The following is a 72,089-nucleotide window of genomic DNA, read 5'->3' as shown; positions in this document are numbered from 1 at the left end:
ATTGCAATGTTCAATTCAAAAGGAAAAACTAATGGAAAAATCTTAATTCAAACACCTAGCACTAAGCAAGGTTCAAAAAAAACACAGGAATAAAGTGCCAACATCCTGGAGATGGATTTCACAGTGACTAAGGACAAGATTTGTTCTTGTCTCTAGCTGTGCACACACGAGGATGAGAGCAGTGTTTGAGATGCTCTAGCCAGAAAGAATTCTGATCCATATCCCCACGGTTTTATTCCTCGGATGACAGCAAGGTTCAGACTGAAATAGCAGAGGATGAGAATCCAGGCAAAAGGACAGAAGCCCAGACCAAGCAACAATTTGAGCAGAAGGATTTAGTTCCACCGGTAGAGAGAGAGAGAGAGTGGAAGGACACTGTCAGAATTCCCATAGGATTTAACCTGTTTAAAAGCAGCTGGCACAAATCTGTGCAGAGGGGCACAATTGAAAGGCAATTGCAGATGTTTGATTGGGAAGCTGCAGGAATTCAGTCCATCAGAATGAAGTAAATGCAATATCCAGGGAGAGAAACCTTGGGCTTTTCTCTGGAGTGATGCAGGAAGCTCATAGAGTGAATGGACTTGTGGCAGAGCTTGGTGGAGGAGCAGGCAGTGCTGAGGAAACACAAGGCTGCTGAAGGACTTGTAGAAAGAGAACATGCAGAAGGCTGCGGGTGCCTGGAGCGCATGGCCGGGCAGGATGGTGGAGTCTAGAATAATAGGGGCCTTTAACATTTAGACAGGCACATTGATGCAAGAAAAATAGTGGGTTTAAGGGTGTGAGGGGTGAAAGGTTCAGTTTGGAGTAGGTTTGAGCTATTGTCTTGTGACACCAATACCCCTGAGCAAAAAGCTCTGTAAAAGTATAGACACCGCCCTGGACATCTCAGGTAAAAACCCTCCACCATTGAGAACATTTGCAGGGAACGCTGCTGTCAGAGAGCAGCAGCAATCAAGGATCCACATCACCCGCTCTGTTCTCACTGCTCCCATCAGGAAAGAGGTATAGCCAGGTTCAGGAACCGCTACTACCCCTTCACCACAAGACTCAACACACATTCAGGGACTCATTTAAAAGACTCTTCCTTTTGCACTTTGAATTTTTTCTCTCTCTATTGCAGTTTATTTTCATATCCACATTTTCAGAGATTACAAGTAGATGAGTCCAGTTGGGGAAATTTGGTTTTGGTCTATATAATGGTTATTTTTATCCCCTTTTATTGTTCATTTATATTAGTGTCTGGGCCCCTATGTGGTCCAGGTACAGCTGACAGACCTTTACCAAAGGGTCACGTTTATGTGATTTTTTTTTTTCCGTAGGTAACAGCAGTTCATTTCCACAGCCCAGCGTGCTATCGGACATCCAGTTGATCGTGATACATCTTTTCGCGAAGGCCAGTGCTATTTTTATAAATGAGATTAGATATTTGATTAAGTTGTCGCTTGTTTCCATGAAGATATTGCTCCAGGTCTCACGTGGAGGCCACTCCTGTGATCGTGGTTAATTTTTCTGCGCTTTCTTGCCAAACTGGCCTCACTTTCACGCACGACCACGTAGAAAAGTTTAATGAAGCTCATCATCCCATTGGCCTTCATTTCGGTTGAAGCACTGCATGCAGATTTTACAAAGCAGTCTGAAACCCTTTTTCCACGGGAATCCCAGTTCATTGGCCATGCAGTGTCTCAGGTTAGGAAGCCCTTGGTGCCATTTCCACTGGGACACAAGATTGCTTTTCCACTGAACACAACACATCCCCGGGGAGTGGAGTGTTCTGCCTTCGACTGGAAACAGGTGATTCTCTGCTGTCTCTGTTCCACTGATTTTACCATCAGGCCGACATCGGCAAACGCCAAGGATATGAGTTGGGTTAGAGGTGGCGTGAAATGACATCATTTGACACTGGCATTTGGATAGTGTCAATTTTCCACTGGACTCTGTCCCAGTAAATTCCCGGGATTGGCCATGAGGGGCTGTACTTTTGAAGTTGAAACACTGCAGAGCAAAGTTTTGGAATTTAATTTCTTCAATTATGTACGCTATTCTGGCGCTCCATCCTGTAGGATGTAGATGGTTCCTTTCATAGCACCTGAAACAATTCCTGACTAATCACAGAGCACTTCTGGTGTAGGGATTGCTTCAAGTGGAATTTGAGTTTGGGAGCATTTTGAAAACCACAGGTCTAAGTTATAGGGAAAGGTTAAGCAAGATTTTTATTCTGCGGAGCATAAAAGGTTGAGGTTGGATTGGGTTGAGATATTTAAAATTATTGGGGTATAGATTTGAGGTGGGTTGAGAGAAAGGGGCAAAAGTTTAGAGGAAATGTGAGGGGGGACTTTCACTCATAGTGGTGGGTGTGTGGAATGGACTTGCAGATGAAGTGGAGGAGGCAGGCTCAATATTAGCACTTAAGGAGAAGTTGGATATGTATTTGGACAGGAAAGGAATGGAGGGTCAAGGGGCGAGTGTAGGTCAATGGGATTAGTAGGACAAAGTGTTCGGCGTGGACTCGAAGGGCCAAGTTGGCCTATTTCGATGGTGTAATGGTTAGAGAGGTAAAACGTGTATGTGAACATTTTGGGTCCAGTGACCATAGATTAGTTTCCAATCAATTATGGATAAGAGTGGGGTCTGCTGCAACAGCACCACTCAATCAATGCACCAGACACAGTTAATCAGGAAAGATGTTTATTCAGACTTGTTCCTCTCTTAGGTCTCTTGCCCACGACCTTAGCAGAGAGAGGGGGATCTTTTTCTCTTCTATCCATTAGTGACTGGTGTCACTAATGGTTTCAAAACAGCACTGAGCCCAGATTAAATGTTCCACTTGAAACTCAAACATGTTACAGACTAAACCAAGCCAGTCATCTTTGCTAAAATTAATGATGAGGGAGAAAATGAAGGGAACAGAAAGCAAGGGAGGAACAGGGAGAGGATGCAGAAAATAATGCAGGCTGAATGAGATGGGAAAGAAATCAGGCTCCAGATGATTAAAGAAGACAAGGTGAAAGAAGGAGACCCTAGGACACTGCCACCCTATGTTGAGAATGAGGACTCAAAAGATTCCTTGTGGGCAAGGCTATCTGCATGTGCTCCCCAGCAGCCACCGTGACAAGTCCTGCATCTCGCTTGGGTCAATAAAAGGTGGTTTCAGACTTGGCTCTGTCGTAAACAATTTGCTCATTTTCAAACCAACTTTCCTCCCTCTGACATTGACGGCCGTGACACTGTGCACGAGTGAGGAAGATGGGGTGAAAGACCTTGAAATGAAAGTTACCTGCAGTAATTGGAAACCTGCCTTCAAGATAGCTTCAATCATGTCAATGTTTCACCAGTTGTTGGACTTTACCAGCGATGAAACAGCGTCCCACTCGCACAGTGTTTCCTGTTACTAACTTGGACAGGAGTAAAAAAATGATTCACACAAAGAATTATAAACCAGGGGAAAGATATACTCTGAAAACAACAAGAAATGTTGTTCATATCCCACTGTGCTCCCGATAGAAGTCAAAATCCAATGGGCTTTATGAACTAAAACACAAATGGAACTTAACCCAAGATTATTCCCCCACCCCCCGTCCTATTAAATGTTGAATCCTGTTTTGTGAAGAAGGAGTTGCCTGGAATGTTAGCCCATCCCAGAAAGCTCACCAGACTTGGACTGCAGATCAACACTTAAGGATGACCAGCCGCAGCTTAATTTAATGCAATGCTTATTTCCGCCCCCCCCCACCCCACCAAAAATCTTCAGTATTGCTTAATTGAAACTGGTCTAATTCCAAATAAGATCAGCAATGACTTTTGGACCGAGTACAAAAGAGAGAGAGCTGAGGTACCTTCGAAACCCAGAACCAAATACATACAACATTCAGTGGCAGCTCTCCTTGCATCTTATCAAGCAGTTTTGAGCCACTATGAACTCTTCCCAAAGAGAATTCATCCGACCATCCATGACTGCATTACTGTCAACTCGAAAGCCGAGAGGGGATTTGGTAGAGTATTTAAAATTACAAGAAGGATAGATAGAGTTGATGTGGATAGGCACTTCCATTGCAAGTGGGAGAGATTGAAACAAGAGGTCTTGAGTTAAGAGGCAAAAGTTTAGAAGTAACATGAGGGGGAACTTCTTGACTCAGAATGGTGGCTGAGTGGAGTGAGCTTCTGGGAGAAATAGTGGCAGCAGGGTCCATTTTGTCATTTAAGAGAAAATTGGACGGGAGGAGAATGCAGAGAGGCGGTACAAGAGGAGAGTATTTAGTTCAGTGCAGACAAGAAGGGCCAAATGACCTGTTTCTGTGCTGTAATTGTTATAGGGTTAAAATGTGTGGCAGTAACTTGGAAGTTTGATGTGTATTTGGGAATGGGTCGATGGCCACACTGAAATAGGTCATTGTATCCAACTTGAAATAATTACATCGAATTCACGGAACAAATTTGAATTTTTTTGAAGATTTGGGATGTGTATTTACCAATTGTAGGAATTAAGTTGGAATCACCCAACATGAACCTTCCGACTCCTAAAATCAAGAAAATTAAGATGTTAGATTTTATTTGAAAGGTTTGGTAAATTTTTATAAATACTATCCAGATGTTTTTTTCTTCTTTACATCAGCAAAAATTAAATGAAATGCTTCTTGCAATCAAGAGCAAAAGAATTCCCTGCAGCCTCCAAACCAGCCCTTGCCCACAAACACCTCCCCCACTTCTGGGATCAAACCATCAGCAGCGTCCACTTCAGAGTCAAACCTCAGGCACAAACATCCCGAAACCATCATCCCAAGACAAGGGGTTAATTTTTTAAATTACCATGCATTCATTTGAAGTTATTTCAAACAAAAAATTAGTTTTTTATGCATACGTGAAATTAAATAATTTATAATAAGATAAATGAAGAATTGTTTCAGGAATTAGCAATCTTCCACTACTCCCATTAACCCCAGACACCAGTACTGAATGAAAAACTAAACTGGCCAGATTGACTTAGTAAACACAGCTAAATTTGGCCAAAAGGTGCTGATGCCATCATTGATTTAAATGCAAGTGACACTGAGGACTGCATTGGGACAGAGATGGTCCATGGACAGCCAATACGGACGCCTTGGGGAACAAAGCCTGCTCTGCCAGTTGGGTTGAATTAGATTATGACATAAGCAAATATTAGACACCCCCCCCCCCCACAGAGAGACCCAGCCTTGATTTTCATTTTTTATATTGATAGAGAGATCCCAGACATCACCAAATGTACCGAGACCCCACCGCATGTTATCAGTTAAAGGCAACGTATTCCTCTCTAATGGAACTTTTACTACCTCTATTACAGGAAACATCCTCCCTGCCTCATTTGGTTCATTTGCCATTGGAACGTTAGGCCCGCTTGTCGTCACAAGGCCAGAAAACGCTTGAGTCAGAATACTGATCATCGTTCGAGGAGTGACGAAGGATTTGTGAGCACGATAAGAATCCTGTTTCCCTCTGGTCTGAGATTGGATGGTGAGTCCTCAGCTACACATCCCTGCAACACACTCTCCTTCGCCAACAACTGCCTCACACTCCTATTCACCCCACCAGCTCTGTGCATGCCCCCTCAATCACCTGCGATTTGTTTCCCCCCCACAAACCCCTGTTAACCTGCCACCTCCACTGAAGAGTGGGTGAACACACAAACCCCTTGCAGACGGGGCCAGATTTGATCCAGAGTCATTGACTTAACAGGACCACAACACCACCTGTGGCATAAATATTCCCAAACCAATGCTCTAGGGCACTGGGAGAGCAAAGAGCTCAAATTCTGCATTTGAGAAGTTTGAACTGCTGCACAACCATCAGGATCAAAGAAAACCCTAGTTTGCATAGTTTTCAGGTGTCATAGACCACAAAAGGCTTCCAAACCAAAATTGAAAGGACAAGCCCCAAAAACAAACAAATCTCTCATAAAGCTCTAACACTCCCCTATCTAGAAGTATCATCTCCTCAAACATCTCAATGCCACAGGTGAGAAAACTGTTTTAACTCCCACTCCAAATTAAAAAGGTGCTATTCCCTTAATTGCAGCTCTCTTGAAGGGCGGAGATGGGCCTTGTTTAAAGGGCCAGCCACAATTTTCTGAGATATTTCACACCTGAATTAATTGTCCTCCAGATTTCAGCTCAGGGTTTAAAACAGGAGAGTTTCCCCACTCTAGTCACTTGCAGCTTTCAGGCTGAGATGAGGTGATGCTGCCATCAGAGGAAGGTAGGAAGCCTGGTTTTACTGTGGCTGCTTTTTCTGGGGTGGTTCTTTGAGTTGTTGGGGTGAAAGGAATCTGGTGTTTGTGGACGCCTCTGTTTGTGGGTAGTTTTCAAACTGGTGTTCCATGTGGTTAATGGGTATTGAGCCAGAGAAATGTGTTGCTTTAATGTGTGTGGTTTACGGTGCCTCCAACTTTAGCTCTTGTCTTGGGATGATGGTTTTGGGATGTTTGTGCCTGAGGTTTGGCTCTGAAGTGGAGGCTGCTGATGGGTTGATCCCAGAATTGGGGGCGGGGGTGTTATTTGTGGGCAAGGGCTGGGTTGGAGGCTGCAGGGAATTCTTTTGCTCTTAACTGTAAGCATTTCATTTAATTTTTGCTGATGTAACCATCTTACCTTACGTGTGTGTAATATTGCAGGACAGTCAGTCGAATTTTGATTTTGGCATGTTTAGCAGAAAATGACAGTGACCCAGGTTCAAATCTGTCCCTTGTGTCAGGATTTTCCCCCCATCACCTTTTACAAAATGGCAAGGTGAACAGGGGCATTTGTGTGGGTCAGGGGTTTTTTTTAATTAATTTTTAAGAGTTAGTTCTGTTCTTGTTAATTTTACAAGAATATAATTCAAATCCCGATACATGTGGTTGATTAATACAAATTGAGATCTATCCAGACCCACCCTCTCCACATCCCCATATGAGGGACCAGAGATCTTCAACAGATGTTTTATTTAACCATAATATTGTGAATATTTCAAAACTTCACTTCAACCCACCTTTAGGAAATGTGGGCTCCAAAGATAGAATGTTCATCTCGTGAACGATACATTATTTTCTTGTGGTGAACAGCTCCGAACCTCAGCCAGTTTGCTAGATATGGCCACGCACTTTCTAGCTGTACAATTTGCAGCAATTTAAACCTGGTAAATATTCAGTTTTAATTTAAATTTAATTCCTTAACATCTCTTTCTAATGGATCCTGTGGGAATTTTTTAAAAAAATACTAATTTTCAACCAAGCGGCCCAACTTTAGGACATTGCCAAGTCAAATGCAGAAAAGTACAAATGACTTGTTAACATTTGAAACAAATCCGATTCCATGTATTTTCTTTTGAGGTATTTTCTTGTTGGTCATCTAATCTCATGTACCAGTTAGGGTTAGGGAACACAAAAAAATCAACAGGTGTCTGGAAGACTTGCTCACAGTTCACATTAGTAATCATTCTCTGCCTGCCTGATTTCTGGTTTCCAATTTACCCAAGTGTTTTAATTTCATAGCAGTCTTAAATTCTTCACTTCAAAGCAGAAACAATGCCATTCAGGGTCTGAGTGGTGCTGGGGGCTTATTGCAGCCTTTGGATCAGGTCTCACAATTTGCACCATTGTTTTGAAGATCAGGCAGGCATGTATGCTGTATGGCTCAGTAGAGGAGGTGAGAATTGATTCCTGTCTGGAATGTGCTTTTTAACTCTCTTTCCCAGCTTTCTGGCAAAGTCTGTGTGACGGTTTCTTCATCATAATTCCCAGAACAAGATATTCTACAGCTAATATTCCACACACTTCACCAAATAGGGGTAGTTGTGTGAAAAAGAAGAAATGTTTCAAGTTCCTGTCTGTGTGGATGGACAGTTTAAAGGTGAAAAAATGACCTGATGTCCACATATAGTAACTCAACCAAATTCTGTAAGGACACAAATGCTGTAGAAGCTCATCTGATCAAGCAGTGAACCTTTATAGAGTACAGATACTCGTAGCCCTGATAAAGGGCTCAAGCCTGAAACACTGGTTGTGTATCTTTTTTTAAACTTTATTTATGAATATATTAAATACATAGTAAACAATAGAAACCAACCTCCCAAAAAAAAACTATATTCCACCCCCCCTCCCCAATATTCACCCCCCCCCAAACTCCCTCGACTGAGGGAGAGAAAAATCATATAAATTTGTTGCGGCAGAATGAAAACACCAAACCTAATTTTCCACGTCATCGCAATGCATTTACTGGCCACTGCTAATACTAACTGAATAAACTCAATTTGAGATTTATCCATTCTTAATCCTGTTGTTAAAGTTGTAATATACCGCATTAGAAAAAGCAGTGGATCGAACATAAAAAGAGTTTCTTTAAAGTAGTTTCAAATAAATCCTCAAAGGCTTAACTTTGTCACACAACCAGACAGACAAAAAAAAGTATTAATTTGAATCCCACAATGAAAACATATATCTGAATTATTAAATCCTTATCTTTTTTTGCTGGAGTTAAGTACAACTTATGTAAAAAAAATTATAATTCACCCAATTATATCGCACATTCATTAATTTAATCCACCATCTTCACACATAGTAAGTAGACCCTTCTTCTTGGGTTAATTCTAAAGAAGAATCTCCCATTTAATCTAAAGTTGGTTTAGCCATTTTCTGTTGTCACAAACATTTCTGAAATAGATCCCTTTTTTTGCCCCATTTACAATTTTCAATTTTAGTTAACTTGGGTATCTTCAATTCCCACCCAAATCCACCTGTGACAGCACTTGCATGGAATGACACCCGTTTACCATGTCCCTCTGTTCAACCTCACTCCTCAGTGCCCGACCGTTCACCGTGTCTATCTTTTCTTGGTTTGCCCTTCAAAATGTGACACCTCACACTTGTCTGCATTAAATTCCATCTGCCCTTTCTCCAGCTGGTCCAGATCCTTCTGCAAGCTTTCCTGGCTGTCCACAACTCCTCCGTTCTTGGTGTCACCTGCAAACTTGCTAATCCAATTCACCACATTATTGTTCCAGCACCTATCCCTGAGGCACAGCTCTCGTCACAGGCCTCCAGTCTGAGGAGCAATTGCCCACAGCCACTCACTGTCTTCTCCTGCACAGCCGTTGTTTCACATCCAAAATACAGAGGACATATGGATGGATGTTAAAATTCTCAAAGGTACATTAGTTAAAATGGTGTCAAATCACAAGGAACAGAAGTTGGCCATTCAGCCCACTGTGTCTGCTATCCCCTGATCTAAACAGTTGTCACCTCTCATTCCAAGTTCTGGCTTTTTCCCCTGATCCCTTGATACGCTGACTCATTAAACATCTATTAATTCCGCCCCCCCCCCCCCCCCCACTTAAACTCCCTCAACAATCCAGCAACAAATTCCATGACCTTCTGGTGAAATAAATTTCTCATCTGCTTTAAATAGGTATCTTCTAATTCTAAGACAATGTATTTTTATCTAAGGGAAACATTATTCACATCTACTGTCCAATCCTTTCAGCATTGGAAAGGTTTCTGAGATCTCCTCTCCTTCTTCTATACTCCAATGAAGAGTGGAGATATATCATCCTGGTAAATCTCTGCTCTCTCTCCAACATCAGCACATCCTTTTTAAGATAAACTTCGCAGTTCTCCAAATGAGGTCTCTCCCATGCCCCATCAACACCTCCCTACCCTTGAAACAAAGGCCAACATACAATTTGCTTTCTTTTCCTGCCGATCCAACCTGCTGGTTACCCACTCACTATGTTTTCCTGAATGAGAACCCCCCAAGTCCCTTGACACTTGAAATAATTACATGTAATTCATGTAACAAATTTGAAATTTTTGGAAAGATTTGGGAATCCTATTTATAAACTGTAGGAATTAAGTTTTAATCGCCCAACCTGAACCTTCTGACTCATAAAATCAAGAAAATTTGTTAGATTTTATTTGATAGTTTTTTAGTAATTTTTTTATAAATACTTTCCAGATGTTATCTTTCTTTTCGATTGGGTTGTTGGGCAGGGGGAATTTAAAAAAAAAATACTATGTATCAATTTTTCATTATCTTTGAATGAGAAATTTATGTACACATTTAATGCATGTGAAATTAAAATTTTCAAAGAGAAGCTTAACATAACGTAATACATTTTGCTTATTTTCAAGAGTTGTGGAGAGTGAGGAGGGTTTTCATGGACTACAAAAGGATTTGGACTGTTTGGAAAGATGGCAGATGGAGTTTAATGTAGGTAAGTGTGAGGTGCTTTATTTTGGGAAGAATAACCAAGACGTATGCAGTGAAGGGGAGGGCATTGAGGAACAGAGGGATCTTGGAGGAATGGTTCAATAGACAATAGGAGCTGGAGTAGGCCCTTCGGCCTGTCGAGCCTCCAGTGACAGCCATTTTACAGATCATGGCTGATCATTACTATCATTACCCCTTTCCAGCCTTATCCTCATAACCCTTAACTCCTTTGCCCACTAGAGTCTTATCTAACTCTCTTTTGAACATAATCAGCGAATCTGCCTCTACCACCCTCTGTGGCAGAGCATTCCACAGATTCACACTTCTCTGGGTAAAAAAATGTTTTCTCATCTCCGTCCTTAAGGGCCTACCCTGTTTTCTTAAACTATGCCCTCTAGTCCTCGTCTCCTCCATCACTGGGAACAAATAATCCGACTTCACCCTGTCCATCCCCCTGATAATTTTGTATACCTCAATCATGTCCCCCCTCATCCTTCTAAACTCCATCGGATACAAGTCCAGTTTTTCTTGCCTATCAGCATATGTCAACCCCGGCATCCCTGGAACTAACCTTGTAAATCTGCGCTGCACACCCTCTATAACTAGTATGTCCTTCCTCAAAATTGGAGACCAGTACTGGACGCAATACTCCAGGAGGGGTCTCACCAGGGCCCTGTTCAACTGCAGAAGGGCGTCTCTGTTCCTATACTCCAATCCCCTCTTTATGAAAGCCAACATGCCATTTGCCCTCTTCACAGCTTTCTGAACCTGCATGTTAGCCTTCAGTGACCGGTGAACAAGTACGCCCAGATCCATTTGCACCTCCCCACTCCCTAGCTTGTCTCCATTTAAATAATATTCAGCTTTCCTATTATTGCCCCCAAAATGGATAACCTCACATTTGCTCACATTGAACGTCATCTTCCATTCAACCGCCCACTCCCCAAACCTGTCCAAGTCCCTCTGCATTTTCCTGACATCCTCCTCACACCCCACACCGCCTCCCAGTTTAGTGTCATCTGCAAATTTGCTCATGTTATGAATAATCCCCTCATCCAAATCATTTACATAAATTACAAACAACTGAGGACCCAATACCGATCCCTGCGGCACTCCACGCATCACATGCTGCCATCCTGAAAAAGACCCGCTTACTCCAACCCTTTGTTTCCTATTTCTTAACCAATTTCCTATCCATGTCAGCACCTTACCTCCAATACCATGCTCCCTGATCTTGCCCACTAGTCTCCCGTGCGGTAACTTATCAAAGGCCTTCTGGAAGTCCAAATACACCACATCCACTGGCTCTCCCAAGTCCACCCTCTTTGTCACATCCTCGAAAAATTCCAGAAGGTTAGTCAAGCATGACTTGCCCTTAAGGAATCCATGCTGACTAGCCCTTATACTATTATTTCTGCCAAAGTGCTCTGCTATTACTCCTTTTATGATAGATTCCAATATCTTCCCCACCACTGACGTCAGGCTGACCAGTCTAAAATTTCCCATTTTCTCCCTCCCTCCCTTCTTAAAAATTGGCACCACATCAGCCACTCTCCAATCCTCAGGGACCTCCCCCAAATCTATGGAACTTTAGAAAATGTCGACCAGTGCCTCCACAATTTCCATAGCAACTTCTTTAAGCACCCTGGGATGCAGCCCATCAGGTCCTGGGGATTTATCAGCCCTCAGTCACAACAATTTACTCACAACCTCCTGCTTCTAGATCCGGATATCCATTAGATCCCCTACTTCCCCAGGAAAGTTCCCCAAGTCTCTTGATACCGCATGACCACTACCCCCTAACTGACCATAACCTATATCCTCCTTGGTAAAGACCGATGCAAAGTATTTGTTAAATTCCTCAGCCATCTCCGTGTTTCCGGTAATAATTCCAGCCTTTTCCATTCTTAATGGACCAATTATAGACCGAACCAATTTCTTCCTCTTCACATATTTAAAAAAGCTTTTGCTATCCTCCATTATATTATTTGCTAATTTCCTCTCGTACTTCATTTTCCCCTCTCTTATGACTTTCTTAGTTACCCTCTGATGCTCCTTGAAGGTTTCCCAATCCTTCCACTCCGCTTCGCTATCTTATACTTAACTCCCTTTGGATTTGATATTGCACTTGATTTCATTAGTTAGCCATGGCTGCCATTTGCATCTCCTAGAGCCTTTCCTCCACTTTGGAATAAATTTGTCCTGAATCCTGTGAAAAATGTCCAAAAATACCTGCCATTTTTCCCCAGTTGTCCTCCCAGCTGGTGTATCTTTTCATTTTATTTTGGCTAGCTCCTCCCTCATAGCTGCATAATCCCCTTTATTTAACTGCAGTACAGATGCTTCCGACTTCCTTTCTTTTTCCCTTTCTAATTGCAGCTCAAAAGTAACCATACCATGGTCACTATTCCCCAATGGCTCCCCTACATCGAGGTCACTTATTAACTCTGCGTCACTGCACAGCACCAAGTCCATAATCGACTTCCCCCGGTAGGTTCCTCCACTAGCTGCTCCAAGAAAGTATCTCGTAGACATTCAATAAACTCACTCTCTTGTGTTCCTGCCCCCGTCTGATTATCCCAGTTCACCTTCATGTTGAAGTCCCCCATAACTACCGTATTGTTACCACTTTGACATGCCACTCTTAATTCCTGATTTATACTTATACCGATATCTGAGCTACTTTTCGGACGCCTGTAAATGACCCCCATTATGGTCCTCATGCCTTAACAATTTCTTAATTCTATCCAAACAGACTCTATCCACCTGTTTCAATGTCTTTCCTTTCAAACGCCTGAATTTCATTTCTTACCAACAGAGCTACCCCACCTCCTCTTCCTAACTTTCTGTCTGTTCTATAGGACGTGTACCCGGGAACATTGATTTCCAAATCCTGCCTTTCCCGCAGCCATGTCTCCGTAACTCCGACAATGTCATAACCTCCCATTGCCATTTGCGCCTCAAGCTCATCCATTTTATTCCTTACACTCCGTGCATTCATACACAATACCTTGATACCATATCTCCTTTCTCCCTCCACCTTTGTTCTCGATGCACTTGCCCCTACTCTCCTATCACTTTTAGTTCCCTTTTTCCTTATTGTTTCACTGTCTAACAGAACCACCCGTATATTCACTCTCCTATCTGCTTCCCTATCAGTCCTGTTCCCTTCCCCCTGCCAAATTAGTTTCAAATTTGAAGGTGGATTCCCATGGAGATAGAAGGCTTTGGGTATGCTGGCCTTCTTAAATCATAGCATGGAATATCGGATCTGGGGAGGTGATGTTCAGAGTGTTGGTGAGGCCAAGTTCGGAGTATTGTATGCCGTTCTGGTCTCCAAATTATAGGAAGGATATCAATAAGGTAGAGAGAGTGCAAAGAAGTTTGACGAAAATGTTGCCTGGATTGCATTATTTTGAATACATAGAAAGATTGAGTAGATTGGGACTTCATTCATTGGAGCGTAGAGGGTTGAGCGGGGATTTGATAGGTATTTAAAATTATCAAGGGAATAGATAGAGTAGCTGTGAATAGGCTCTTTCCCCTAAGGGGAGCAGAGATTGGAACAAGGGGTCATAAGTTAAGGGGCAAAACTTGAGAAGTAATACAAGAGGATGCTTCTTCACTCAGAGTGGTGGCTGAGTGGAATGATCTCCTGGAAGAAGTTGCGCCAGGGTCAATTCTGTCATTTAAGATGAGGTTATATGAGTACATGGATGCGAGGAGGTTGGGAGGGTTATGAGCAAGGGAAGAAGGTAGGTGGAACTCGTGTAGTTTCACGTAAATCGGTGCTTTAGGTGCCATAAACAAGTTGGCTCTTTCTTGCACTCGACTTGATTATGTGAAACCTTTCTGGGATAGAATCAAGGAACTTATTAAAATTTAAACTTTCACTTGATCCTTAGGTATTTTTATTGGGTTATATGAAGAAATTGAGTTTAGAATTAAAATTAGATGAGTCTCAAATTGCTCTTTGAGATTGGCTTCAGCTGGGACTAGAAAATGACGAGTATTCAATGGTGGCATTCAGCAAGGAGGTCTTGTATTCCATTAGAAAAGATAACGTATAATACAAGCCTCGTCTACCAGTGGAAATATTAAACAGGCAGAATACTATTCATAGTCTGAAAATGAGAGGTTATCCCTATAAAAGAGATCTGTGGAACTCACTGCGGCATACAGCTGGGAGTATTTTAAAAAGAATGACAAATATCTCATTAGTGAGGGCATCAAGGGATTATGGGGAAAAGACCAAAAATGAGAACTAGTGTAGAGCAGCTTAGTGTAGATATATGGAACAGACTCGATGGGCCTAGTGGCCTGATTCTGTTCCTTTGTCTGTTATCACTAATGGAGTTATTTCAGAAATGTACAGAAAAAAGCTCCTAAATTAGAAATTCATAAATCAAGATTAAAACGGGGTTCTGATTTGAAAGTTAAAATATGAAAATCATTAAGTACAACTAAAATTATTAATGTCAGGTCGAGACTGGTACAATATAATCTATTTTACATCGATTATACTTGACACCCAATTTAAATAAATTTAATTTGACATTATCAGATTTGTCTTGGATGTAATAAATTAGGTTCTTTTGTGTGGATAAATGTGAGGTGATCCACTTTGGAGGCAAGAACAGGAAAGAGGACTATTATTTCAACGGTATCTGTTCAGGAAATGCAGAGAGACTTGGGTGTTGCTGTGCATCAGTTGTTGAAAGTGGGCGTGCAGGTGGAACTGGCGGTGAGGAAGGCATTCATAGCAAGAGGATTTGAGTACAGAGATCCTGCTGCAGCCGTACACGGCCTTGGTGAGACCACACCTGGAATACTGCGTGCCATTTTGGCCTCTTTAATCCGAGGAAGGACATCCTCGCCATGGAGTGGGTGCAGAGAAGATTCACTAGACTGATACCAGGGATGGAAGGATTTGCAGATGAGGAAAGGTTGGATAGACTAGGCTTGTATTCTCTGGAATTTAGGAAATTGAAGGGGGATCTTATAGAAACAAAATTCTAAAGGATTTAGACAGACTAGATGCGGGTAGGTTGTTTCCAATGCTGGGAAGAACAGAACCAGGGGTTACAGTTTAAGGATAACCATACTATAACCATATAACCATTAACGGAGCGGAAACAGGCCATGTTGGCCTTTCGAGTCTGCACCAGTTCACTGATTTTATGCGCCCTCTTCAGGCATTGGGGGAAGGTTTTCAGAACCGAGATGAGGAAAGATTTCTTCTCTTGGAGGATGATGGATCTATGGAATTATTTGCTACAGAAAGTAGTTGAGGCTGGTTCCTTGTCAATGTTTAAGAGTAGGTTAGAATTGGCCCTTGTGGCTAAGGGGATCAGGAGGTATGGAGAGAAGGCAGGAACTGGGTACTGATCAGCCATGATCGTATTGAATGGCAGGGTAGGTTTGAAGGGCCAAATGGCCGAATCCTGCACCTATTTTTCTATGTTTATATATTCTACTTGGGTTTGTCCAAAATATATACATTTTGGTCCAAAATTAAAATTTTGAACACTCCCAATGGATCCTAGAATATTTTTCCTGGAAGAGACTAAAAATATTTGGATTAAACGGTATTTTTACAGGTTGCTTTAGCTGGTTCATATTTGGAGGACCAAGTCACCAAATTGCAGAATCCATGTGATTGAAGAAGTGCAGAGATTGGTTAGGATGTTGCTGGGACTTGAAGGTGAACCCACCAGGGCCTACAGCTGGTCCTCAATGTTGTCGACACATTCTTGGAAAGTGTGACTTGAAGTGAAATGAAGGTTTTACCATGGGCTCAATGATCAAAAATAAGAGAAGTTCCTATTTTGGACACCAAATATCATCATTTAGTTGACTTACCGTCCAGCGAGGGCGATCCTGTCTCTCAATCCACCACAATCTCTGAACCTCTGAATTGTAGTTGTGGCCTCCCCGTTCTTTTCTGAGCTGAGACCAATATTGACGTTTAGGTCATGGTTACAGATGGGCTGGAAATACTGAAGAAGTTTCCTCTTGCCTTACTCAGTTGCAGTGTCCATACTGGATTGGTAACCCTGGCCATTGATCAGCAGATCCACAGAACACAGCACAATACAGGCCCTTCAGGCCTTGATGTTGTTCTAGCCCATATATTCATTCCTTAAATATAACGTACTAAACCAATGGTTCTCAACCTTTTTCCTTCCACTCACATACCACTTTTAGTGGTAAGTGGGTGGAAAGAAAGTTCAAACCCTATTTTAAAATAATCATATGAACAATCTAGAACCGTCATTCTCAACCTTCCCTTACCACTCACCTACCACATGAAGCAATCCCTTAATGTTCAGAGATTACTTAAGGTGGTAGGTGAGTGAGACGATAAAGGTTGAGATCCTTTTTTTGCAGGCAAACTAATTCTGAATCCACACAACCAAGGTTCGACAGATCCTTTGCCTCATGACTATCAGAATGAATCTACCCTGGGCAACCCTGTCAAAAGCCTCACTAAAATCCACACACCCCACATCCACTCCCCTGCCCTTCATTTGTTATTTCATTGTTTTCAAACACTTTCTTCCCCCCCTTCCCACTTTTAAGTCATCCCTGACTAATTACGGAACCAACAGTCAAAGGACAAGGCCAGTGCCATTTTTATAAATGAGATTTGATATTTGCTTAAGTTGTCATTTGTTTCCATGAAGTTACCTCAAAGATATTGCTGCGGGTCGCCTGTGGAGGCCACTCCTGTGATCGCGGTTAGTTTTACTGCACTTTTTTGGCCAAAATGGCCACACTTTCACGCACGACCACGCGGTACATAGAAAGATTAATGATGCCTACCGTCCCATTGGCCTGAAATATTCTCTCCGCCTGTGTGGCAACGTTGAGGGGTGTTTGGATTTGAACCCCAAGGCACCTTTGTTCATCCACACTCTTAAGTGACTGACCTTTAACCTTGTACCCAGCTTTCCGGTTTGTCCTTCCAAACTGCATCACCTCACACTTCGCCAGATTGAAGCCCATCTGCTACTTTTCTGCCCAACGCTGCATCCTGCCTCTATCCTCTTTAACCTTTGACAACCTTCAGCTCCATCCACAACTCCTCCATCCTTTGTATCATCTGCAGACTTACTGACTCATCCTTTTGCCTTGTCATCCAGGTCATTTATAAAAATCACCAAGAGCAGGCGTCCCAGAACAGATCCCTGTGGCACTCCACTGCTCTCTGCTTTCTTCCTACAAGACAATTTTTTATCCACAGCCAAAGTGACTGGTCCTTTGCCAAATTACGTTCTGGATGAGCCTCGTCAAATTCTTGCTAAAATCTATGTAGACCACATCTACCACCCTATCTTCATTCATTTCCTTTGTTACCCACCTCAAATAAAACTCATTTAGACTCATGAGGCATGACCTTCCCTTCACAAAGCCATGCTGACTGTCCTTGAGTAGTTTGTACTTCTCTCCAAATGCTCATAGATCCTATACTGGTCTATAATTCCCAAGAATGTCCCCATTACCTTTTTTAAACAAGGCGACTGCATTTGATGGTTTGGGCTGGATTGGGGGTTGGGGGGGGGGATCTGGCTGCTTGTGGGCAAGGGCTGGGTTTGGGGGCTTCAGGGTCTCAGGGAATTCTCTTCTGACTGAAAGAAGCACTTCATTTAACTTTCTGCTAATGTATCTCTGTTTTATGTCTGAATGAAGTGAATTTTGTGTAATATTGCACTTTATAACATGATAATTGAATTTTGATTTTGGCATGTTTGGCAGAATGTTCTCAGTGAAAGTGACCCAGGTTCAAATCTGTCCCCGTGCAAGGAGTCCAAAACACAGTCTTTATTGTGTTCCGCAGCGGGAATCTGGGGTAGCATTGGTGGGTGGACAGACTCACCTCACTTGTTCTGTTTGAACCTCGGGTAAAGAACACAGTCACAGGGTACAGCGTTGAAGGCCTTTTCCTGCAAACAAATTGGATAATATTTCTTGGAAGGTATTGCTACAGCTTATGTTTTACATTTTGGATATCCTCCTCCTGAAGACATGAAAAGGATTTGTTGTTGGTCATTTAATCTCATGCACCAGTTATAATTAAGAACATCTTTCTGGTCCACAAAAATTCAACAGAAGTCTGGAAGGGTTCCTCGCAGTATACACTGGTCATCATTCTCTGCCAGCCTGATTTCTGGTTTCCTATTTACACATGGAAATGCCTAGTTTCAGTCATCTTAAATTCTTGAAGTTGACAAGGGTGGCCAAAACTTCAAAGCAGAAACTGCCATTCAGGAACTGAGTGCTGCTGGAGGCTTATTGAAGCCTTTGGATCAGATTTCACAGATAGTAGTCAATTCGTACTATTGTTTTAGAGATGAGGCAGGCATTAGGATATGGCTCAGAATTGATTCTTGTCTGGAATGTCCTTTTTATCTCTCTCCCAGCTTGCTGGTAAAGTGTGTGAGATGGTTTCTTCATCATCATTTCCATAACAAGGTATTCTGCAGCTAATATTCTGCACCCTTCACCAAATGGGAAGGTGAATGGGGGTATTTGTGTGGTCAGGGCTTGTTATGACCTGTTGCTGTTCTGTATGTTTAAAGTTCCTGTCGAAATGAATGTACAGTTAAGGGGTGAAATGTCCTGATGTCAATTCTATGGTGTTTGCATATAGTAACTGTTGGGCACTACCAGTTGCCCCAATAATCACAGAGACAAAGACTGAGGGGAACGATAGTCTTCATAACACAAAAGACATGTTGGCCTGGGTCCAAACTAGGAAAGGAAGCGGTGACTCGACCTTTATGGCCTGGGTCACAGGGGAGGAGTCCAGGAAGGAGTCTAGGAGAGGATGTCATGAGGAGGGCGGGCCAGCCCGTGCCTGTACTGGCCAGTACATACAAGAAAACCATATCAAAACAGTAACTCAACCAAATTCTGCAAGAATGCAAATGCTGGAGAGGCTTAGCAGGTCAAGCAGTGAACTTTATATAGTACAGATACTTGCCCTGATAAAGGGCTCAAGCCTGAATCGCTGGTTGTGTGTCTAACTGAATACTGTCGGGAGCAAACAAACCAGGTTCTCCAATCAGAATTGGGTGGGGAGTTATGTGCATTACAGTCCTATCGAGGCAACATTTCCCCGCCTCTCTTTCCCCGCCTCTCTTTCCCCCCCCTCTCTTTCCCCCCCTCTCTTTCCCCACTTCTCTTTCCCGCCTCTCGTTCCCCGTCTCTCGTTCCCCGCCTCTCGTTCCCCGCGTCTCGTTCCCCGCCTCTCTGTCCCCTCCTCTCTGTCCCCTCCTCTCTTTCCCCTCCTCTCTTTCCCTACCTTGATTTCTCCACCTCTCTTTCCTCTATTCTTATTCCAATCATCTGTTCCAATGCCTCTATTTCCCTGCCTGTTTCGCCGCCTCTGTTTCCCTGCCTCTGTTTGTCCGCCTCCGTTTCCTCCCCTCCGTTTCCACTTTGATGTTTCCACCCCTCTGTTTCCCTACTTTGCTTTCTCCTCCTCCGTTTCCCCACCTGCTGCGGCAGATCTGCATCTGGATGCCTGGAGTGAATGGTGTCTGCCTGGCTGTCTGATCTGCGGAGGAGATGTCCCGGAGACTGGAGTGAACCTGGCCTGGAGGATCCAGAGTCTGTGCCATTGTTGGCACTTTTTTCTTCTCATTATGTGGGTGCATTTTAGTCTTGTGGAGTTTTGATCTTTTGTCTGGAGTTGAAATGGCATCTTGTGTTTCCTGATGTGGAATCACGGTTTGCTGGTTCGCATTGTAGTTTCTGGAGGCTGTCATTTCATTTTTGAACTGTGTCCTGGTTTTAAATGACAATACAGGCTACTACTCTTCTTCTATCCATGTCTTTTAAATATCCCCACTGTCTCAGTGGATACCCCCTCTGCAATTACCTCCCTTTCGATAGCTGGGATACTATCCCTGACCAGTAACATTATTCGCCCCCCACCCCACTACCCCTCATCCCCTCCAAACTGACCAGCAAACTCCAAGACCTGGGAGTTAACACCTCCAGACCACAATCAGTGAAGGTTGGTAAGAAAATCCCCTCCACGATCTCCATCAGTACCAGAGCACCACAGGGCTGTGTTCTTAGCCCCCACTCTACTCACTTTACACCCACGACTGTGTGGCTCGGTACATCAATAATATCCCCTACAAATTTGCTGACGATACCACGGACGTGGGTTGTATAAAGGAAGCGGATGAGTCCACATGCAGGAGGGAGTTTGAAAACCGAGCTGAATGGTGCATCAACAACAACCTCGCACTCAATGTCACCAAAACCAAGGAGTTCATTGTTGACTTCAGGAAAGTAAAGCCAGAGGTTTAAAATCCAGTGATGATTGGGGATCGGGGGTGGAGAGAGTGAGCAACTTTAGGTTCTTGGGAGTCACCATCTCAAAAAATCTTCCTGGACACAACACCAATGACCTCGATAAGAAAGCACATCAGCGCCTCTACTTCCTCAGGGGTTTGTGGAGGTTTGGGATGACACCAGAAACCCTGGCCAATTTCGACAGAGATGTGGTGGAAAGTGTGCTGACTGGCTGCATCATGGTCTGGTATGGGGACACCAATACCCCTGAGAATAGAGCCCTCCAAAAGGTCGTGGACACAGCCCAGGACATCACAGACAAAACTCTCCCCACTATTGAGTTTATCGACAGGGAATGGTGCTGTCAGAAAACATCAGCAATCATCAAGGATCCACACTCTCTCTTTCTCTTCTCTCTGCTGCCATCAGGAAAGAGGTCTCGGTGCCTCAAGACTCACACCCCCAGGTTCAGGAACAGCTGCTCCCCCTCCACCTTCAGACTCCTCAACAACAAACTCAATCAGGAACTCATTTCAGGAACCTTGCAGCACTTTATTGATTTTCTTTGTTTTCAATTCTTTTATCTTTCCAGGTTTCCACTGAACCGTTTATTTTTGCACGACCCATTCGTGGTAATTCGGCCGTGTCCACAGGAAAAGGAATCTCAGGGTTGGATGTGATGTCGTGTATGTTCTCTGCCAATCAATGGGAAATCTCCAAATCTTCAATCTTGGTGCAAGAGCCCATGAGGTGCAAACCAACCATCTCCTGTCCAAGTTGCAGATTGCAAGAGCAGTAAAGTGCTGCCACCGCCTGTTCACACCGAGTACTGCATGCATGAAGCGAGGGAGAGAGAGAGAGAGAGAGAGAGAGAACTAGGTATAATACCACCACCTGGTGTGCGGTCTCATGAACATCAGGGTACATGATTTTTATTTTTCATGGGAGTGTTGGAGAATGAGAGGAGACTTGATTAAGGTTAACAAAATAGAGCAAGTTGGATAATATGTAGCTCAATGAACAGGGAGGTCTCACCTGTGAAGGAGCAAGTGTGAGATCTCCCAGTTCATTCTTGCTCGGGCAGTGGTGGCCAATTGCAAGACAGCTCCAATTAGGGTAAGAGAATATGCTGTTTCAGGTCATGGGTTTGAAACGGTTTCCCCAGTTGTGCCATTCAGACTAAAGAGAGCAGATGCTTGCAGACAGGCAGGAAATTGCTTGTTTTTCGGGTGAAAGTTGTTTGTGGTCTGAGATTCCTAAATACTTTACAATGGAAGCAGTAATTTTCCTTGTGCCTGATTGCTACATAGCGGGTAAAATGTCTCAAAAATCTATCGCTCAGCCAGTACTTTTGGTCATTGATTTGGAGAGTGAGTGATGGCTTGACAATATTTTTAGCATGGTGACTTCAAAGCTCTCAAAGTGACAGTGTGGAAGGAGTTTGTCTGTTCTTTGTGTTTTCTGCCACCCTTGAGAACTTTAAAAGTGTCCGTGAATTGTGGTATTGGTGAGACACAAGCTTGTTTTGCCTTCTTTTTGTTCTGTAGGTCCATAAAGTTTCAGTTTAGGGATAAAATGTCCAGACACTGTTCTGTTCAAAAGTCTAGTAACCAAATCAGATTCTTCCGAGTTCTTGTCATGGATATGTATCATGAAGCCTGTTTTGCAGCAGTTGTGTTGCATTAGAGGTGCACATACAATTTTCAAAAATAATGAGTTTGAAACCAGAAAAAGATCAGGTCGTGCCCAAAGGTTCATCCATGCAGTTGAATTGAATTTATGCCCCCAGGACCAGAATGTGCACTTCCACCCCATGGTCTTGAGCTTCCCAAATCGCCAATGAACTTACGGCCCCCTTGAGCTGTGGAGTGTGGGAGGAAATCTACACAGACACCGAGAGGATGTAGAAACTTCTTGCAGTCAGTGCTGACTTGATCCTGGGGTGACTCGTGCTGGAAGTCCTGCCTTCACCTTGTGATATTCCCTTGGCCTTGAGGGAAAGAAGAGTAGAAATTGCAAGGGCTCTGACAGAAATATTTAAAACCTGTTTATCCACGGGTGAGGTGCCAGAGGAATGGATGTAATCTAATGTTCCTTTGTTTAAAAACGGCTTCAAAAGCCAACCAGGTGAGCCTGACAGTAATAGGTTAATTATTGGAGGGTAATCAGAGAGTACCTCGAAAATAATTTGTTCAAATAGCTGGCCTTGATCAACCATTGCATAGAATACAGGAGTCGGGCAGTGAGGTTGAGACTAGACAAGTTATTGGTGAGGCCCTGTTGAGAGTACTGTGTGCAGTTCTGGTCACCAAATGAGAGGAAAGCTATCAACAAAGTAGAGAGGGTGTCGAGAAGATTTAAGTCAATGTTACCTGGATATCAACAACTAGATTACAAAGAAAGATTGAGCAAATGAAGTCTTTATTCTTTGGATTGTAGATGGTTGAGAGGGGATTTGATCGAGGTCTTTAAAATTACTAGGAGGATAGAACGAGTTGATGTGGATAGACTTTTTTCATTGCAGGGAGCAGGGATTGAAACAGGAGGTAAAAGTTTGGAAGTAACATGAGGGGGAACTTCTTTACTCAGAGTGGTGGCTGAGTGGAGTGAGCTTCTGGGAAAAATAGTGGCGGCAGGGTTCATTTTGTCATTTCAGGGAAAATTGGAGGGGAGGGGAATGCAGAGAGGTGGTACGAGAGGAGAGTATTTAGTTCAGTGCAGAGAAGAAGGGCCAAATGACCTGTTTCTGTGCTGTAATTGTTATAGGGTTAAAATGTGTGGCAGTAACTTGGAAGTCCGATGTGTATTTGGGAATGGGTCGATGGCCACACTGAAATAAGCCGTTGTATCCCACTTGAAATAATTACATCGAATTCACGGAACAAATTTGAATTTCTCTTTTGAAGATTTGGCATGTGTATTTACCAATTGTAGGAATTAAGTTGTAATCACCCAACACGAACTTTCTGATTCCTAAAACCAAGAAAACCAAGATTTTATTTGAGAGTTTTGGTCAATTTTTATAAATATTACCTACATGTTTTCTCTCTTTATTGTTTTCTATTGGGCAGCTGTGGGAGGGGTTACTTTTTAAATCACTGTAGCGCTCGTCGAAAGAACCAAAGACTTGTTGATCCAAACCAAGGCTTTTTTTAGCAAAAGACCGGAGCTCTTCACAGGTGGCCGACCAGTCCGGAATGATCCGACCTGGCTAGGGACACAACCCTTTAAGGCCCAAACAATAGGTGTGGCTTAGCTCTCAGCCAATCGCTGTAAGCACAGTCTAGATACAGTAACTATATACACTATGTACATTGGTGATAGATCTGTACTATCACAATCACTATGCATTAATTTTATCTTATTTTCAAATAAGAAATTTAAGTTTTTTAATGCATTTGTTAAATTAAATGTAAAAATGTTACAAATAAGATAAATGAAGAATTGTTTCAGGAACTGGCGATCTTCCACGAGTGTCACTAACCCCAGGCAGCAGGAATGTGTGAACAAAACACAAAACTGGCCAGAACAACTGAGGAAACACGGCTAAAAGTGCCCAAAATGGTGCTGATGCCACCTTGATTTTAATGCAGGTGACACCGAGGAATGCGTTGGGGCAGAGATGGTCTATGGACAGCCAATACGGACACCCTGGGGAACAAAGCCCGCACCACCAGTTGGGATGGATAATGGTGGGTAATGAATAAGCAAATATTAGAGACACCGAGAGAGAGAGACACACATACCCAGACAGACAGACACACACACACACAGACACACACAGACACAGAGAGACAGATACTCACACAAACACACAGACAAACAGAGACGGAGAGAGAAACTGACAGCGAGAGAGAGAGACAGAGATACACACACACAGCTCCACACACACACACAGAGACACACACACAGAGATACACACACACAGAGATACACACACACAGAGACACACACACAGAGACACACACACAGAGACACACACACACACAGACACACACACACAGACAGACACACACACACAGACACACAGACACACACACACAGAGACACACACACACACACAGAGACACACAGATGGAGAGATACACACATACAGAGACAGATACACACACATGACACAGACAGACACACACATAGAAACACACACACACAGAGACAGATACACACACAGACATAGAGAGAGACACACAGATACAGAGACACACACAGAGTCACTGACAGAGAGAGAGACACACAAATACAGATACAGAGAGAGACACACATTGAGACACAGAGGGAGAGACAGAGAGAGACACACACAGACAGCGATGCACACAGAGACATAGAGAGAGAGACACACACAAACAGACATAGAGAGACACACACACACAGACCCACACAGAGAGAGACAGACAGACAGAGAGAGAGAGAAACAGACAGAGAGAGAGACACAGACAGAGAGAGAGACAGACAGAGAGACACACACACACAGAGACACACACACACAGAGAGACACACACACACAGACACACACATACCCAGAGAGACAGACACACATACCCAGAGAGACAGACACACATACCCAGAGAGACAGACACACTCGCACACACAGACACAGAGAGACAGATACACAACAGAGAGACACATACAGAAACACACACAGACACAGACCGAGAGAGAGATAGAGACACAGACATACACACACAGACAGAGAGAGACACACAGACAGAGACACACAGACAGAGACACACAGAGGGACACACAGACAGAGAGACACACACACAGAGAGACACACACACAGAGAGACACACACACAGAGAGACACACACACAGAGAGACACACACACAGACACACACACACAGAGACACACACACACAGAGACACACACACACACACACATACCCAGAGAGACAGACACACATACCCAGAGAGACAGACACACTCGTACACACAGACACAGAGAGACAGATACACAACAGAGAGACACATACAGAAACACACACAGACACAGACCGAGAGAGAGATAGAGAGAGACACAGACATACACACACAGACAGAGAGAGACACACAGAGAGAGACACACAGACAGAGAGACACACAGAGAGAGACACACAGACAGAGAGACACAGACAGAGAGAGACACACAGACAGAGAGAGACACACAGACAGAGAGAGACACACAGACAGAGAGAGACACACAGACAGAGAGAGACACAGACAGAGAGACACACAGACAGAGAGACACACAGACAGAGAGACACACAGACTGAGACACACAGACAGACACACAGACAGACACACAGACTGAGACACACAGACAGAGAGAGACACACAGACTGACAGAGAGAGACCACTTGGTTGTGCCCTTCACCTTCGCACTTAACTCCCTCATCTCTCCTGGCAGGACCTCATCACCTTTCCTACCCGTGGACCATGACAACTGTCTGCTCATCCTCCTTCCTGAGAATGGTGTGAACTCTACCCTAGAAACCCCACAGCAAAGAAAAGAGACCCTTCGGCCATTCTCGTCCATGGTGAAATATCATTCTGTCAGTCTCATCGACCTGCACCCAGTCCCTAACCCTCCTGATTTCCCACATCCATGGATCTCTGCAATTGATTCTTAAAACGTAAGAGTTTGAATGTTAAATGGTACACCATTGAGGAGTGTTGTCAAACAAAGGGATTGAGGAACTGTGGTACAGAACTGCCCGAATGTGGAGTCCCATGTAGAGATGGGGGGGGGGGGGGGGGAGCGGGGGAGGGGTGAAGAAAGCTTCTGGTATTTTGGCCTTCAGAAATGAGAGGATTGAGTGCAGGAGGTGGGAGGCCACGAGGAAGTTGGACGAGGCATGGGTGAGGCCAACTTGGGAACATTGTGTGCTGTTTGGGTGGCCGGAGGAGAGGAAGGATAGGAATGAGACAGCGCGTCGAGGAGAGGGACAAGAAGGTGGTCTGGCTTTCGGGGTTTGAGTTCCAGGGGAAGGTTGGACAGGCTGGGACTTTATTCCCTGGAGCGTAGAAGATTGAGGAAGATTTGAAAATTGTGAGGGGGGACGGATCGTGTCCATGGGGACAGGCTGTTTTCAAGGAGAGTGGGAGAGATTCAAAGAGGAGGACATGGATTGAGATTGAAGGGGGATTTTCTTCCCTCAGAGGGGGGTGGGAGCGTGGAATGAGCTTTGGGCCAAGGTGGTGGAGGTGGGATGGACTGGACTCTTGGGGGGGGAATGTGGGGCAAGTCCTGGTGTGGAAATGTGCAGCCTGAAGGGGAGATGGACTGGAGGCCCGAGGCAGCTCTCGGACCCTTCCCCAGTGGGACGAGGTTCTCAGGACAGATGGGGCTCCAAAGGGCTGGACCTCGAGCCCTGGGGCTCCATTCACGGGCTCAGGGTGGCGAAGAGATCCCGTGGAGGGGCGGGCCAAGCTCTCGCGAGAGCGATCTATGGGGGGGCGCCATGTTGTTGATCTTTCCCGCGAGCGGGAGAAGCAGGGAGGTTCGTGTCAGTGCTTCACAGGCAGGAATCGGGGCATTTTGGGAGGAAGACCAGGGAGGACGGAGTTTCCAGGGGTCGCCCTTTAGGTCTGGGGCGGCCAGAGCTCGGAGGGGAATGGGCGGGGAGATGGTTGTGAGGTGGGGCCGGTGAACTGTGAGGGAGTTTGGGTCGGGGTGGAGTTAGGGTGTGTGGTAGGTGTGTGGTAGTCAGGGACCCGCGAGGCTGAAGGGGGTTCGGGGCCCGCGAGGTTGAAGTGGGGGGATCGGGCCCACGAGGCTGAGGGGGGGTGGGGACACAGAATTGTGAGGGGGACGAGGACGCAGCACAGTGAGGGGGACGAGGACGCAGCACAGTGAGGGGGACGAGGACGCAGCACAGTGAGGGGGGGCGAGGACCCGGCACATTGAGGGGGGCGAGGACCCAGAAAGTTGAGGGGGATGGAGACACAGAGAGGTGAATGGGTTGGGGACCCAGAGAGGTGAGGGGGATGGGGACCCAGAGAGGCGAGGGGGATGAGGACCCCGAAAGGCGAGGGGGATGAGGACCCCGAAAGGCGAGGGGGGTGAGGACCCCGAAAGGCGAGGGGGATGAGGACCCCGAAAGGCGAGGGGGATGAGGACCCCGAAAGGCGAGGGGGATGAGGACCCCGAAAGGCGAGGGGGATGAGGACCCCGAAAGGCGAGGGGGATGAGGACCCCGAAAGGCGAGGACCCCGAAAGGTGAGGGGGATGAGGACCCCGAAAGGTGAGGGGGATGAGGACCCCGAAAGGTGAGGACCCCGAAAGGCCGAAGTGGGACGAGGACCCCCCAAGGCCGAAGGGGGACGAGGACCCCCCAAGGCCGAAGGGGGACGAGGACCCCCCCAAGGCCGAAGGGGGACGAGGACCCCCCCAAGGCCGAAGGGGGACGAGGACCCCCCCCAAGGCTGAAGGGGGACGAGGACTCCCCTCAAGGCTGAAGGGGGACGAGGACCCAGAGAGGCGAGGGTGATAGGGACCCTGAAAGGCTAGGGGGTTGAGGACCCACAAAGGCGAGGGGGATGGGAACCCAGATGGTTGAGGACCCCCGACGAGTACCCAGGAGTGTGGGGGACCCACGTGTCAGAGGAAGTTGGTGAACCGCGAGGCTGAGGGGTGATGGGCATCCGCGAGGCTGAGGGGTGATGGGCATCCGCGAGGCTGAGGGGTGATGGGCATCCGCGAGGCTGAGGGGTGATGGGCATCCGCGAGGCTGAGGGGTGATGCGGACCCCAAGGATGAGTGGTGTGGAGACCCGCAAGGGTGAGGGGGACGGGCACCCGCAAGGGTGAGGAGGACGTGGACCTGCAAGGGTGAGGGGGATGTGGACCCGCAAGGGTGAGGGGGTCATGGTGGTCAGGTGGTCGTGGACCCAGAAGGGTGAGGGGGACATGCATTGTTGAATCGGGTCCAGGATCCACGAGGCTGTTGGTGAATGGGATCCTGAAAGGTGAGGGGGGCTTGCAAGGCTGAGGAGGAAGGCAATCCAGTAACATGAGGGGGCACACATGTCTGAGGCGATCGGGGACCCAGAAGGTTCAGTGGGACGCAGAAGGGTGAGGGGGACCCAGAAGGGTGAGGGGGACCCAGAAGGGTGAGGGGGACCCAGACGGGTGAGGGAGACCCAGAAGGGTGAGGGAGACCCAGAAGGGTGAGGGAGACCCAGAAGGGTGAGGGAGACCCAGAAGGGTGAGGGAGACCCAGAAGGGTGAGGGAGACCCAGAAGGGTGAGGGAGACCCAGAAGGGTGAGGGAGACCCAGAAGGGTGAGGGAGACCCAGATGGGTGAGGGAGAGAAGAATCCAGCAGGGTGAGAGGGAAGTAAACCCGGACCCAGCAGGGTGAGGGGGAGACGGACCCAGAAAGGTGAGGGGGATGGGGACTCAGAAGGTTGAAGTCTCTCGAGGCTGAGGGGGGGGGGTGTGGACCTAGCACAGTTAGGGGGACGGGGTCCCTGAAAGGCAAGGGGGACGGGGTCCCTGAAAGGCAAGGGGGACAGGGTCCCTGAAAGGCAAGGGGGACAGGGACCCAGAAAGGCGAGGGGGATGAGGACCCAGAAAAGCAAGGGGGATGAGGACCCCGAAAGGTGAGGACCCCCGAGGCTGAAGGGGGACTAGGACCCAGAAAGGTGAGGACCCCCGAGGCTGAAGGGGGACAAGGACCCAGAAAGGTGAGGACCCCCGAGGCTGAAGGGGGACTTGGACCCAGAAAGTTGAGGGGGATGGAGACACAGAGAGGTGAATGGGATGGGGACCCAGAGAGGTGAGGGGGATGGGGACCCAGACAGGTGAGGGGGATGGGGACCCAGAGAGGTGAGGGGGATGGGGACCTAGAGAGGAGAGGGGGACCCAGCAAGGCGAGGGGGACCCAGCGAGACGAAGGGGGACCAGACGAGGCGAGGGGGATGAGGACCCAGAAAGGCGAGGGGGATGAGGACCCAGAAAGGCGAGGGGGATGAGGACCCAGAAAGGCGAGGGGGACGGGGACCCAGAAAGGCGAGGGGGACGGGGACCCAGAAAGGCGAGGGGGACCTGCGTTGCTGAGTCGGGTACAAGATCCACGAGGCTGTTGGTCAATGGGATCCTGAAAGGTGAGGGGGGCATGCAAGGCTGAGGGGGAAGGCGATCCAGTAGCATGAAGGGGCACACATGTCGGTGGTGGTCGTGGACCCAGAAGGGTGAGTGGGAGGAAGAAGGCTGAGGCGGACTCAGATGGGTAAGGGGGACCCAGAATGCTGAGGGGGACCCAGAATGCTGAGGGGGACCCAGAAGGCTGAGGGAGAGAAGAGTCCAGCAGGGTGAGGGGGAAGCGGACCCAGACCCAGCAGGGTGAGGGGGAAGCGGACCCAGACCCAGCAGGGTGAGGGGGAAGCGGACCCAGACCCAGCAGGGTGAGGGTGAGGCGGACCCGGACCCAGCAGGGTGAGGGGGAGACGGACCCAGAAAGGTGAGGGGGAGACGGACCCAGAAAGGTGAGGGGGATGGGGACACAGAAGGTTGAAGTCCCGCGAGGCTGAGGGGGGGGGGAGTGGACCTAGCACAGTGAGGGGGACGAGGACACATAAAGGCGAGGGGAACAAGGACCCAGCAAGGCGAGGGGGATGAGGACCCAGCAAGGCGAGGGGGATGAGGACCCAGAAAGGCGAGGGGGATGAGGACCCAGAAAGGCGAGGGGGATGAGGACCCAGAAAGGCGAGGGGGATGAGGACCCAGAAAGGCGAGGGGGATGAGGACCCAGAAAGGCGAGGGGGATGAGGACCCAGAAAGGCGAGGGGGATGAGGACCCAGAAAGGCGAGGGGGATGAGGACCCAGAAAGGCGAGGGGGATGAGGACCCAGAAAGGCGAGGGGGATGAGGACCCAGAAAGGCGAGGGGGATGAAGACCCAGAAAGGCGAGGATCCCCGAGGCTGGAGGGGGACTAGGACCCAGAAAGGCGAGGTGGATGAGGAACCAGAAAGGTGAGGACCCCCGAGGCTGAAGGGGGACGAGTACCCAGAAGTGTGTGGGTGACCCACGAGTCAGAGGGAGTTGGAGAACCGCGAGGCTGAGGGGGTTGGGAACCCGTGAGGCTGAGGGGGTTGGGGATCCGTGAGGCTGAGGGGTGAAAGGGACCCGCGAGGCTCAGTGGTGATGGGGACCCATGGGGCTGAATGATGATGGTGACCCACAAGGCTGAGGGGGATGGAGACCCGCAAGGGTGAGGAGGACATATAAGACTGATGTGGTCGGGTATCCAGAAGGGTGAGGGGGACCTGCATTACTGAGTCGTGTCCAGGATCCACGAGGCTGTGGGTGAATGGGATCCTGAAAGGTGAGGGGGGCATGCAAGGCTTAGGGGGAAGGCGATCCAGTACCATGAGGGGGCACACGTGTCTGAGGCGGTCGGGGACCCAGAAGGTTCAGTGGGACGCAGAATGCTGAGGGGGACCAAGAAAGGTGAGACGCGGAAGGGTGAGGGCGACCCAGAAGGGTGAGGGAAACCCAGAAGGGTGAGGGGGTCCAAGACCCAGCAGGGTGAGGGTGAGGCTGACCCAGCAGGGTGAGGGTGAGGCGGACGCAGCAGTGTGAGGGTGAGGCGGACCCAGCAGGGTGAGGGTAAGGCGGACCCAGCAGGGTGAAGGTGAGGCGGGCACGGACCCAGCAGGGTGAGGGTGAGGCGGGCCCGGACCCAGCAGGGTGAGGGTGAGGCGGATCCGGACCCAGCAGGGTGAGGGTGAGGCGGACCCGGACCCAACAGGGTGAGGGTGAGGCGGACCTGGACCCAGCAGGGTGAGTGGGAGGCGGACCCAGAAAGGTGAGTGGGATGGGGACACGGAAGGTTGAGGTGCCACGAGGCTGAAGGTGGGGATGGAACCCAGCACAGTGAGGGGGACGGGGACCCAGAAAGGTGAGGACCCACGAGGCTGAAGGGGGACGGGGACACAGAAGGGTGTGTGTGACCCGGGAGGCAGAGGGGGTTGGGGACTAGCTAGGCTATGGGTGATGGGGAACCATAAGAATGAGGGGGACATGCAAGGCTGAGGTGTTCTGGGACCCAGAAGGGTGAGGGGACCTGCGTTGCTGAGTGCGGACATGGACTTGCGAGGCTGACGGGGGACGGGGACCCCAGAGGCTCAGGGGGGATGGGGACACAGCAGTGTGAGGGGTCGAGGATCCAACACAGTGAGGGGGATGAGGACGCCGAAAGGTTAGGGGGATGAGGACCCCGAAAGGCGAGGGGGATGAGGACCCCGAAAGGCGAGGGGGATGAGGACCCCGAAAGGCGAGGGGGATGAGGACCCCGAAAGGCGAGGGGGATGAGGACCCCGAAAGGCGAGGGGGATGAGGACCCCGAAAGGCGAGGGGGATGAGGACCCCGAAAGGCGAGAGGGATGAGGACCCCGAAAGGCGAGGGGGATGAGGACCCCGAAAGGCGAGGGGGATGAGGACCCCGAAAGGCGAGGGGGATGAGGACCCCGAAAGGCGAGGGGGATGAGGACCCCGAAAGGCGAGGGGGATGAGGACCCCGAAAGGCGAGGGGGATGAGGACCCCGAAAGGCGAGCACCCCGACAGGCTGAAGGGGGACAAGGACCCCCCAAGGCTAAAGGGGGACATGGACCCCCCAAGGCTAAAGGGAGACGGGGACTCAGAAAGGCGAGGGGGACGGGGACCCAGAAAGGCGAGGGGGACGATGACCCAGAAAGGCGAGGGGGACGAGGACCCAGAAAGGGGGATGAGGACCCAGAAAGGCGAGGGGGATGAGGACCCAGAAAGGCGAGGGGGATGAGGACTCAGAAAGGCGAGGTGGATGAGGAACCAGAAAGGTGAGGACCCCTGAGGCTGAAGGGGGACTAGGACCCAGAAAGGCGAGGTGGATGAGGAACCAGAAAGGTGAGGACCCCCGAGGCTGAAGGTGGACGAGTACCCAGAAGTGTGTGGGTGACCCACGAGTCAGAGGGAGTTGGTGAACCGCGAGGCTGAGGGGGTTGGGGACCCGTGAGGCTGAGGGGTGAAAGGGACCCGCGAGGCTCAGTGGTGATGGGGACCCATGAGGCTGAATGGTGATGGTGACCCGCAAGGCGGAGGGGGATGTAGACTCGCAAGGGTGAAGGGGACATATAAGGCTGAGGGGGTTGGGGACCCGTGAGGCTGAGGGGTGAAAGGGACCCGCGAGGCTCAGTGGTGATGGGGACCCATGAGGCTGAATGGTGATGGTGACCCGCAAGGCGGAGGGGGATGTAGACTCGCAAGGGTGAAGGGGACATATAAGGCTGAGGTGGTCGGGGACCCAGAAGGGTGAGGGGGACCTGCGTTACTGAGTCGTGTCCAGGATCCACGAGGCTGTGGGTGAATGGGATCCAGAAAGGTGAGGGGGGCATGCAAGGCTTAGGGGGAAGGCGATCCAGTACCATGAGGGGGCACACATGTCTGAGGCGGTCGGGGACCCAGAAGGTTCAGTGGGACGCAGAAGGCTGAGGGGGACGCTGAAGGGTGAGACGCAGAAGGGTGAGACGCCGAAGGGTGAGGGCGACCCAGAAGGGTGAGGGCGACCCAGAAGGGTGAGGGGGACCAGGATCCCGCAGGGTGAGAGGTAGCAGGATCCCACAGGGTGAGGGGGACCAGGACCCAGCAGGGTGAGGGTGAGGCGGACCCAGCAGGGTGAGGGTGAAGCGGCAGGGTGAAGGTGAGGTGGGCCCGGACCCAGTAGGGTGAGTGTGAGGCGGATCCGGACCCAGCAGGGTTAGGGTGAGGCAGTCCCGGACCCAACAGGGTGAGGGTGAGGCGGACCCGGACCCAACAGGGTGAGGCAGACCCAGCAGGGTGATTGGGATGGGGACACGGAAGGTTGAGGTGCCACATGGCTGAGGGTGGGGATGGAACCCAGCACAGTGAGGGTGACAGGGACCCAGAAAGGTGAGGACCCACGAGGCTGAAGGGGGTCGGGGACACAGAAGGGTGTGTGTGTCCCGGGAGGCAGAGGGGGTTGGGGACCAGCTAGGCTATGGGTGATGGGGAACCATAAGAATGAGGGGGACATGCAAGGCTGAGGTGTTCTGGGACCTAGAAGGGAGAGGGGGACCTGCGTTGCTGAGTACAGACATGGACCTGCGAGGCTGAGGGGGGATGAGGACAGAGAAGTGTGAGGGGGACGAGGACACCGAAAGGCGAGGGGGACGAGGACCCCGAAAGGCGAGGGGGCGAGGACCCCGAAAGGCGAGGGGGGCGAGGACCCCGAAAGGCGAGGGGGCGAGGACCCCGAAAGGCGAGGGGGCGAGGACCCCGAAAGGCGAGGGGGGCGAGGACCCCGAAAGGCGAGGGGGGCGAGGACCCCGAAAGGCGAGGGGGGCGAGGACCCCGAAAGGCGAGGGGGGCGAGGACCCCGAAAGGCGAGGAACCAGAAAGGTGAGGACCCCTGAGGCTGAAGGGGGACTAGACCCAGAAAGGCGAGGTGGATGAGGAACCAGAAAGGTGAGGACCCCCGAGGCTGAAGGTGGACGAGTACCCATAAGTGTGGGTGACCCACGAGTCAGAGGGAGTTGGTGAACCGCGAGGCTGAGGGGGTTGGGGACCCGTGAGGCTGAGGGGACCCGTGAGGCTGAGGGGTGAAAGGGACCCGCGAGGCTCAGTGGTGATGGGGACCCATGAGGCTGAATGGTGATGGTGATCCGCAAGGCTGAGGGGGATGTAGACTCGCAAGGGTGAAGGGGACATATAAGGCTGAGGTGGTCGGGGACCCAGAAGGTTGAGGGGGACCTGCGTTACTGAGTCGTGTCCAGGATCCACGAGGCTGTGGGTGAATGGGATCCTGAAAGGTGAGGGGGGCATGCAAGGCTTAGGGGGAAGGCGATCCAGTACCATGAGGGGACACACATGTCTGAGGCGGTCGGGGACCCAGAAGGTTCAGTGGGACGCAGAAGGCTGAGGGGTACCCAGAAGGGTGAGACGCAGAAGGGTGAGGGCGACCCAGAAGGGTGAGGGAAACCCAGAAGGGTGAGGGGGACCAGGATCCCGCAGGGTGAGAGGGAGCAGGATCCAGCAGGGTGAGGGGGACCAGGATCCCGCAGGGTGAGGGTGAGGCGGATCCAGCAGGGTGAGGGTGAAGCGGCAGGGTGAAGGTGAGGTGGGCCCGGACCCAGTAGGGTGAGTGTGAGGCGGATCCGGACCCAGCAGGGTTAGGGTGAGGCAGACCCGGACCCAACAGGGTGAGGGTGAGGCAGACCCGGACCCAACAGGGTGAGGGTGAGGCAGATCCAGCAGGGTGATTGGGATGGGGTCACGGAAGGTTGAGGTGCCACATGTCTGAGGGTGGGGATGGAACCCAGCACAGTGAGGGGGACAGGGACCCAGAAAGGTGAGGACCCACGAGGCTGAAGGGGGACGGGGACACAGAAGGGTGTGTGTGTCCCGGGAGGCAGAGGGGGTTGGGGACCAGCTAGGCTATGGGTGATGGGGAACCATAAGAATGAGGGGGACATGCAAGGCTGAGGTGTTCTGGGACCTAGAAGGGAGAGGGGGACCTGCGTTGCTGAGTGCAGACATGGACCTGCGAGGCTGAGGGGGGACGGGGACATGCGAGGCTGACGGGGGATGGGGACCATCGAGGATCAGGGGGGATGAGGACAGAGAAGTGTGAGGGGGATGACGACCCAGAAAGATGAGGGGGATGATGACCCAGAAAGCCGAGGGGGATGAGGACTCCGAAAGGCGAGGGGGATGAGGACCCCGAAAGGCGAGGGGGATGAGGACCCCGAAAGACGAGGGGGATGAGGACCCCGAAAGGCGAGGGGTGTGAGGACCCCGAAAGGCGAGGGGGGTGAGGACCCCGAAAGGCGAGGGGGGTGAGGACCCCGAAAGGCGAGGGGGGTGAGGACCCCGAAAGGCGAGGGGGGTGAGGACCCCGAAAGGAGAGGGTGGTGAGGACCCCGAAAGACGAGGGGGGTGAGGACCCCGAAAGGCGAGGGGGGTGAGGACCCCGAAAGGCGAGGGGGGTGAGGACCCCGAAAGGCGAGGGGGGTGAGGACCCCGAAAGGCGAGGGGGGTGAGGACCCCGAAAGGCGAGGGGGGTGAGGACCCCGAAAGGCGAGGGGGTGAGGACCCCGAAAGGCGAGGGGGGTGAGGACCCCGAAAGGCGAGGGGGGTGAGGACCCCGAAAGGTGAGGGGGTGAGGACCCCGAAAGGCGAGTGGGGTGAGGACCCCGAAAGGCGAGGGGGGTGAGGACCCCGAAAGGCGAGGGGGGTGAGGACCCCGAAAGGCGAGGGGGGGGATGACCCAGAAAGGTGAGGACCCGAAAGGCGAGGGGGATGACCCAGAAAGGCGAGGACCCCGAAAGGCGAGGGGGATGACCCAGAAAGGTGAGGACCCCGAAAGGCTGAAGGGGGACAAGTACCCCCCAAGGCTGAAGGGGGAACGAGGACCCAGAAAGGCGAGGGGGATGGGGACCCAGAAAGGCGAGGGGGATGGGGACGCAGAAAGGCGAGGGGGATGGCGACCCAGAAAGCCGAGGGGGATGGAGACCCAGAAGGTTGTGGACCTCCGAGGCCGAAGGGGGACGAGTACCCAGGAGTGTGTGGGGGACCCACGAGTCAGAGGAAGTTGGTGAACCGCGAGGCTGAGCGGTGATGGGCATCCGCGAGGCTGAGGGGTGATGGGGACCCCCGAGGCTGAGTGGTGTGAAGACCCGCAAGGGTGAGGGGGACGGGCACCCGCAAGGGTGAGGAGGACGTGGACCCGCAAGGGTGAGGAGGACGTGGACCCGCAAGGGTGAGGAGGACGTGGACCCGCAAGGGTGAGGGGAATGTGGACCCGCAAGGGTGAGGGGAAGGTGGACCCGCAAGGTTGAGGGGGACTTAAAAGTCAGATGGTCGGGGACCCAGAAGGGTGAGGGACATGCGTTGCTGAGTCGGGTCCAGGATCCACGAGGCTGTGGGTGAATGGGATCCTGAAAGGTGAGGGGGGCATGCAAGGCTTAGGGGGAAGGCGATCCAGTACCATGAGGGGACACACATGTCTGAGGCGGTCGGGGACCCAGAAGGTTCAGTGGGACGCAGAAGGCTGAGGGGGACCCAGAAGGGTGAGACGCGGAAGGGTGAGGGCGACCCAGAAGGGTGAGGGAAACCCAGAAGGGTGAGGGAAACCCAGAAGGGTGAGGGGGACCAGGATCTCGCAGGGTGAGAGGGAGCAGGATCCCGCAGGGTGAGGGGGACCAGGACCCAGCAGGGTGAGGGTGAGGCGGACCCAGCAGGGTGAGGGTGAAGCGGCCCCAGCAGGGTGAGGGTGAAGCGGCCCCAGCAGGGTGAGGGTGAAGCGGCAGGGTGAAGGTGAGGTGGGCCCGGACCCAGTAGGGTGAGTGTGAGGCGGATCCGGACCCAGCAGGGTTAGGGTGAGGCAGACCCGGACCCAACAGGGTGAGGGTGAGGCGGACCCGGACCCAACAGGGTGAGGGTGAGGCAGACCCAGCAGGGTGATTGGGATGGGGTCACGGAAGGTTGAGGTGCCACATGGCTGAGGGTGGGGATGGAACCCAGCACAGTGAGGGGGACAGGGACCCAGAAAGGTGAGGACCCACGAGGCTGAAGGGGGACGGGGACACAGAAGGGTGTGTGTGTCCCGGGAGGCAGAGGGGGTTGGGAACCAGCTAGGCTATGGGTGATGGGGAACCATAAGAATGAGGGGGACATGCAAGGCTGAGGTGTTCTGGGACCTAGAAGGGAGAGGGGGCCCTGCGTTGCTGAGTGCAGACATGGACCTGCGAGGCTGAGGGGGGACGGGGACATGCGAGGCTGACGGGGGATGGGGACCCTCGAGGCTCAGGGGGGATGAGGACAGAGAAGTGTGAGGGGGATGAGGACCCAGAAAGATGAGGGGGATGATGACCCAGAAAGCCGAGGGGGATGTGGACTCCGAAAGGCGAGGGGGATGAGGACCCCAAAAGGCGAGGGGGATGAGGACCCCGAAAGGCGAGGGGGATGAGGACCCCGAAAGGCGAGGGGGATGAGGACCCCGAAAGGCGAGGGGGATGAGGACCCCGAAAGGCGAGGGGGATGATGACCCCGAAAGGCGAGGGGGATGAGGACCCCGAAAGGCGAGGGGGATGAGGACCCCGAAAGGCGAGTGGGATGAGGAACCCGAAAGGCGTGGGGGATGAGGACCCCGAAAGGCGAGGGGGATGAGGACCCCGAAAGGCGTGGGGGATGAGGACCCCGAAAGGCGAGGGTGATGAGGACCCCGAAAGGCGAGGGGGATGAGGACCCCGAAAGGCGAGGGGGATGAGGACCCCGAAAGGCGAGGGGGATGAGGACCCGGAAAGGCGAGGGGGGTGAGGACCCCGAAAGGCGAGGGGGGTGAGGACCCCGAAAGGCGAGGGGGGTGAGGACCCCGAAAGGCGAGGAGGGTGAGGACCCCGAAAGGCGAGGGGGGTGAGGACCCCGAAAGGCGAGGGGGTGAGGACCCCGAAAGGCGAGGGGGGTGAGGACCCCGAAAGGCGAGGGGGGTGAGGACCCCGAAAGGCGAGGGGGTGAGGACCCCGAAAGGCGAGGGGGTGAGGACCCCGAAAGGCGAGGGGGTGAGGACCCCGAAAGGCGAGGGGGGTGAGGACCCCGAAAGGCGAGGGGGGTGAGGACCCCGAAAGGCGAGGGGGGTGAGGACCCCGAAAGGCGAGGGGGGTGAGGACCCCGAAAGGCGAGGGGGGTGAGGACCCCGAAAGGCGAGGGGGGTGAGGACCCCGAAAGGCGAGGGGGGTGAGGACCCCGAAAGGCGAGGGGGGTGAGGACCCCGAAGGGCGAGGGGGGTGAGGACACCGAAGGGCGAGGGGGGTGAGGACCCCGAAGGGCGAGGGGGGGTGAGGACCCCGAAGGGCGAGGGGGGGGGGATGACCCCGAAAGGCGAGGGGGGGGGATGACCCCGAAAGGCGAGGGGGGGGGATGACCCCGAAAGGCGAGGGGGGGGATGACCCCGAAAGGCGAGGGGGGGGAATGACCCCGAAAGGCGAGGGGGATGAGGACCCAGAGTGGGGAGGGGGATGGGGATCCAGAGTGGGGAGGGGGATGGGGACCCAGAGTGGGAAGGGGACCCCGAAAGGCGTGGGGGATGAGGACCCCGAAAGGCGAGGGGGGTGAGGACCCCGAAAGGCGAGGGGGGTGAGGACCCGGAAAGGCGAGGGGGGTGAGGACCCGGAAAGGCGAGGGGGGTGAGGACCCCGAAAGGCGAGGGGGGTGAGGACCCCGAAAGGCGAGGGGGGTGAGGACCCCGAAAGGCGAGGGGGGTGAGGACCCCGAAAGGCGAGGGGGGTGAGGACCCCGAAAGGCGAGGGGGGTGAGGACCCCGAAAGGCGAGGGGGGGTGAGGACCCCGAAGGGCGAGGGGGGGGGATGACCCCGAAAGGCGAGGGAGGGGGATGACCCCGAAAGGCGAGGGGGGGGATGACCCCGAAAGGCGAGGGGGGGATGACCCCGAAAGGCGAGGGGGGGGATGACCCCGAAAGGCGAGGGGGGGGGATGACCCCGAAAGGCGAGGGGGGGGGGATGACCCCGAAAGGCGAGGGGGGGATGACCCCGAAAGGCGAGGGGGGGGATGACCCCGAAAGGCGAGGGGGGGATGACCCCGAAAGGCGAGGGGGGGGGATGACCCCGAAAGGCGAGGGGGGGGATGACCCCGAAAGGCGAGGGGGGGGATGACCCCGAAAGGCGAGGGGGGGATGACCCCGAAAGGCGAGGGGGGGGGATGACCCCGAAAGGCGAGGGGGGGATGACCCCGAAAGGCGAGGGGGGGGGATGACCCCGAAAGGCGAGGGGGGGGATGACCCCGAAAGGCGAGGGGGGGGGATGACCCCGAAAGGCGAGGGGGGGGATGACCCCGAAAGGCGAGGGGGGGGGATGACCCCGAAAGGCGAGGGGGATGAGGACCCAGAGTGGGGAGGGGGATGGGGACCCAGAGTGGGGAGGGGGATGGGGACCCAGAGAAGGGAAGGGGACCCAGAAAGGCGAGGGGGATGGGGACCAAGAAGTTTGAGGATCCCCGAGGCTGAAGGGGGACCCACGAATCAGTGGGAATTGGTGAAACGCGAGGCTGAGGGGATTGGGTATCCGTGAGGCTTAGGGTGTTGGGGACACGCGAGGCTGAGGGCTGATGGGGATCCGCGAGGCTGAAGGGGGATGGGGTCACAGAAGCGTGTGTGTGACCCGCGACGCAGAGGGGGTTGGGGACCCATAAGAATGAGGGGGACATGCAAGGCTGAGGTGTTCTGGGACCCAGAAGGGTGAGGGGGACCTACTTTGCTCAGTGGGGACATGGACCTGCGAGGCTGAGGGGGCCAGGGACCTGCGAGGCTGACGGGGGACGGGGCCCCCCGAGGCTCAGGGGGGATGGGGCCCCCCGAGGCTCAGGGGGGATGGGGACTCAGAAGTGTGAGGGGGACGAGGATCCAGCACAGTGAGGGGGATGAGGACCCAGAAAGGCGCGGGGGATGAGGACCCAGAAAGGCGAGGGGGATGAGGACCCATAAAGGCGTGGGGGATGAAGACCCAGAAAGGCGAGGGGGATGAGGACCCAGAAAGGCGAGGGGGATGAGGACCCAGAAAGGGGAGGGGGATGAAGACCCACAAAAGTGAGGACCCCCAAGTCTGAAGGGGGACGAGGACCCCCAAGTCTGAAGGGGGACGAGGACCCAGAAAGGCGAGGGGGATGAGGACCCAGAAAGGCGAGGGGGATGAGGACCCAGAAAGGCGAGGGGGATGAGGACCCAGAAAGGCGAGGGGGATGGGGACCCAGAAAAGCGAGGGGGATGAGGACCCAGAAAAGCGAGGGGGATGAGGACCAAGAAGGTTGAGGACCCCCGAGGCTGATGGGGGACGAGTACCCAGAAGTGTGTGGGGGACCCATGAGTTAGAGGGAGTTGGTGAACCGTGAAGCTGAGGGGGTTGGGTATCCGTGAGGCTTTGGGTGTTGTGGACCTGCGAGTTGGGGACCCACGAGGCTGAGGGGTGATGGGGACCTGCGAGGCTGAGTGGTGATGGGGACCCCCGAATCTGAGTGGTGATGGGGACCCCCGAGGCTGAGTGGTGATGGGGACCCGCGAGGCTGAATGGTGATGGGGACCCCCGAGGCTGAGTGGTGATGGGGACCCCCGAGGCTGAGTGGTGATGGGGACCCCCGAGGCTGAGTGGTGATGGGGACCCGTAAGGGTGAGGGGGATGGGTACCCGCAAGGGTGAGGCGTATGTGGACCTGCAAGGGTGAGGGGGACATACAAGGCTGAGGTGGTCGGCGACCCAGAAGGGTGAGGCGGACCTGCGTTGCTGAGTCGGGTCCAGGAACCACGAGGCTGTGGGTGAATGGGATCCCGAAAGGTGAGGGGGGCATGCAAGGCTGAGGGGGAAGGCGATCCAGTAGCGTGAGGGGGCACACATGTCTGAGGCGGTCGGGGACACAGAAGGGTGTGACGCAGAAGGGTGAGGGGGACCCAGAAGGGTGAGGGAGACCCAGAAGGGTGAGGGAGATAAGGATCCAGCAGGGTGAGGGGACAAGAACCCAGCAGGGTGAGGGGGACAAGGACCCAGCAGGGTGAGGTTGAAGCGGACCCGGACCCAGCAGGGTGATGGTGATGCGGACGCGGACCCAGCAGGGTGAGGGGTAGGCAGACCCAGAAAAGTGAGGGGGATGGGGACACACAAGGTTGAGATCCTGTGAGGCTGAGGTGGGGGGGATTGGACCCAGCACAGTGAGGGGACGGGGTCCCAGAACGATGAGGGGGACGGGGACCCAGAAAGGTGAGGGGGGCAGGGACCCAGAAAGGTGAGGACCCACGAGGCTGAAGGGGGACAGGGATACAGAAGGGTGTGTGTGATCCAGCTAGGCTATGGGGAATGGGGAACCATAAGAATGAGGGTGACATGCAAGGCTGATGCGTTCTGGGATCCAGAAGGGTGAAGGGGACCTGCGTTGCTGAGTGGGGACATGGACCTGCGAGGCTGAGGGGGGATGGGGACCCGTGAGGCTGAGTGTGTTGGGGACCCGCGTGGTTGAGTGGTGTGGCGACCCGCGTGGCTGAGTGGTGAGGGGACCCGCGTGGCTGAGTGGTGAGGGGACCCGCGTGGCTGAGTGGTGAGGGGACCCGCGTGGCTGAGTGGTGAGGGGACCCGCGTGGCTGAGTGGTGAGGGGACCCGCGTGGCTGAGTGGTGAGGGGACCTGAGTGGTGAGGGGACCCGCGTGGCTGAGTGGTGAGGGGACCCGCGTGGCTGAGTGGTCCCGCGTGGCTGAGTGGTGTGGGGACCCACGAGGCTCAGGGGGACGGGGACCCACGAAGCTGAGGGGGACGGGGATCCACAAGGGTGAGGGGGACACGCAAGGCTGAGATGGTCGGCGACCTAGAAGGGTGATGTGGAATTGGACCCAGAAGGGTGATGGGGAATTGGACCCAGAAGGGTGATGGGGAATAGGACCCAGAAGGTTGAGAGGACGAGGACCCAGAAGGGTTAGGGGACGTGGACCTGCGAGGCTGGGGAGGGTTGAGGATCTGTGAGGCTGAGGAGGACGTGCATCCAGACGGGTGAGAGGGACATGTACGGTTGAGTGGGGATGGGGACCCGTAAGGCCGACGGGGGCCAGTGAGGCTGACGGGGGACGGGGACCCCCGAGGCTCAGGGGGGATGGGGACCCCCGAGGCTCAGGGGGGATGGGGACCCCCGAGGCTCAGGGGGATGGGGACAAAGACGTGTAAGGGGGACGAGGATCCAGCACAGTGAGGTGAGGGGGATGAGGACCCAGAAAGGAGTGGGGGATGAGGACCCAGAAAGGCGAGAGGGATGAGGACCCAGAAAGGCGAGGGGGATGAGGACCCAGAAAGGCGAGGGGGATGAGGTCCCAGAAAGGCGAGGGGGATGAGCACCCAGAAAGGCGTGGGGGATGAGGACCCAGAAAGGCGAGGGGGATGAGGACCCAGAAAGGCGAGGGGGATGAGGACCCAGAAAGGCGAGGGGGATGAGGACCCAGAATGGCGAGGACCTAGAATGGCGAGGGGGATGAGGACCCAGAAAGGCGAGGGGGATGAGGACCCAGAAAGGCGAGGGGGATGAGGACCCAGAAAGGCGAGGGGGATGAGGACCCAGAAAGGCGAGGGGGATGAGGACCCAGAAAGGCGAGGGGGATGAGGACCCAGAAAGGCGAGGGGGATGAGGACCCAGAAAGGCGAGGGGGATGAGGACCCAGAAAGGCGAGGCGGATGAGGACCCAGAAAGGTGAGGACTCCTGAGGCTGAAGGAGGACGAGGACCCAGAAAGACGAGGGGGATGAGAACCCAGAAAGGCGAGGTGGATGAGGATCCAGAAAGGAGAGGGGGATGAAGACCCACAAAGGTGAGGACCCCCGAGTCTGAAGGGGGACGAGGACCCAGAAAGGCGAGGGGGATGAGGACCCAGAAAGGCGAGGGGGATGAGGACCCAGAAAGGCGAGGGGATGAGGACCCAGAAAGGCGAGGGGGATGAGGACCCAGAAAGGCGAGGGGGAGGAGGACCTAGAAAGGCGAGGGGGATGAGGACCCAGAAAGGCGAGGGGGATGAGGACCCAGAAAGGCGAGGGGGATGAGGACCCAGAAAGGCGAGGGGGATGGGGACACAGAAAGGCGAGGGGGATGAGGACCAAGAAGGTTGAGGACCCCCGAGGCTCAGGGGGGATGGGGACCCCCGAGGCTCAGGGGGGATGGGGACCCCCGAGGCTCAGGGGGGATGGGGACCCCCGAGGCTCAGGGGGGATGGGGACCCCCGAGGCTCAGGGGGGATGGGGACCCCCGAGGCTCAGGGGGGATGGGGACCCCCGAGGCTCAGGGGGGATGGGGACCCCCGAGGCTCAGGGGGGATGGGGACCCCCGAGGCTCAGGGGGGATGGGGACCCCCGAGGCTCAGGGGGGATGGGGACCCCCGAGGCTCAGGGGGGATGGGGACCCCCGAGGCTCAGGGGGGATGGGGACCCCCGAGGCTCAGGGGGGATGGGGACCCCCGAGGCTCAGGGGGGATGGGGACCCCCGAGGCTCAGGGGGGATGGGGACCCCCGAGGCTCAGGGGTATGGGGACAAAGACGTGTAAGGGGGATGAGGATCCAGCACAGTGAGGGGGATGAGGACCCAGAAAGGAGTGGGGGATGAGGACCCAGAAAGGCGAGAGGGATGAGGACCAAGAAAGGCGAGGGGGATGAGGACCCAGAAAGGCGAGGGGGATGAGGTCCTAGAAAGGCGAGGGGGATGAGGACACCGAAAGGCGAGGGGGATGAGCACCCAGAAAGGCGTGGGGGATGAGGACCCAGAAAGGCGAGGGGGATGAGGACCCAGAAAGGCGAGGGGGATGAGGACCCAGAAAGGCGAGGGGGATGAGGACCCAGAAAGGCGAGGGGGATGAGGACCCAGAAAGGCGAGGACCCAGAAAGGCGAGGGGGATGAGGACCCAGAAAGGTGAGGGGGATGAGGACCCAGAAAGGCGAGGGGGATGAGGACCCAGAAAGGCGAGGGGGATGAGGACCCAGAAAGGCGAGGCGGATGAGGACCCAGAAAGGCGAGGTGGATGAGGACCCAGAAAGGCGAGGGGGATGGGGACCCAGAAAGGCGAGGGGGATGAGGACCAAGAAGGTTGAGGACCCCTGAGGCTGAAGGGGGACGAGTACCCAGAAGTGTGTGGGGGACCCATGAGTTAGAGGGAGTTGGTGAACCGTGAAGCTGAGGGGGTTGGGTATCCATGAGGCTTTGGGTGTTGGGGACCTGCGAAGCTGAGGGAGTTGGGGACCCGCGAGGCTGAGGGGTGATGGGGACCTGCGAGGCTGAGTGGTGATGGGGACCCCTGAATCTGAGTGGTGATGGGGACCCCCGAGGCTGAGTGGTGATGGGGACCCCCGAGGCTGAGTGGTGATGGGGACCCGCGAGGCTGAGTGGTGATGGGGACCCCCGAGGCTGAGTGGTGATGGGGACCCCCGAGGCTGAGTGGTGATGGGGACCCCCGAGGCTGAGTGGTGATGGGGACCCGCAAGGGTGAGGGGGATGGGTACCCGCAAGGTTGAGGGGTATGTGGACCTGCAAGGGTGAGGGGGACATACAAGGCTGAGGTGGTCGGCGACCCAGAAGGGTGAGGCGGACCTGCGTTGCTGAGTCGGGTCCAGGAACCACGAGGCTGTGGGTGAATGGGATCCCGAAAGGTGAGGGGGGCATGCAAGGCTGAGGGGGAAGGCGATCCAGTAGCGTGAGGGGGCACACATGTCTGAGGCGGTCGGGGACACAGAAGGGTGTGACGCAGAAGGGTGAGGGGGACCCAGAAGGGTGAGGGAGACAAGGATCCAGCAGGGTGAGGGGGACAAGGACCCAGCAGGGTGTGGGGGACAAGGACCCAGCAGGGTGAGGGGGACAAGGACCCAGCAGGGTGAGGGAGACAAGGACCCAGCAGGGTGAGGTTGAAGCGGACCCGGACCCAGCAGGGTGATGGTGAGGCGGACGCGGACCCAGCAGGGTGAGGGGTAGGCAGACCCAGAAAAGTGAGGGGGATGGGGACACACAAGGTTGAGATCCTGTGAGGCTGAGGTGGGGGAGATTGGACCCAGCACAGTGAGGGGACTGGGTCCCAGAATGATGAGGGGGACGGGGACCTAGAAAGGTGAGGGGGGCAGGGACCCAGAAAGGTGTGGACCCACGAGGCTGAAGGGGGACAGGGACACAGAAGGGTGTGTGTGATCCGCGAGGCAGAGGGGGTTGGGGACCAGCTAGGCTATGGGGAATGGGGAACCATAAGAATGAGGGTGACATGCAAGGCTGATGCGTTCTGGGATCCAGAAGGGTGAAGGGGACCTGCGTTGCTGAGTGGGGACATGGACCTGCGAAGTTGAGTGGTGATGGGGACCCGCGAGGCTGAGTGGTGATGGGGACCCCCGAGGCTGAGTGGTGATGGGGACCCCCGAGGCTGAGTGGTGATGGGGACCCGCGAGGCTGAATGGTGTTGGGGACCCCCGAGGCTGAGTGGTGATGGGGACCCGCAAGGGTGAGGGAGACGGTTTACCGCAAGGGTGAGGGTGACGGGTATCCGCAAGGGTGAGGGGGATGTGGACCCGCAAGGGTGAGGGGGACATACAAGGCTGAGGTGGTCGGGGACCCAGAAGGGTGAGGGGGGAACCTGCGTTACTGAGTCGCGTCCAGGTTCCACGAGGCTGTGGGTGAATGGGATCCTGAAAGGTGAGGGGGGCATGCAAGGCTGAGGGGGAAGGAGATCCAGTAGCGTGAGGGGACACACATGTCTGAGGCGGTCGGGGACCCACAAGTGTGAGGGGGACGCAGAAGGGTGAGGGGGACGCAGAAGGGTGAGGGGGACACAGAAGGGTGAGGGGGACCCAGAAGGGTGAGACGCAAAAGGGTGAGGGAGACAAGTATCCAGCAGGGTGAGGGTGAGGCAGACCCAGACCCAGCAGGGTTTGGGGGAGGTGGACCCAGAAAGGTGAGGAGGATGAGGACCCAGAAAGGTGTGGACCACCGAGGCTGAAGGGGGACGAGGACCCAGAAGAGTGTGGGAGACCCACACGTCAGAGGGAGTTGGTGAACCGCGAGGCTGAGGGGCTTGGCGACCCGCGAGGCTGTGGGTTGGGGGTCCGCGAGGCTTAGGGTGTTGGGGACCCGTGAGGCTGAGGGTTTTGGGGACCCGCGAGGCTTAGGGTGTTGGGGACCCGTGAGACTGAGGGTTTTGGGCACCCGCGAGGCTGAATGGTGACGGTGACCCGCGAGGCTGCGTGGTGACGGGGACCTGCGTTGCTGAGTGGTGACAGGGTACCGCGAGGCTGAGTGGTGACGGGACCCGCGAGGGTGTGGGTGTCGGGTATTCATGAGGATGTGGGGGACGGGTACCCGCAAGGTTGAGGGGGACAAGTGTCCGCGAGGGTGAGCGGGACGGGTACCCGCGAGGGTGAGGGGGACGGGGACCCACTAGCATGAGCAGGACCCGCGAGGGTGAGGGGAATGATGACTCAGCAGGGTGAGGGGGGACGAGGACCGAAAAAAGTGAGTGGAACCTGCAAGGCAGAGGAGGTTGGGGACCCACGAGGTAGAGGGGGTTGGGGGACCTGCGAGGCTGAGGGGGTTGGGGACACGTGTGGCTATGGGGGACGAGTACCCAGAAGTGTGGGGGACCCACGAGTCAGAGGGAGTTGGTGAACCGTGAGGTAAAGGGGGTTGGGGACACACGAGGCTGAGGGGCTTGTGGACACGCGAGGCTATGGGGGAATGTGGACCCAGAAGGGTGAGGGGGATGTGGACCCAGAAGGGTGAGGGGGATGTGGACCCAGAAGGGTGAGGGGGATGTGGACCCAGAAGGGTGAGGGGGATGTGGACCCAGAAGGGTGAGGGGGATGTGGACCCAGAAGGGTGAGGGGAATGTGGACTCAGAAGGGTGAGGGGCAAGGTGAAGCAAGTTTTTTATTCTGTGGAGCATAAAAGGTTGAAGTTGGATTTGGTTGAGGTATTTAAAATTATTGGGGTATAGTTTTGACGTGGATTGAGAGAAAGGGGAAAAACGTTCGAGGAAATGTGAGGGGGGACTTTCACTCAGAGTGGTGGGTGTGTGGAATGGACTTGCAGATGAAGTGGAGGAGGCAGGCTCAATATTAGCACTTAAGGAGAAGTTGGATATGTATTTGGACAGGAAAGGAATGGAGGGTCAAGGGGCGAGTGTAGGTCAATGGGATTAGGTAGGACAAAGTGTTCGGCGTGGACTCGAAGGGCCAGGTTGGCCTATTTCGATGGTGTAATGGTTAGAGAGGTAAAACGTGTATGTGAACATTTTGGGTCCAGTGACCATAGATTAGTTTCCAATCAATTATGGATAAGAGTGGGGTCTGCTGCAACAGCACCACTCAATCAATGCACCGGACACAGTTAATCAGGAAAGATGTTTATTCAGACTTGTTCCTCTCTTAGGTCTCTTGCCCACAACCTTACCAGAGAGAGGGGGATCTTTTTCTCTTCTATCCATTAATGACCGGTGTCACCCTCTATTCTGCTAATATTTCAAAACAGCACTGAGCCCACGTTAAATGTTCCACTTGAAACTCAAACATGTTACAGACTAAACCAAGCCAGTCATCTTTGCTAAAATTAATGATGAGGGAGAAAATGAAGGGAACAGAAACCAAGGGAGGAACAGGGAGAGGATGCAGAAAAAATGCAGCCTGAATGAGAGGAGAAAGAAATCAGGCTCCAGATGATAAAGGAAGACAAGGCGAAAGAAGGAGACGCTAGGACACTGCCACCCTATGTTGAATGAGGACTCAAAAGATTCCTTGTGGGCAAGGCTATCTGCATGTGCTCCCCAGCAGCCACGTGACAGTCCTGCATCTCACTTGTTTCAATAAAAGGTGGTTTCAGACTTGGCTTTGACGTAAACAATTTGCTCATTTTCAAACCAACTTTCCTACCTCCATCAATGGTGGCTGTGACACTGTGCACGAGTGAGGTAGATGGGGTGAAAGACCTTGAACTGAAAGTTACCTGCAGTAATTGGAAACCTGCCTTCAAGATAGCTTCAATCATGTCAATGTTTCACCAGTTGTTGGACTTTACCAGCGATGAAACAGCGTCCCACTCCCACAGTGTTTCCTGTTACTAACTTGCACAGGAGTAAAAAAAAAAGATTCACACAAAGAATTTTAAACCAGGGGAAAGATATACTCTGAAAACAACAAGAAATGTTGTTCATGGCCCACTGTGCTCCCGACAGAAGTCAAAATCCAATGGGCTTTATGAATTATATCAGATCAACTCAAAACACATATGGAACTTAGCCCCAGATTATTCCCCCACCCCCTCCCCCGTCCTATTAAATGTTGAATCCTGTTGTGTGAAGAAGGAGTTGCCTGGAATGTTAGCCCATCCCAGAAAGCTCACCAGACTTGGACTGCAGATCAGACATTTAATGATGACCAGCCACAGCTTAATTTAATGCAATGCTTAATTCCCCCCACCCCACCAAAAATCTTCAGCATTGCTTAATTGAAACTGGTCTAATTCCAAAGAAGATCAGCAATTACTTTCAGACCGCGTACAAAAGAGAGAGAGCTGAGATACCTTTGAATCCCAGAACAAAATACATGCAACATTCAGTGGCAGCTCTCCTTGCATCTAATCAAGCACTTTTGAGCGACTATGAACTCTTCCCCAAGAGAGTTCATCCGACCATCCATGACTGCATTACTGTCAACTCGAAAGCCGAGAGGGGATTTAGTGGAGTATTTAAAATTACAAGAAGGATGGATAGAGTTGATGTGGATAGGCAATTCCATTGCAAGTGGGAGAGATTGAAACAAGAGGTCTTGAGTTAAGAGGCAAAAGTTTTGAAGTAACATGAGGGGGAACTTCTTAACTCAGAATGGTGGCTGAGTGGAGTGAGCTTCTAGGAGAAATAATGTCGGCAGGGTCCATTTTGTCATTTAAGAGAAAATTGGAGGGGAGGGGAATGCAGAGAGGTGGTACTAGAGGAGAGTATTTAGTTCAGTGCAGACGAGAAGGGCCAAATTACTTGTTTCTGTGCTGTAATTATTATAGGGGTAAAATGTGTGGCAGTAACTTGGAAGTTCGATGTGTATTTGGGAATGGGTCAATGGCCACACTGAAATAGGTCATTGTATCCAACTTGAAATAATTACATCGAATACACGGAACAAATTTTAATTTTTTTGAAGATTTGGGATGTGTATTTACCAATTGTAGGAATTAAGTTGTAATTACCCAACATGAACCTTCCGACTCCTAAAATCAAGAAAATTAAGATGTTAGATTTTATTTGAAAGGTTTGGTAAATTTTTATAAATACTATCCAGATATTTTTTCTTTACATCATCAAAAATTAAATGAAATGCTTCTTGCAGTCAAGAGCAAAAGAATTCCCTGCAGCCTCCAAACCAGCCCTTGCCCACAAACAACCCCACCCCCCCCCCCCCCCACTTCTGGGATCAAACCATCACCAGCCTACACTTCAGAGCCAAACCTCAGGCACAAACATCCCAAAACCATCATCCCAAGACAAGGGGTTAATTTTTTAAATAACTAAGCATTCATTTGAAGTTATTTCAAACAAAAAATTAGTTTTTTATGCATATGTGAAATTAAATAATTTTAAAAAAGATAAATGAAGGATTGTTTCAGGAATTAGCAATCTTCTACTACTCCCATTAACCCCAGGCACCAGTACTGAATGAAAAACTAAACTGGCCAGATTGACTGAGTAAACACAGCTAAAATTGGCCAAAAGGTGCTGATGCCATCATTGATTTAAATGCAAGTGACACTGAGGACTGCATTAGGACAGAGATGGTCCATGGACAGCCAATACGGACACCTTGGGGAACAAAGCCTGCTCTGCCAGTTGGGTTGAATTAGATGATGACATAAGCAAATATTAGACACCCCCCCCCCCCACCCCACAGAGAGACCCAGCCTTGATTTTTATTTTTTATATTGATAGAGAGATCCCAGACATCACCAAATGTACCGAGACCCCACCGCATGTTATCAGTTAAAGGCAACGTATTCCTCTTTAATGGAACTTTTACTACCACTATTACAGGAAACATCCTCCCTGCCTCATTTGCCATTGGAACGTTAGGCCCGCTTGTCGTCACAGGGCCAGGAAACGCTTGAGTCAGAATACTGATCATCATCCGAGGAGTGACGAAGGAATTTGTGAGCACGATAAAAATCCTGTTTCCCTCTGGTCTGAGATTGGATGGAGAGTCCTCAGCTCCACATCCCTGCAACACACTCCCCTTCGCCAACAACTGCCTCACACTCCTATTCACCCCACCAGCTCTGTGCATGCCCCCTCATTCACCTGCGATTTTCCCCCCCACAAACCCCTGTTAACCTGCCACCTCCACTGAAGAGTGGGTGAACGCACAAACCCCTTGCAGACGGGGCCAGATTTGATCCAGAGTCATTGACTTAACAGGACCATAACACCACCAGTGGCATAAATATTCCCAAACCAATGCTCTAGGGCACTGGGAGAGCAAACAGCTCAAATTCTGCATTTGAGAAGTTTGAACTGCTGCACAACCATCAGGATCAAAGAAAACCCTAGTTTGCATAGTTTTCAGCTGTCATAGACCACAAAAGGCTTCCAAACCAAAATTGAAAGGAAAAGCCCCAAAAACAAACAAATCTCTCATAAAGCTCTAACACTCCCTTATCTCGAAGTATCATCTCCTCAAACATCTCAATGCCACAGGTGAGAAAACTGTTTTAACTCCCATCTCCAAATTAAAAAGGTGCTATTCCCTTAATTGCAGCTCTCTTGAAGGTGGGAGATGGGCCTTGTTTAATGGGCCAGCCATAATTTTCTGAGATATTTCACACCTGAATTAATTGTCCTCCAGATTCCAGCTCAGGGTTTAAAACAGGAGAGTTTCCCCACTCTAGTCACTTGCAGCTTTCAGGCTGAGATGAGGTGATGCTGCCATTAGAGGAAGGTAGGAAGCCTGGTTTTACTGTGGCTGCTTTTTCTGGGGTGGTTCTTTGAGTTGTTGGGGTGAAAGGAATCCGGTGTTTGTGGAAGCCCCTGTTTGTGGGTAGTTTGCAAACTGGTGTTCCATGTGGTTCATGGGTATTGAGCCAGAGAAATGTGTTGCTTTAATGTGTGTGGTTTACGGTGCCTGCAACTTTAGCTCTTGTCTTGGGATGATGGTTTTGGGATGTTTGTGCCTGAGGTTTGGCTCTGAAGTGGAGGCTGCTGATGGTTTGATCCCAGAATTGGGGGCGGGGGTGTTATTTGTGGGCAAGGGCTGGGTTGGAGGCTGCAGGGAATTCTTTTGCTCTTGACTGTAAGAAGCATTTCATTTAATTTTTGCTGATGTAACCATCTTACCTTACGTGTGTGTAATATTGCAGGACAGTCAGTCGAAATTTGATTTTGGCATGTTTAGCAGAAAATGACAGTGACTCAGTTTCAAATCTGTCCCAGTGTCAGGAATGGCAAGGTGAACAGGGGCATTTGTGTGGGTCAGGGGTTTTTTTTTAATTAATTGTTAAGAGTTAGTTATATTCTTGTTAATTTTACAAGAATATAATTCAAATCCCGATACATGTGGTTGATTAATACAAATTGAGATCTCCCCAGACCCACCCTCTCCACATCCCCATATGAGGGACCAGAGATCTTCAACAGATGTTTTATTTAACCATAATATTGTGAATATTTCAAAACTTCACTTCAACCCACCTTTAGGAAATGTGGGCTCCAAAGATAGAATGTTCATCTCGTGAACGATACATTATTTTCTTGTGGTGAACAGTTCCGAACCTCAGCCAGTTTGCTAGATATGGCCACGCACTTTCTAGCTGTACAATTTGCAGCAATTTAAACCTGGTAAATATTCAGTTTTAATTTAAATTTAATTCCTTAACATCTCTTTCTCATGGATCCTGTGGGAATTTTAAAAAAATACTAATTTTCAACCAAGCGGCCCAACTTTAGGACATTGCCAAGTCAAATGCAGAAAAGTACAAATGACTTGTTAACATTTGAAACAAATCCGATTCCATGTATTTTCTTTTGAGGTGTCTGGTGAATAAAATTGTATTGAACCAGATTATCTCATTTATGACGATCAGTCCATTTTCTATGTTCAAATCTCCATCCCATCTTTGCCTCAATTTATGAATTCCTAATTTCTCAGCTTTTGCAGTCATTTCTACATTACTGAATAAATTTATATTCCCATGACCTGTTTCAGATGGTCAGGGCTTGTTATGACCTGTTACTGTTCTATCTGCCACTGTGTTTTACATTTTGCATATCCTCTTCCTAAAGACATGGAAAGGACTTCTTGTTGGTCATCTAATCTCATGTACCAGTTAGGGTTAGGGAACACAAAAAAATCAACAGGTGTCTGGAAGACTTGCTCACAGTTCACGTTAGTAATCATTCTCTGCCTGCCTGATTTCTGGTTTCCAATTTACCCAAGTGTTTTAATTTCATAGCAGTCTTAAATTCTTCACTTCAAAGCAGAAACAATGCCATTCAGGGTCTGAGTGGTGCTGGGGGCTTATTGCAGCCTTTGAATCAGGTCTAACAATTAGCACCATTGTTTTGAAGATCAGACAGGCATTTGGATATGGCTCAGTGGAGGAGGTGAGAATTGATTCCTGTCTGGAATGTGCTTTTTAACTCTCTTTCCCAGCTTTCTAGCAAAGTCTGTGTGATGGTTTCTTCATCATAATTCCCAGAACAAGATATTCTACAGCTAATATTCCACACACTTCACCAAATGGGGGTAGTTGTGTGAAAAAGAAATGTTTCAAGTTCCTGTCTGTATGGATGGACAGTTTAAGGGTGAAATGTCCTGATGTCCACATATCGTAACTCAACCAAATTCTGTAAGGACACAAATGCTGGAGAAGCTCATCTGATCAAGCAGTGAACTTTATAGAGTACAGATACTCGTAGCCCTGATAAAGGGCTCAAGCCTGAAACACTGGTTGTGTATCTTTTTTTAAACTTTATTTATGAATATATAAAATACATAGTAAACAAAAGAAACCAACCTCCCAAAAAAAACTATATTCCACCCCCTCCTCATAATCCCCCCCTCAAACTCCCCCAACTGAGGGAGAGAAAAATCATATCAATTCGTTGTGGCAGAATGAAAACACCAAACATAGTTTTCCACGACATCGCAATGCATTTACTGGCCACTGCTAATACTAACTGAATAAACTCAATTTGAGATTTATCCATTCTTAATCCAGTGGATCAAGTTGTAATATACCGCATTAGAAAAAGCAGTGGATCGAACGTAAAAAGAGTTTCTTTAAAGTAATTTCAATTAAATCCTCAAAGGCTTAACTCTATCACACAACCAGACAGACAAAAAAAGTACCAATTTGAATCCCACAATGAAAACATAAATCTGAATTACTAAATCCTTATCTTTTTTTTCTCGAGTTAAATACAACTGATGTAAAAAAATTATAATTCACCCAATTATATTGCACATTAATCAATTTAATCCACTATCTTCACACATAGTAGTCCATTCTTCTTGGGTTAATTCTAAAGAAGAATCTCCCATTTAATCTCAAGCTGGTTCAGCCGTTTTCTTTTGTCACAAAAAATACATTTCTGAAATAGATTCCTTTTTTTGCCCTATTTACAATTAAATTTTCAATTTGGTATCTTCAATTCCCGCCCTCTTCAATTCCCGCCCAAATCCACCTGTGACAGCACTTGCATGGAATGACACCCGTTTACCATGTCCCTCTGTTCAACCTCACTCCTCAGTGCCCGACCGTTCACCGTGTCTATCTTTTCTTGGTTTGCCCTTCAAAATGTGACACCTCACACTTGTCTGCATTAAATTCCATCTGCCCTTTCTCCAGTTGGTCCAGATCCTTCTGCAAGCTTTCCTGGCTGTCCACAACTCCTCTGTTCTTGGTGTCATCTGCAAACTTGCTAATCTAATTCACCACATTATTGTTCCAGCACCTATCCCTGAGGACAGCTCTCGTCACAGGCCTCCAGTCTGAGGAGCAATTGGCCACAGCCAATCACTGGCTTGTCCTGCACAGCCGTTGTTCCACATCCAAAATACAGAGGACATATGGATGGATGTTAAAATTCTCAAAGGTACACGAGTTAAAATGGTGTCAAATCACAAGGAACAGAAGTTGGCCATTCAGCCCATTGAGTCTGCTCTCCCCTGATCTAAACAGTTCTCATTCCAAATTCTGGCTTTTTCCCCTGATCCCTTGATACCCTGACTCATTAAACACCTATTAATTCCACCCCCCCCCCCATTTAAACTCCCTGAACAATCCAGCAACAAATTCCATGACCTTCTGCTGAAATAAATTTCTCATCTGCTTTAAGTAGGTATCTTCTAATTCTAAGACAACGTCTTTTTATCCTAGGGAAACATTATTCACATCTACTGTCCAATCCTTTCAGCTTCAGAAAGGTTTCTGAGATCTCCTCTCATTCTTCTATACTCCCAACGAAGAGTGGAGATATATCATCCTGTTAAATCTCTGCTCTCTCTCCAACATCAGCACATCCTTTTTCAGATAAACTTCGCAGTTCTCCAAATGAGGTCTCTCCAATGCCCCATCAACACCTCCCTACCCTTGAAACAAAGGCCAACATAGAATTTGCTTTCTTTTCCTGCCGAACCAACCTGGTGGTTACCCACCCACTATGTTTTCCTGCACGAGAACCCCCCAAGTCCCTTGACACTTGAAATAATTACATGTAATTTATGTAACAAATTTGAAATTTTTGGAAAGATTTGGGAATCCTATTTTTAAACTGTAGGAATTAAGTTGTAATCGCCCAACCTGAACCTTCTGACTCCTAAAATCAAGAAAATTTGTTAGATTTTATTTGATAGTTTTTAGTAATTTTTTATAAATACTTTCCAGATGTTTTCTTTCTTTTCTATTGGGTTGTTGGGGAGGGGGAATTTTTTTTTTTAATTACGATGTATTAATTTTTCATTATTTTTGAATGAGAAATTTATGTTTGTATTTAATGCATGTGAAATTAAATTTTTCAAAGAGAAGCTTAATATAACAATACATTTTGCTTATTTTCAAGAGTTGTGGAGAGTGAGGAGGGTTTTCATGGACTACAAAAGGATTTGGACTGCTGGAAAGGTGGCAGATGGAGTTTAATGTAGGTCAGTGTGAGGTGCTTCATTTTGGAAAGAATAACCAAGACTTATGCAGTGAAGGGGAGGGCATTGAGGAACAGAGGGATCTTGGAGGAATGTTTCAGCATTCCATGAAGGTGGATACCCATGGAGATAGAAGGCTTTGGGTACACTGGCCTTTATAAATCATAGCATGGAATATTGGATCTGGGGAGGTGGTGTTCAGAGTGTTGGTGAGGCCAAGTTTGGAGTATTGTATGCCATTCTGGTCTCCAAATTATAGGAAGGATATCAATAAGGTAGAGAGAGTACAAAAAAGTTTTACGAAAATGTGGCCTGGATTGCAGTATTTTGAAAGATTGAGCAGACTGGGACCTCATTCATTGGAGCGTAGAAGGTTGAGCGGGGATTTGACAGAGGTATTTAAAATTATCAAGGGAATAGATAGAGTAGCTGTGAATAGGCTCTTTCCCCTAAGGGGAGCAGAGATTGGAACAAGGGGTCATAAGTTAAGGGGCAAAACTTGAGAAGTAATACAAGAGGATGCTTCTTCACTCAGAGTGGTGGCTGAGTGGAATGATCTACCAGAAGAAGTTGCTCCAGGGTCAATTATGTCATTTAAGATGAGGTTATATGAGTACATGGATGCGAGGGGGTTGGAGGGTTATGGGCAAGGGAAGTAGGTAGGTGGAACTCGTGGAGTTTCACATAAATCGGTGCTTTAGGTGCCATAAGCAAGTTGGCTCTTTCTTGCACTCGTTTATGTGAAACCTTTTGGAATAGAATTAAGGAACTTACTAAAATTTAAACTTTCACTTCATCCTAAGGTATTTTTATTGGGTTATATGAAGAAATGGAGTTTAGAATTAAAATTAGATGAGTCTCAAATTGGTTTTTGTGATTGGCTTTAGCTGTGGCTAGAAAATGACGCGAGTATTCAATGGTGGCATTCGGAAAGGAGGTCTTGTATTCCATTAGAAAAGATAACGTATAATACAAGCCTCGTCTACCAGTGGAAATATTAAACAGGCAGAGTACTCTTCATAGTCTGAAATTTAGAAGTTATCCATATAAAAGAGATCAGGAAGAACTTCTTTAGCCAGAGGGTCGTGCATCTGTGGAACTCACTGTGGCATACTGCAGTGGAAGCCAGATCGCTGGGAGTATTTTAAAAAAGAAAGAGAAATATCTCATTAGTGAGGGCATCAAGGGATTATGGGGAAAAGGCCAAAAATTGGAACTAGTGCAGAGTAGCTTAGTGTAGATTTATGGAACAGACTCGATGGGCCTAATGGCCTGGTTCTGTTCCTTTCTCTGTGATTAATGGAGTTATTTCAGAAATGTACAGAAAAAAGCTCCTAAATTAGAAATTCATAAATCAAGATTAAAATGGGGTTCTGATTTGAAAGTTAAAATGTGAAAATCATTAAGTACAACTAAAATTATTAATGTCAGGTCGAGACTGGTGCAATATAATCTTTTTTACATCAATTATACTTGACACCCAATTTAAATAAATTTAATTTGACATTATTAGATTTGTCTTGGATATAATAAAGTAGGTTCTTTTATGTGGATAAATGTGAGGTGATCCACTTTGGAGGCAAGAACAGGAAAGAGGACTATTATCTCAATGGTATCTGTTCAGGAGATGCAGAGAGACTTGGGTGTTGCTGTGCATCAGTCATTGAAAGTGGGCGTGCAGGTGTAACAGGCGGTGAGGAAGGCAAATGCTATGTTGGCATTCATAGCAAGAGGATTTGAGTACAGAGATGCTGCTGCAGCCGTACATGGCCTTGGTGAGACCACACCTGGAGTACTGCATGCCGTTTTGGCCTCTTTAATCCGAGGAAGGACATCCTCGCCATGGAGGGGGTGCAGAGAAGATTCACTAGACTGATGGAAGGACTTGCATATGAAGAAAGGTTGGATAGAGTAGGCTTGTATTCTTTGGAATTTAGAAAATTGAAGGGGGATCTTATAGAAACAAAATTTTAAAAGGTTTAGACAGACTAGACACGGGTAGGTTGTTTGCAATGCTGGGAAAAACCAAAACCAGGGGTCACAGTTTAAGAATAAGGGGGAAAGTTTTTAGGACCGAGATGAAGAAAGATTTCTTCTCTTGGAAGGATGATGGGTGTATGGAATTCTTTGCTACAGGAAGTAGTTGAGGCTGGTTCCTTGTCAATATTCAAGAGTAGGTTAGATTTGGCCCTTGTGGCTAAGGGGATCAGTGGGTATGGAGAGAAGGCAGGAACTGGGTTCTCATCAGCCCTGATCAAATTGAATGGCGGAGTAGGTTTGAAGGACCAAATGGCCGAATCCTGCACCTATTTTTCTATGTTTATATATTCTACTTGGGTTTGTCCAAAATATATACATTTTGGTCCAAAATTAATCTTTCAAACACTCTCAATGGATCCTAGAATATTTTTCCTAGAAGATATTAAAAATATTTGTATTAAGTGGGATTTTTACAGGTTGCTTTAGCTGTTTTATATTTGGAGGACCAAGTCACCAAATTGCAGAATCCATGTGATTGAAAGAGTGCAGAGATTTGTTAGGATGTTGGTGGGACTTGAAGGTAAACACACCAGGGCCGACAGTTGGTCCTCAATGTTATTGACACATTCTTGGAAAATGTGACTTGAAGTGAAATGACAATAGACAATAGGAGCTGGAGTTGGGCCAGCACCGCCATTTTAGATCATGGCTGATCATTACCATCAGTACCCCTTTCCAGCCTTATCCCCATTACCCTTTTACCATGGGCTCAATGATCAAAAATAAGAGAAGTTCCTATTTTGGACACCAAATATCACCATTTAGTTGACTTACCGTCCAGCGAGGGCGATCCTGTCTCTCAATCCACCACAATCTCTGAACCTCTGAATTGTAGTTGTGGCCTCCCCGTTCTTTTCTGAGCTGAGACCAATATTGACGTTTAGGTCATGGTTACAGATGGGCTGGAAATACTAAAGAAGTTTCCTCTTGCCTTACTCAGTTGCAGTGTCCATACTGGATGGGTAACCCTGGCCATTGATCAGCAGATCCAGAGAACACCGCACAGTACAGGCCCTTCAGGCCTTGATGTTGTTCTAGCCCATAAATTCATTCCTTAAATATAACGTACTAAACCAATGGTTCTCAACCTTTTTCCTTGCACTCACATACCACTTTTAGTGGTAAGTGGGTGGAAAGAAAGGTCAAACCCTATTTTAAAATAATCATATGAACAATCTAGAACTGTCATTCTCAACCTTCCCTTCCCACTCACCTACCACATGAAGCAATCCCTTAATGTTCAGAGATTACTTAAGGTGGTAGGTGAGTGAGAAGATGAAGGTTGAGAACCTCTTTCTGCAGGCAAACTAATTCTGAATCCACACAACCAAGGTTCCACAGATCCTTTGCCTCATGACTATCAGAATGAATCTACCCTGGGCAACCCTGTCAAAGGCCTCACTAAAATCCACACACCCCACATCCACTCCCCTGCCCTTCATTTGTTATTTCATTGTTTTCAAACACTTTCTTTCCCTGCCCCCCCCCCCCCCCCAACTTTTAAGTCAACCCTGACGAATCACAGAACCAAGGGCATAGGAAACACGATTGGTAGGACATTGGTAGAATAAAAGTCAAACCACTGGCACAGGATCACAAGAGGAATAGATAAGGTGGATGTTCAGCATCTGCTTCCTGGAACCAGGATGAGCAAACAAAACAGAAGACATCTAGACAAAGTGATGGGAGAGAAGTTTAGGGGAGATATCAGGGACTTTTTTTTTAAAGAAACCACAGTGGGTGCCTAGAATTTCTTGCTAGGAATGGTGGAGAAGGAAACATTTGGGGCATTTAGGAGACTCTCAAAGAAACACATGGATAAGAAAAATGGAGGATTCAGTCCTTATATTTGGGAAGAGTCTGTGGATTAATGAAATAACGGCATATTCTGTTTTTAATGTTTTTCTTTGCACTCAGTTCTGAACTGAACACAAACCACTTGTGGCGGAGGGAACACTGAAGGTGGAATATGAGTTTTAAAAAAGATTGTCCACCCAATGTTAAAGCATTCAGCCACTAACAGAAACTGAATTGTTTTGACCAACAATTCAAAGAAAACAAACTAGCATTAATTCACTTTCACTTACACCTTCATGACCATCACCTCTCACATGAAGGAACACCTGGGAAATCTTCCAGCTCATTGTGGCTGGACATTCCAGCAAGGGGTTGCCTCCTGCCTCCACAGTTGTGGCCAATGGCAAGGCGGCATCAATTAAGGGACTGAGTGGTTGTTGATGAGGTGACAGGAGTTCATGGGCTTAAAATGGGAGGTTGGCCCAGTTGTGGAAGTGGAAAGATGTTTGTAACCAGAAGAAGGTAGGAAACCTGGTTTTAATGTTCTGTTAAATTGGTGAGAAAGGTATTTTGGTGAAAGCTATGATAGAATGATATAACAGTGCAGGTCATTCACCTTTTGATACTGTGCTGATCATATAATAAACCATAGCCCACTATTTTTCTTTGTTCATGAATGTGTTTAAAAAGTTTCTTAAATGCCCCCCAATAATTCTGCTTCCCCAGGCAAGATGTTCCAGTGACCCACAACTCTCTCTCTCTAAACAGAAAAGCTTCTCTCATTTCACCTGGTCAATCTCCTTTGCCACCTCTACATCCTTCCTTTAATGAGGTGACCAGAACTGAACACTATCCCCTTAATATTTGTAGACTTGTAATGTGATCTCTCTACTCCTGATTTCAATCCCCCTACAAACAAAACTCAGTGTCCAATTGGCATTCTTAACTCTACTACGGACTTGTGTGGTAACTTTGGGAGGTGTATGGATTTGGACCCCAAGGTCCCTCTGTTCATCCACACTCTTAAGTAACTGACTATTAACCCTGTACCCAGCTTTTTGGTTTGTCCTTCCAAACTGCATCACCTCACACTTCAGGTTGAAGCCCGTCTGCTATTTTTCTGTCCAACTCTGCATCCTGTCTTTATTCTCTTGTAACCTTTGATAACCTTCAACTCCAACCTTTTTATCACCTTTGTATTACTGACCCATCCTTCTGCCTCTTCATCCAGGTCATTTCTGAAACTTACCAAGATCAGGGGTCCCAGAACAGATCTCTGCGGCACTCCACTGCTCTCTGATTTCTTACTACAGGATAAAGTGACCCTGATCCCAGGTCAAATTATTCTCTTGTCAAATTCTTGCTAAAATCCACGTAGACCACATCAACCAGCCTACCCCCATTCATTTCCTCTGTTACCTCCCGCAAACAAACTCAGTTAGACTCATGAGGCACAAAGCCATGCTGACAGTCCTTGAGTAGTCTGCACTTCTCCAAATGCTCATCAATCAATCCTGGTCTATAATTCCCAGGTTTCTCCCCTTGATCTTTTTCAAAACAAAATGGCATTTGCCATTTTCAAAACCGCTAGCACCTCTCCTGCGGCCAAAGAAGATTGAAAGGTCCTAGGTCTCACTTCCCACAGCATCCTGGGGATATTGGGTCAGCTCCTGGGGATTCCTGAATCTTGATGTTTTTAAGAAGATCCAACATTTCCTCTTCCTTCATCTCCACACTGTCGAGCACACAGGTATGTTCAATTTTGAGCTCACCATGAGCAAGGTCCTTTCCCTTATTTGACAGTTTTCATTCAGGACCTCCCTTATCTTTTAGTGGCCCCACCTTCATTCTCGTCATCACCTATGCATAGATCAGCTTGATGTTCTCCTTGATTCCACAGGCCGAGGCCTTCTTGCACCAAGGCCTTCTCGCGCCTTCCTGGCTTCCACATAATTTTCATGAGCTCTTCCTGCTTCTGATATCTATTGTTTGCTTCCTCCTTCTTTTCAACTAGTTGCCTGACCTGTTTCATCAGCCATGATAGCCTTTTCCTACCATCTTTTCCTTGTCTTCGTGGGACAAACTTTTATCTCAGTCCCTGCCTAAGTGGTCCTTAAACTTCCTACACATTACCTCTGTGCTTTCACCCTTAAACATCTTTTTACAATTAATTCTCACTAATTCCTGCCTCATCCCTTCAGAATTAGCCTGTCCCCCAGTTAAGCACTTCCCCATTTGACCGTTTATATCCTTTTTCCATAAGCTAAGGGAGTTGTGCTCACTCTTCCCTCACTGAGAGGTCCACCACCTGACCAGGTTCATTCCCCAGATCTTGTATGACCTCTCCTCAGCCAGTCCACAAACTGTGTCGAGAATCCACCTGACAAAAATTCAGCCCCATCTATCCCTCTTGCAGTCAGCAGGTGCCAGCCAATATTAGGGAGTTCTGTGTGCAGTTCTGGTCACCTAATTATAGGAAGGATATAAACAGAGTGGAGAGAGTGCAGAGAAGGTTTACCAGAATGTTACCTGGTAACATCTAGAGTATAGGGAGAGATTGGACAGATTAGGTCTTTATTCTTTGGAGCGTAGAAGGTTGAGAGGGGATTTGATAGAAGTATTTAAGATTATGAAAGGGATAGACAGAGTGGATGTGGATAGACTATTTCCGTTAAGAGGAGGAAAGATTAAAACAAGAGGACATGAGTTAAGAATTAAGGGGCAGAGGTTTAGAGGTAACATGAGGGGGAACTTCTTTACTCAGAGAGTGGTAGACGTGTGGAATGAGCTTCCGGGAGAAATAGTGGCGGCGGAGTCAATTGTATTATTTAAGAAAAGGTTGGACAGGTATATGGATGAGAAGAAGATGGAGGGTTATGGGCATTGTGCAGGGAGGTGGGACTAGAGAGGGGTGTTTGGTTCGGTGCGGACTAGAAGGGCCTAATGGCCTGTTTCCGTGCTGTAAATTGTTGTTATGTTTATGAAGTCACCCATATCTTGAAACCCTGTATTTCCTGCACCATTCCCAAATCTGCCTGTTTAACTGCTCCTCTGTCCTGAGGGCTATTTGGGGGCCGATGGATGACTCCAATCACAGTGGCATCTTTCTGTATGTTGTTAAGTTGTGTGTTTGCTGAATATTTTAACAGTACAAGCTGGCATTTTCCATGTGGCTGATTGCAGTGTCACTGGTAAAACACTTTGAATATATTGCTTTGATTTGGAGTAATGGCTTAGGATATTTTTGGCTTGGTGCAGCCTTCTTGAAGGCCAAGTCAAACCTGTTAAAGTGTCGGAGTTTAGCCGAGTATTTTCCACCTTTAGAGACACGGGAAGTGCAAGAGAAGTGGGGCATTTGTGCAAGGTGGGTTTGTTCTGGCACGTCGCTGTTTAAACTTTAGTCTGTGGCCTTGGTATGAATGCACAGTTTAGTGATAAAATGTTCTGTGTTCAAATATACAGTCACCAGACCATGGTCTTCACTCAGAATGAGGTGAAGAGCATGTCATGAAATGTTTCACAGGAGCAGTTTTATGCCTAACAGGTGCCAGATTGTAATGAACAAGTCCTGTAAATAATATTTTACAAATACAAATGTGAGGTGGTGTTTATGGATTCACCAATTTTAATTTCCATCTTGTACTTTGCACAATGGGTCCTTGCACCTCATGGACCTGGGCTACCCAAATCCCACAGTCCCCATAGAACCCTATAACATTGTAGCACCGAAACAGGCTCTTTGGCCCTTCTGATTCGAGCTGAACTATTCTTCTGCCTTGTCCCACTGACCTGCACCCAGTCCACAGCCGACCCTGTACCTGTCTAAATGCTTAAATGTGCCCACATTCACCACTTATGCTGGCAACTTGTTCCATGCACCCATTACTCTGTCCACAGGTTTCCGCTAATGTTCCCTCAATTATCCCCTTTCACCCTTCATCCATGTCCTTTGGTCTGAATCTCACTAACCTGCATTTAGTCTGTCGATACTCAAAATAATTTTAAATACCTCCATCATTCTTCAATGCTCCAGGGAATGAAGCCCTAACATTTTGAACCTTTCCCTGCAACTCAGTCCCTGACGACGAGGCAACATCCCAGTAAAATCTTCAGGGGATAAAGTCCCGACCCTGTCGAACCTTTCCCTATGACTCAGTCCCTGACGTCCGGGCAATGTCCCAGTAAATCTTCAGGGGATAAAGTCCCGACCCTGTCGAACCTTTCCCTGTAACTCAGTCCCTGACGTCCAGGCAACATCCCAGTAAATCTTCTCTGCCCTCTTGATTTTGCTGGTATCCTTCCTGCAGTTTGGTGACCAGAACTGCACACAATACTCCAAATGTGGCTTTACCAATGTCTTGTACAACCTCACCATAACATCCCAACTCATGTACTATCTATTTTTAATGATGAAGGTCAAGATGCCAAATGCTTTCCTCACTCCTCTGACCATCTGTGACACCTTTAAGAGAACTGTATATCGGCATTCCTCCCATGTGGCTATGCTCCCCCACGCTCCCACTATCTGTCCTTGCTCAGAAATTCAAGAAATTTGCAAAAACCTTTCCACCACCCCCCCACCCACCCAGAGTAAAAAGCACAAACCTTTCTGAGAGGATATTCACCCCCTTCCAGTTCTGAAGCAAATTGTCCTGGTCAAGGTCCCACCTTCCCTGGATGAACCCAATGATCCAGAAATCTGATCCTTCCTCCTGCCCCATCTCTGAAGCCACATATTAAGCTGCATTGTCCTTATTTCTAACCTCTCCAGCTCATGACACAGGAAGCAAACTCAAGATTTCAACCCTGGGGGTCCTGAACTTCCACTTCACTCCGAGCTCCATGAAATCTTAGCAGGACTTCAGCATCATTCCTATCCATGTCATGGGTCATCCCAGGTGGTTTATTCATCACTTGGGAATAAACCACCTGGGATCCTCTCTTCCACAGAACCTCTTAACTCCATCCTTCCCCCACCTCACTGTCATCTCCTGTCAACACAACCTTCCTCTTCCCATCCTCCCTTCTCATCTTGACCTCAAGGCCAGGCTTTATTCCAGAGACCTGACAGCCATGGCTTGTCCCTGACAGTTTGTCCTCCAACATGATCCAAAATGGGATGTTATTGAAGAGAACAGCCACAGGGGAGCCCTGCATTGACAGCCTGTTCCCTTTCCTTCTCCTGATTGTCACTGACCCACCTTCCTCCAACCTTTTTAGTGAGATTACATTCTGGAAACTTCCGTCATTCATCCCTCAAGCCTCAGTGACCTGGAGTTCAACAAATTTCTGCATCATTTCCATAATGCATCCTACCTATAACAGAACAATATTCCAACTTGTTCTCAGTTTTGTTGAAATGCTGCATGACCTCGGCTCTTGAACTCAATGAAGGCCAGCAGACCACAAGCTTTCTGAACTACTCGCTGTGTGACAAGCTTGAGAGATTATGTATTTGAACACCAAGGTCACCCTGTTCGTCTGCACTGTTAGGAATGGTGACATTAACCACTTAAGGCAGTGGTTCCCAACCTTTTTCTTTTCACTCACATTCCCACTGTAAGTATTCCCTCGGCTATCGGTGTTCTGTGATTGCTTCAGGTGGGATGTGAGTGGGAAGGGAAGGTTGATGATCACTGCTCTGGACCCAAATGTTACTGAAATATTTTGCTTGAAAAATTGCCATTGGTCTATTTCCTTTGGAGTTATGAAACAGTCAATGAGATAAGATTAGTGGTTTTCAAACTTTTTCTTTCCACCTGAAGTAATCCCTTACTAATAATCACAGAGCACTGATGACATGGGGCCTGTTGAGCTAAGTGGAAAGAAAAAGGCTGAGAACCACTGAGTTGAGGTTTGGAATGTGGTTTGACATCAGAAACCCTGGCATATTTCTACAGAGGTGTGGTGGAAAGTGTGCTGACCAGCTGCTTGATGGTCTGGTATTTCTTCTTTGGCTTGGATTCGCGGACGAAGATTTATGGAGGGATCTGGTATGGAAACATTAAAAACCCCTGAACGAAAAGCCCTCCAAAAGGTAGTGGACACAGCCCAAGACGTTCCAGCCAAAACTCTCCCCTAACCCTAAGTCTCCAGGGAACGCTGCTGTCAGAGGGCAGCAGCAATGATCAAAAACCCGGCACATGCTCTGTTCTTGCTGCTACCATCAGGAAAGAGGTATAGGGGCCACAAGAATCGAACAACCAGGTTCAGGAACAGCTGCTACCCTTCAATGAGAGACTGAAACTGATTTGCGGACTCTTGCTTGTGCACTTTATTGAGGTTTCTTTTTGTTCTCTGGATTGCAGTTGGTTGTTTACAGTCTGGCACAATTAATTAGTGGTAGTTTTGCCGTGCCTGCAGGCAATGGGAATCTTGGGACTGTATATGACGCCAGGTATGTGCTTTGACGATAAATCAGAAATCTGACCTTTTAAAATGCATCACCTCTCACTTATCACATCTGCCACTTTTCTGCCCATCTCTGCATCCTGTCTGTCCTGATGTATCCTGCAACAACCTTCCACACTGTGCAAACCACCAGCGATTGCATCCTTGCTGATCCAGGTCCTTCAGAATTAAAACAAATCAGCAAGATCCCAGACCAATTCCTGCATAATTCCCAAGAGTCACTGATCTCTGGACAGAGTATGTTCCATCCACTGAATGGGTTTGGGATGTATTCTTAGTCACTAATGTGGTGGCCAGAACAGAACAAGTGCAGTTCAACCATCGTTGAGTAGAGCTGCAACATGATCTCGTGGTTCTTGAACTCCACCCCCTGACTGAAGCCCAGCTCACCACATGCCCCCTAAACCTCCCCAGCAATCTTCAAGGCAACCAAGACCGATCTATAGATTTGTACAACAGGGTGGTCCCCCTTCCTTCCACAGTGAAGGATCCTGAAATTAACTTTGTTGTCTACCTTGATCTTTAACTCTCCACCAGCTCTGCATCCTGTCAATATTGCTGTCCTCACCCACAGATACCTTCCGCATCATCCACAACACATTCACGTCCTCTCCTCACCCACAGAAACCTTCTGCACCCTCCATGTTCTCTCCTCACCCACAGAAACCTTCTGCACCCTCAACGTCCTCTCCTCACCCACAGAAACCTTCCGCACCCTCCACATCCTCTCCTTTCACCCACAGAAAACTTCCGCACCCTCCACGTCCTCTCCTCACCCACAGAAACCTTCTGCACCCTCCATGTCCTCTCCTTTCACCCACAGAAACCTTCCGCACCCTCCACGTCCTCTCCTCACCCACAGAAACCTTCCACACCATCCCTAATACCTCCAAGTCCTGTCCCAATGGTCTTGTCCCACCATCAACTGTTGGAAAATCAAATGGGAACTGCTGTGAACCTCTACCTCGTGTTAAAACTGGATACTGCATGAAGCCGTATTCAGGACCAATGCTACCATCTGCTGTCCACACCGGGGAACTACAAGAGCGAATCCATTCTTCACACCTTTTAAATGAATGTTACAGCAAAACATTATTCAAGGGCTCTATATTCGGGCGTTATTCCTTGGTGTTGGAGAATGAGGGGAGATTTGATGAAGGTTCACTACATTGAGGGAAATTGACAAGGGAAATGAAAACAGGTTTATTTCCAGATGTCGGGGGTCATTCGCAGCTGTTTCTGAACCTGAGTCTTGTGGCACCTGTCCCTCAAGGCTGAAGGTCTCAGTGAGAACAGTGTGTGCTGGGTGGTGTGGATCCTTGATGATTGCTGCTGCTTTCTGTCAGCAATGTTCCCTTTAAATCTTTCTCCATCTTGGGTAGGGTTTTGCCTGTAATGTCCTGGACTGTGTCCACAACATTTTGGAGGGCTTGTGCTCAGGGGGTATGGGTCCAAATTGGCTGAATGGGAGGTGATGGTGGGAGGAGATGACTGGAGGCCTGTGACCAGTGGTGTGCCTTGGATAGGTGCTGGGACCATAGTTGTCTACAACGACCGGGATTAGCATGCTGAGGACTCAAAGATTGGAGGCTCTGGACAACAAGGAAAGCTTGCAGAGATCTCTGGAAAAATGGGCAAGAAAGTGGCAGATGGAATTTAATGCAGAAAAGTGTGAGGGGTCGATAGAACATGCACAGTCAATGGATGGGCACTGAGGGGTGCAGAGGAACAAAGGGATCTGGGGATACAGGACTGAATTCTCAGGAAGTGGTGTCACGTATGGACAGGGTTGTGAAGAAACCTTTTGGCATCTTTCCCTTCATTGATGAAAGTATTGAGTACAGGAGCTGGGATGTTAGGGTGAGATTGTATATGACATTAGTGATGCCAAATTTGGAGTATTGTGTGCAGTACTGATTGCCAAACTGCAGGAAGGATATCGGTAAGATGGAAAAGAGGGCAGAGAAGGTTGACTAGGATGGTGCTGTCTTCAGGAGTTGATTGACAGGGAAAGATTAAACAGGAAAGGACTTAGTGGAGAAGAATGAGGTAAGATTTGATGGAGGTTTACAAAATTGAGGGGAGATTTGATGGAGGTTTACAAAATTGAGGGGAGATTTGATGGAGGTTTACAAAATTGAGGGGAGATTTGATGGAGGTTTACAAAATTGAGGGGAGATTTGATGGAGGTTTACAAAATTGAGGGGAGATTTGATGGAGGTTTACAAAATTGAGGGGAGATTTGATGGAGGTTTACAAAATTGAGGGGAGATTTGATGGAGGTTTACAAAATTGAGGGGAGATTTGATGGAGGTTTACAAAATTGAGGGGAGATTTGATGGAGGTTTACAAAATTGAGGGGAATGGACAGTATAAATGTCAAGGCTTTTTCCATTTAGATCAGGAGAGATAATACAATTTTCCAATAATGTTAATCGGATGTGAGTGTCTTTCCCCGTATTCAATACTTCTCAGTCCATTCCATGCAGAATTCCCCAAAAATTGTTTTGGAAAGGGAAAATGGCAAAGGTGCCGTTGCAGAAACTGACTTGGAAATGTGCTTTAGGAGGGCTGCAAGTTTCTCACTTTCACAATTATGATGAATTGGCACAATTGAAATGTATTAATAGGATGTTTGAAGTGGGTTAACCTTTGGTTTAAGTTTGCAGAGTTGACAATGCTTCAGTATGGTTCTGTCCTGTAAAATATATTTGCAGGGCTTTCAACAAAGAAGCTCCCCTCAAGAACAAGTAAGGATGTGCTTGTGTTAAAAATGTAAATACACCAAAAATGTTTTGCAAGATCTATGTCTTGTTGATTGTGTTTTGAAACCCCAAGTGTTTCTCACCAATAATGGTGATGACTTTTAAAACTAATAACAACACCACAAATGCCATCCTAGTTTGGAGAATGTGTGTGATGTTCAAAAAGCACAAACACAAAGGGAGTGAGGTTCAGAGAAACCCTGTCCAATCTCCTGCTGCAAAAAATGTGTGTGCAAGGTCAGAAAGGCACCCAAAAAACAAGCATGTTGCAAAACTGACGGAATGGAGGGTTTCAGTCACAAAATACTGAATCGAGCATGTGGCAATAACTGCATGAGTTCTTCAAAATAAAATCTGAGGCGACGCTTGGAAAGTGCAGAGAAAGCCAGGTTGCTTATTGCAGAACATAGACGCAGAGTTGAAACAATACAAGGAGAAATGAGCTATTTTGCAAAACGTAAATGTGATGTTTTCAAGGCCAACAAAATAGAGAGAGTGCAGAGAAGGTTCACTAGAATGTTGACAGAATTTCAGGGTCTGAGTAACAGGGAAAGGTTGTGAAGACTGGGGCTTTTTTCTCTGGAGCGTAGAAGATTGAGAGGGGACTTGATAGAGGTGTTTAAGATTTTAAAAGGGACAGACAGTAAATGTGGATAGGCTTTTTCAATTAAGAAAGGGGGAGATTCAAACTAGAGGACATGGTTTAAGATTGAAGGGGGAAAATTATAAGGGGAACATGAGGGGAAATTTCTTTACGCAGAGGGTGGTGGGGATGTGGAATGAGCTTCCGGCAAACGTGGTCGAGGCGGGATCATTGGTTACATTTAAGGAAAGACTGGATCGTTACATGGATAGGAGGGGACTAGAGGGGTATGGACCGGGTGCTGGTCAGTGGGACTAGGAAGGTGGGGATTTGCTACGGCATGGACTAGTAGGGCCGAACTGGCCTGTTCTGTGCTGTAAGTTAACTTTCACATGATGAGTTTGGGGTTTCAAAAAAATCCAAGGCCGGCAGCTGTCAGTTGTGTGTATGTTTTAAAAAAATACAGCCATGCCTGTGATTTGCTTGAAGTGTGTCGTTTAATATTTAAAAAAAGCAATGGTGGGTTTTTGCAAAATGTGCAGATGTAATCTTGGTCTAATCTTGTTATAGGTGTTTGTGTTTCTATTTAAAAAAATACTATCTATCTATTTGCAGGGATTGAAACAGAAGCCCTACAAAAAGGTAAAACGGTCTTTTAGTGTTTTCATGGGTGACAAAGAAAACCCCACCCAAGAAAAGGGAAGGCTCTGTCTTGCAAAATGTTTGAAGAATGACATTAATGAGCAAACAACCAAATCAGTGTCCAAAATGTTTATGAACTGAAAAGTTGGACCAGGGAAACACTAGTTAAATCTTTCAAATGCTGGGGGTTAAAGTAAACCCCCCCACCAAAGATAAATGTGTTGCAAAGTGAACCTGGAAGGTTTTTATAAAAAAAGTGCCTGACAAAGTTGATCCAGTTGCCAACTGCGCCTGCAAGGCATATTAAGTGCACGACCAAATCGTTTATTTTTATTGAGAGACAACATTGTTTTACGGGTTTAATGTATCTTATATTCTGAACTTTAAATAAATGGGAGGGGAGGTGAGGGAAGGAGGGAGGGCACGAGGGAAGGAGGGGGAGAAAACGACACTGTATATATGTAAGAAGGAAAATGTATGTATCTTGATCAATATGGTTTATAGTGTGAAAATTTTTTTTTTTTAAAATAAAAAATGCACGACCAAGTCAAACCAACTGCTAACAGACTGCGCCTCCAAGTGTCTCAAAAAAAGTGTAGGACCGAGTCAAACGGGTAACAAACTGCACCTTCTAGATTATTCGAAACAAGTGCACGACCAAATTAAGCCAGTAAAAAAAAACTTTTAAAATTTGAAAAAAAAACAAACCAAAGGCTGTGCTGAAGTAAATGTTCAAACAATCTTGGAAAACAGCTCAATGGGAGACTTTTGGAAAAATGTTGATGACACTTCCAGTACCTCAGTCCAGAAACCACGAGCATGTTTTACCAAAATGGTTTGCAGACTTTGGAAACAAACTCTGGAGGAGATTCATTTTTCAGAAAGCAGGTTATGTCCAGTAGTAAAAAAGAAACTAATGTCATAATTTTGTTTTTAAAGGACTTTTCTGGATATGTGGAATTTGGAGTGAGAGGAGACTATGCTGGGAAAGGCGAGTGAAATGAACAAGGTGACTGTTTCTTATTCAGCATGTAAAAATATAAACTAATTTCATAAATTTGAATTTAAAGGACCTTACCAGACATGAGATTTGGAGTGAGTGAGAGGAAGAGACTGTGCTGGGAAGGGTGAGTAGAATGAACAAGGCAGCTGTTTCCATTCAAACAAAGGGAGTCAGGAGTGGAGCAGTGATGATGAGAGTGGCCCAGAGTGGGTGTGCGACTTGGAGGCTTTGATCGAGAGACATCGGCAAACAGAAACTTCACAGGAAACTCGGTAAGTGTCCTTAAACCTTTCTCCTCAAAGCATCCAAAAACTTTAATTTTGTGCAATGGCTGGAACTTGAGACTGAACAAGCCAACACACTAGAACTAATTTAGAAATGGTGGGGATGGAGGGTCAGATGTGTTGGAGCTGTGGTAAGTGGGAGGAGCATTTTGAGGAGAAAACTGGCTGGTAAGAAAAGCATTCCTAAGAAATGTCACTTTGGTTTGGAGGAAACGATCTGCTTGAAAAGGTTGTGAACGGGAAGAGATTTGTGGGCATGTTTCTCTTAATTGACATGAAGCTGCTGGGAGCAGTTTGCAGTCTATTGACAAAACATTTCCTCGTGGGTCCATCCGGTTTTGCACGACAGCTTATTTCTGTGTCGAGATCCAATTATTATTGTTCCCCTGTACAATATTCCTGCTGTTATCGAACTGGCACTGTCCTGTTTTCTTCACGGCTACCTTTCCTGGTGACGTTCCAATTGACTTAAAAGTGATGTGTGGTGTGAACAGTGCTAGATTTCTTGCTGAATGCTGAAAACAATCCAGGAGTCTGCTTTTCCCTTCAGTATGATCGCGCTTGACCAGTAAAATTTGGAGCAATGAAGCTGGAGCTACTCAGCAGGTCGGTCAGCATGCATGGAGAGAAATGGTCAGTCAATGTTCCGGGTCGCGAATCCCCATTGAGACTGAAGTGGGAAGAGGGACTCGGCAGACACGAAAGGGTGTGTGTCGAGGGATGGGATGGTGCTGGACAGATGGGAATTGTGGGATTGGCAATCAGTGAGGTTATTTGGCGGATTTGAGAGGTACGAGTACCTGAGCTGATGAGGCGAAGGTGAAGCTTTGAGCTGAATTGAGCAGGCATTACCTGGAATTGGAAAATCCATTCATGCTGTCGAGTTGAAATCAATCGAGAAGGAATAAGTTCCTCATTCACGATTCACATCACCCTGGGTCTTACAAGAGTCGGAAGCAGTCCAAGTCAATGTGATGTGGTTCTGCATGAGTTTCAGCCCTCCAGAGAGCATCATGTGTCCCATGCCCACCTTGAGCCACCTGTGGAAAAATCCCTGTTCCAATCTGGTCCCATTCCCCAACTCTTTCCCTGTTGTATTGATGACGGGATTAGTGCTGCCTCTTGTACCCATGCAGAAATGGATAATGTTAACCTTGCAGTAGAATTTCACAGCATCCTCAAATTGACTTGGACTGCTTCAAACCCTAACCCTTTCAGGAGACATCCTCCATGGGAATTGGTGACCAATTTACTTCCTCCCCCAGAGTTGCGCAACTTTCCCAGCCTGTCTCTGGAAGGATGGGTGCAAGCGACAACTCCCAGCCACCACCCACTTGAATCAGAATGGCCAGGCAGTCATGTTTTTCCTTGGCACTGCTCACCTGCAGCATGAGTG

The 72,089-nt window shown here is 49.4% G+C and overlaps 1 long non-coding RNA gene across 1 annotated transcript; it reads left to right on the top strand.

Moving 5' to 3' along the window:
• The first annotated feature begins 24,114 nt into the window (after nucleotides 1-24,114).
• LOC138743868 (uncharacterized) lies at nucleotides 24,115-47,875 on the top strand. Its single transcript, XR_011345082.1, has 3 exons — nucleotides 24,115-24,217; nucleotides 25,910-26,135; nucleotides 47,424-47,875. It is a non-coding gene; the product is annotated as an uncharacterized lncRNA (long non-coding RNA).
• The last annotated feature ends 24,214 nt before the right edge of the window (nucleotides 47,876-72,089 follow it).

The sequence above is a fragment of the Narcine bancroftii genome, chromosome 10 (assembly GCF_036971445.1).
Source record: "Narcine bancroftii isolate sNarBan1 chromosome 10, sNarBan1.hap1, whole genome shotgun sequence".
Classification (NCBI taxonomy): Eukaryota; Metazoa; Chordata; class Chondrichthyes; order Torpediniformes; family Narcinidae; genus Narcine; species Narcine bancroftii.
Note: the sequence above shows the minus strand (reverse complement) of the source record. Positions and strands in the feature narration are given on the sequence as shown.